Raw genomic sequence first — 70154 nt, forward strand, 5'->3', positions numbered from 1 at the left:
GTGTCATTCGTGTGGTGGTGTCATTGGTATGAGTGTGTTTTTGGTATTGGGGAACATTGGTAGTGTCATTTGTATGGAGGTGTCATTGGTATGGGGTGTCATTGGTATGGGGTGTCATTGGTATGGGGTTTAGTATGGGGTGACCCTTTACGGAGTACGACTGGTATATAAATGTCGGACATGACGCTTATATTGGCATGGGGGTGTCATTGGTATGGAGGTGTCATTGGGATGTGGGTGTCATTGGTATAGGGTGTCATTCGTATGGGATGTCATTGGTATGGAGATGTCATTTGTATGGGGTGGCATTGGTATGGGGTGACATTGGTATGGGGTGTCATTGGTATGGGGTGTTATTGTTATGGAGGTGTCATTGGTATGGAGGTGTCATTGGTATGAGGGGATATTTGTATGGGGTGTCATTCGTGTGGTGGTGTCATTGGTATGAGCGTGTTATTGGTATTGGGGAACATTGGTATGGAGGTGTGATTGGTATGGGGGTGTGATTGGTATGGAGGTGTGATTGGTGTCGAAGTGTCATTTGTATGGATGTATCATTGGTATGATGGCGTCATTGGTATGGTGGTGAAATTGGTATGGGGGTATTGGGATTGTCATTGGTATTGGGTGCCGTTGGCATAGAGGTGTCATTGGTATCGGGTGTCATTGGTATGAATATGTCATTGGTATGGGGTGTCATTGGTGTGGTGATGTCAATGGTAAGGGGGTGTTATTGGTATAGTGGTGTCATTGGTAAAAGGGTGCCATTGGCATGGAGGTGTCACTGGTATGGGGTGACATTGGCACGGTGGTGTCATTGGTGTGGGCGTGTTATTGATATCGGTGTGTTGATGGTATGGGTGTGCCATTGGCATGGGGTGTCATTGGTATGAAGATGTCAATTGGTGTGGGGTGTCACTGGTGTGGAAATGTCATTGGTATGGGGGTGTCATTGGTGCAGAAGTGTCATCTGTATGGAGATGTCATCGGTATGGAGGTGACATTGGTATGAGGGTGTCATTGGTATTAGGGTGTCATTGGCATGGAGCTGTCATGGATATGGCGTGACATTGGCATGGAGGTGTCATTGGTGTGGAAGTGTCATTTGTATGGTAGGGTCATTGCTATGGTGGTGTCATTGGTATAGGGGTGTCATTGGGTGGGATGACATTGGTATGGAGGTGTCATTATTATGGGGGTGTCATTGGTATGGGGTGTCATCGGTATGAGGTGACATTGGTATGGGGTGTCATTCGTGTGGTGGTGTCATTGGTATGGGGGTGTCATTGGTATGGGGTGTCATTGGTATGGAGGTGTCATTGGTATGAGGGGATATTTGTATGGGGTGTCATTTGTGTGGTGGTGTCATTGGTATGAGGGTGTTTTTGGTATTGGAGACATTGGTATGGAGTATGATATTCGTATGTCATTGGAATAGGGGTGTCATTGGTATGGGGTTTCGGTGTGTTGGTGTCATGGTTATGGGGGTGTTATTGATATGGAGGGTGTCATTGGTATGGGGGACATTGGTATGGGGTGTCGTTTGTGTGGTGGTGTCATTGCCATGAGGGTGTTATTGATATTGGGTGTCATTGGTATGGAAGTTTATTGGTATGAGGGTGTCATTGTTATAGGATGTCATTGGTATGGGGTGTTACTGGTATGGAGGTGTCCTTGGTATAGAGGTTTCATTCGTGTGGAGGTGTCATTGGTATGGGGGTGACTTTGGTATGTTGATCTCTCCATGGGGTGACCAGGGCGAGTTACTATGATATCGCCAAGGCGTGACTAGGCCGAGTGACCATGATCTCGCCTTGGGGTGACTAGTAACCAAATGGCCTGTCATAGAAGATGTATGATGCAGGCCTGTCTATCGGTCATCTCCCTGGAGAACGTTAGATTCAGGCACCGATTACAGATTATTTGTCTTTGTTTATTTATATACTTTGATGTACTAGAATTACACAGTATACAATCTGCGTGTTATAACTGGCCAAGTTTTCTCTGTTCCGCCTACTCCAATAGGTTAACTAAGACACAAATAAGAAAAAATAAAAACTACTACAAAGCGAGCAAAGACAGAATAGTGACGACAGTGTGATAGCAGGCAAATGGTGAAAGGTCGTCTGATGTCCGGACTTTCTCAGCTTACACCATCTAGGGTTTTGTTCCAATTATTCATGCAAAGGCTCTAATAGCAGCAGCTTGCACATCTCCACTATTCATAGTTTAATCAGTATTAGGTTAAAAAAATGCATTACTGTTAAGAGCAATTTATTACACGTCACAGCTCTATAAATACTCTAAATCATTGACAAATGTTTGTCTCTCTGAACATCGTCACATCATTCTCAATGACGGGCCCTTATTCTAGGTTTAAAGCATAGACTACATGGGACTATATGTAGGTGTAACAAGTAGCTATTCTTGTAAAACCAAGGTAAACGACTGATTGTTTGAAATATATATATGCAGAATTTATACTGCTGTAGAACGGAAATTGATTTTCTTTCCGCTCCTGGTTTTAGCCAATATAAAAATACCTTGAAGAACTATCGATTTTATGCAAGCTGTGTCTCTTTCCTCCACATTCAAGGAAACTCTCAAACTCTCGAAAAGCACACAGGGACGACATGTAGCAAGCAACTACACATGTCAAACCAAATGAAGCAACCGCTTGATTTACCACTGTATGACAAAATACATAAACAATTCATTTCTTTTAAGAAACTTTTTATACGCCTTTCGTATGCCCTACTTATGTCTCATATGCGAAAAAATGCCTAAACTTGTATCAGCACTCAAAGCTATATATATATATATAGATATGGATATAGTTTTATATTCGTTTTTAAAATATAGATACTTCTCCAATTCTTGCAGAAACTTCGGAGCATCGAGAATACTTTCATTGTAAACTTAGCAATAGCGGATCTCTGTGTGACAGGTTTTGTGGATCCTTTCAGCATTGTCGGTAAGTAAGCCAGCATTTACGTGTATAAATCACAAGGGTTTAGTTTGTCTGTATGTGATTTAATGTGGAGAAATGATAGAGCAAAAAAACAAATGAGCCTTATCTATCTATCTATCTATCTATCTATCTATCTATCTATCTATCTATCTATCTATCTATCTAAATATCTTCTATTTCTAAGATTTAATGAGGAGAAAACAAATGAGCCTTATCAACTTTCTACATCTTTGTATTCCAACTGCAGTTTCAGAAGTCATGCTCTCTCTCTCTCTCTGTCTCTCTCTCTGTCTCTCTCTCTCTCTCTCTCTCTCTCTCTCTCTCTCTCTCTCTCTCTCTCTCTCTCTCTCTCTCTCTCTCTCTCTCTCTATTGAACACCTGTTAAACAGATAATTAAATATTTATGTGTTTCCATCTGCTTTCAGGTGTGTTTAAAGGCGAGCGCTATTTCATAGAGAATCCGGTCCTTTGTGAGATCGTCGCTTCCGTCTGCCTGACCAGTTGCTTCTGTTCCCTTCTTAGTATTGGTGCCATCAGCTTCAACCGTTACGTCCACATCTGTCATCAGTCGGTCTACAGCAAGATCTACAGTCCTAAGAAATGCATCGTCATGGTCGTAGGTCTGTGGGTGGTCAGTTTCTGCCTAGAGATGCCCAATTTCATCGGCTGGGGCGATCATGTGTTCGATCACAAGACCCGCTCGTGCGTCTGGGATCGCACGGCTGACTTCTCGTACACCTTGTTCTTCGTGCTCGTCGGTGTCGTGTTGCCCCTCATCGTCATTTCCGTCTGCTACGCTCGGATATTCCTCTTCGTACGGCGGGCAAAGCAGCGTATAGCTCAGTCAGGTGACCAGTCGGATCTGAAGCAAAAGAAGGAGAGGCAAGACTCGATCAAACTGGCGCGAACTCTCTTCATCATCTTCGTCATGTTCACACTTTGCTGGACGCCGTACGCCTTTATGGTTGTCTTAGATGTAAACGACACCTTCGCCATGGAGCTTCACGCCTTTTCTATCCTGCTCGCCCACACCAACTCTAGCATCAACTGCGTCCTCTACGGTGTTTTCAACAACAATTTCCGGAAGGGGTACAAAGACCTGCTCATGTGCGTCAGTTGCAAACGACTGTGGGCAGGGGACTCCAGACTGGCTCCAATGCGCTCTGGTCAGTGCTCGGAGAATACCCAAATACATTCTGTTACCGCCACAGATGTTTCACCATCAACACGCTCCCCATCTTACTTGTTCCAGGTCAAAGTGGTCGATCGAGAACCGTGTGCGTGAAAATACTCGGTCCGCGAACTGTTAGAGGTATATCCTTGGCGGACTTATCAAGGTTGTTTTCTGCTTCCCTGTAAGGGAAAGATGAATAAACATTCTGGCTTGTGACCAACAGGAAATGATTAAAAAAATTACTGTTAATAAAAAAATTAAGCTTTGGCATAGTAACCGGTATAAGTTAAACAGATCCGTGCTAGGTAAGAGCGGAACAGATCCGTGATGGGGAAGAGTTGAACAGATCCGGGCTGGAGAAGAGTTGAACGGTTCCAACCTTGGAAAGAGTTCAACAGATCCAACTTGGGGAAAAGTTGAGCAGATCGGAGATGGGAAAGAGTTGAACAGATCCAGCCTTGGGAACCGTTGAGCAGATCTTGGCTTGAGAAGAGTTCAGATGGTTTTTCCAAAAATTCAGTGTGAAAGAAGAAAACTTTTATTAGCTGGAAGCAAAAGTAATATATGGATTGTACAGTTAGCATGTGCTAACGACAAAGTAAACTGGAAAGTTAGCATGCGTGTGCAGCTAATGACAAATCGAAGTGAAAACAAATAACGGCTGGCGGTTTTGAAGTGTCTTTGATGGTTTCTTAAGTACATCTCTAAACAGAGCATCCTGTTTGAGTGTACAGTGTTGCAAATGAATGCAATGGAAATCAATGGGCGTCATTAAATTGACAAACCGGCAAACATCCTTTGACATTTAAATAGAAGGCTCACCTGTGTTGTTTTTCTTCAAGTAATGATTACCTTGTCATTAATCAGTCTGGTGGCGACCAAACTGTTATCTTTATGTGTGAAAAACAGATTGCGTGCTAATTGCGTCATAGTGTCATCGTGCCTTTTCCCGTTTGTTCATTCACTGTACCCTTTCATACAAATAGAAGACATTTGTTCAATGTGTAAACGTATTCAGGTTAAACTATCGATGGTTAAGATACCCTTCATTTGGATGGGAAGCACACAGACACATCATACACACAAAATACGTGATTCTGTGAGGTTATCATGTTATCATGTGTTTTACAATGATAGGTAATCGAGTCTAGACAAACGTTGGCGAGGCTTTTTGTGGTTATTTTTTTGGCATTATTGTACATAGCCCAGTGTGTTCGTGTCCGCTCACTTAAGATGTCAGAAATGTAAGAAAGTACCAGAGATTACCACAATGAAAGCTCAAACCAGAAAAGTGTTATGCTAATGCAACTATAAATTAATGTGAGTGATTGTGATTTGAGCAACTATCAAATAATAATCAATTCGATTACAAGTAAGGAAAATGGAACGTCTGCGCCAAAACTACGCGGCATGATCATATGGAGAACCACGCCTATTTTCATGAGTGTGACATTTGCTTTGTGTATGCTTCAATATTTTGTTTGCCATACACATAGTCTCAAATAAACTTCGCATTTTGGGTTATTCACCTTCCAACAGTCATGAACGAAACAGTTGTTATTTTGTTTAGTTATGGAGACATTGTGCATTGATGATGAAGAATATCTACACGCTCTGTAATATGGAAAAATCAAACGTACAAACGTAAAAGAAATTTTGTTATGATAAAAAATGTTGAAAATACAGGTACACTCTATAATGCGAATGTCGCAACTTTCATTTCATTGCTAGATAGTCCCTGTATGTAATATTGCACATTTATGTACATTTAGTTACATTTTATATCTCCCACTTGGTCGTCGATGGAATTCTTTGTAATGTTTTTCTCGATGATCTCCATATACTAATAAGTATCTGGATTACGCACACCTTTAAACATACATCATTAAACGTATGTTGAGCATGATAATGTTTTGTTTTATAACCTTTTGTCTATGTTACTCAATTTATTAATGTAATTTCATTATTCCATACTTTTCATCAAAGAGAAAACCCCCATAGGTATTATTTCTATTATTCCTATCTTATCTGAACTATTTTTGTTATCTGATATTATCGGTATTGTAAACGGGCTCAAAACATAGTGGTCTTTGAACGCAGTAAACGTAAACAAGCCATTCCAACCATGGAATGTTTTCAACTACGTTCCTTGGTCATATTTAAAGTAATTTGAAGTAATATTTTTCTGTATGAAAGATCGCCACGGTAAGGTGCGATAATGTGTAAGTTATGTTAGTCCTTAATCATCCATTCATTTTGTCTGATTGGTGTTTAATGCCGTACTCCAGATTTTTCCACTTGAATAACGATCGGGCACGTTTACAGTGCGATAAAACCAGAGTGCACGGCACTGACCACCGCCCATCATCGGGTATCTGACACCTCCGCCCCCCCCCCCCCCCGACCAAATGAGCATCCAAAGCAAGGGGATCTGGCTTCGAACACGTGTCCTTATTGGCAAAGGTTGTGTAAGATTTATTTTATTATTTTTTTGATTGGTGTTTTACGCCGTACTCAAGAATATTTCACTTATACGACGGCAGCCAGCATTATGGTGGGAGGAAACCGGGCAGGGCCTGGGGGAAACCCACGACCATCCACAGGTTGCTGGAAGACCTTCCCACGTACGACCAGAGAGGAAGCTAGGATGAGCTGGACTTGAACTCACAGCAACCGCATTGGTGAGGGTCGCTGTAAGTTCTGCAAAACGGAACGAGCCTTAACCGTCTGAGGAACGATACTAAAGTGATCTGAAATAAGTGATAAAGGTATTGTCACTTAGGGAAATATAGTTGATATTGGGCAATACCGCGTGAACACTAGGCGAAGTTGTACAATTTTACAGCGTTTTTTAAAAATTTGTTGCTAAACGTACAGGATAAGTATACAAGTAGATTATTGTATTAAACGCACTCAGTTGAGGTACTAAACCTTTCAGATTCATGTATTTTACACATCAAACTGCGGTGCAGTACAATATCTTTAAGACAAGATGACGCAGATCACACCCGAGCATGGATGATTTGTTTATGTTTTTTAGTATATTGTAAAAAATAAAGAAATTAAATTGAACTTATTGCTGTTATTTTTCTTATTTTCAAAGTTTGTTGTGGAACCAAAAGTTTGGTTCACGTTATGTACATACCTAAGAATATTGTACATAACTGATCTTTTCTCTGTAATAGCCTACATTTGTATGACTGTGCGGGCAGGTTTACTGTATTATGTTGGTAGTGAGGTTAGAATGTAGTGACACAGACAGGCAGTAAAATGGATAAGCAGAGTGGATGGGAGATGTAATGAAGCAGCGAAGCAGTGAGCCAGTAAGGTAGTGAGGTAGGAAGGGAGTACGATGGCTAAGCAAACATGGGGTGAGATAGCCAGGTCAATAGGTAGCGAGGCAGTAAAGCAGAGAGACAGTGAGGCAGCGAGGCAACGAGGCAGTTAAGTAGAGACAGTAAGGGAGTGAGACAGTGAGGGGAGTACGATGACTAAGCAAACAGGGCGTGAGGGAGGCCAATAAGTAGCGAGGCAGTGAAGTAGAGTAGAGTGACATTTAGGTAATGAGGCAGCGAGGCAGTGAAGTAGAGGCAGCGAGGCAGGGAAGTAAAGACAGTGAGGTAGCAAGGCAATGAAGTAGGAGGACAGTGGGGTAACGAACCAGTGAGGCAGTGAAGTAGAGAGGCGGTGAGGTAGCGAGGCAGTGAGGCAAAGATGTAGAGAAGGAGCGAGGTAGAGAGGTAGTGAAGTAGGAAGCGAGCACGATGGCTAAAGCAAATATGAAGTGAGGTAACGAGCAAGGCGAGGCGATAAGAAAGGCTAAGTAGAAAGGCTGTGGGGTGGGGAGGAAATAAAAAGACAGTGAGGTAACAAGGCAACAAGATAGCGAGGCATTACGACGGTAAAGAAGAACTGTAGCATGGTAGCAAGGTGGTAAAGTAATGAAGCAGTGTGGTATAATAGTGTTCTATATCGATGACAGACAAGTCTTCTATGAACACGAACGACGCCGACAGCTTATACAAACAGTCTATGCAAATTCCTGTTAAATTATTTTCCAGGTGCTGTAGGTATTAATTTTGGGCAAACTATAGGAATTTACATCAAGTCAATGTTGTATACATTATTATTTCTCATAATCCACATTTGTATTAATTTAGGAACAACTTATAGTTAATTACGCCTTGTTTAACGACTAAGCTTCCACCAGATACATTTTAATTTCCTTTCTAAATTGCTTTGTTCACTACGAACATTCGGTAGGGCAAAAGATTTTATATCTGCTGTTATTATTTTAATCATGCGTTGAAAATGTATTCTGATTTTTATTTTCATTAACTCAATACTTGATACAACTTTATGACATTGTTTTCCAGCTGTGATAATATGAAGCCTATTTATCGTTGCCGGCATAACTGTCCAACTCTCCTTGTGCTCCCAGTAAGAAAACATTAAGTGGTAAAAATGACAAATGAATAAAAACTAAAAAAACAACAGTTATTCTTAATATTAATTTTAAAAAACGGAGAAGATAACTATTAATATTATTTTATTTATTCGATCAGATGTTCAAGGGTCTACTAAAAATATTTTCACCTACTCGACAGTCGTCAGAGTATCGAGCAATGAGGTCACTTGTTCGAATCCTGCGTTGGCTAATTAGGCTGCGGCTTTAAGTGAGGGGGTTTGTCGTGCACTTAGTGAAAGACAGTGTTTTAATCCGGGATCTCTTCCTTCACCCATCAAACTCACCAATGTCATATACATATTGTTATGTGCACAACTGCCGTCAGCTTCTAAATTTAGCTTGCCACTGTTTACATATGCTGAGTTCAGGGCCTGCTGTCTGCCTCTGCCTTAGAATGTTCCAGAATACACTCAGTTCGGGGCCTGTTTGTTTACAACAAGTGTTCAAGAATTTTCTTATTCTAGAAAATTCCATCAGTCTATATAAGACCTATGAAAGCAGGTCAAAGGAGAAGAAAGGAGAATTATTGAGAGTTTTGGATGCTTTCGCTGTGTGTTACTTTAGCAGGCCTTTTGTGCTGAATTTTGGTGTCTTTATAGCCTCTGGGTTTGTTATATCCTATCTTTACTGAGCACTTGTTCAGTCTGAACTTGTATATTTAATTTGTGCTCTTGTGTACACAGTGCTTATTAGTACACGGACCCTGTCTGTGGAATTTTGTGTATATTTCCCCTGTCCTAGTGTAAAAAAGTGGTATAGAACACGAGCAAAAAACCATACCACCTACTCAAGAAAATCCGTGCCTCATGGATGTACATTTGTCCAACCGTAATTGTTCGTCTCAGTAAACAAGGACTGGCAAATTATGAATAAGTCATAGCCAACAAATGTGTGTAGTGTGGTACGTTGCCTTTTCTCACCAGCTGTCTGATTAGACACCCTGATTTATGCATGATGTCATTTATCCGGTTTTCACCTTGGATTCGGGTGACGTTCACATTCCCAAGTCAATATAAAGGCAGATTCATGAACGAAGAGGCCTCTTGCGTGACAATTAATAAATATTTGCCTAAAACCTAATGCATCTCGATAAGCTTTACCTAAATGTTTAATTAAACCATGCCGCATTGGCGTTCGGTGAGACCTAATCGATGCACATGCAACCTTCGTACGTCACGCTGTGCACAGATCAGCCGATTCGCGATTCAAAATCACAAAGAAAGATGCCAGATGAGCCAGTGGAAGCTGGCCTATTTGAAAGGTGGGCTGGCACACACCAGTTAGGGAGAGAGAATGTTTAGATTATCTGGCCTTCATTAATCTTGGAGCTGCGGTTGACGTAGTTTGTGCGACGTTGCTTACACAGTTTTTCCTTCGTTAAAGCCCATTGTCTCACCTGTATGGCATGCGCGGCTATATGTATGTGTACGTCACACGTACATAAGGTTATCAGTAACTTGCCAAAGGTCGGTGGTTTTCCACTCTTTGGTTGTTCTCACTTATGTAAGTGACCACCATCTTATATTTAGTGAAAGAGCCTTGACATTAAACAACTCTCAAATTAATGCTTATGTACCTATAAATGTTTAGAATAAAGCATCGTACAGAAGTACAATCTATGAGTGGGTTATTTATCTAATAAACAGATTAAACATGTACCAACCTGACAAATCTATTTGGCCCATTCATTGGTGCAACACCCTGCACTCGGCTTAAATATATCCGTGATTTTCTAGATCTGTTCACAGTATACATCATCTGTGTGCTGTACAAAGCTGCTGACAACAGGATTCTATTTTCTCATCTGTAAAGTCATCAAAGTGTGTGAAACACACCGTGATAATTACACGGTGAGCTGATACGCGATGAATGAAAATAACAGCACGCGAAGTGCCGGGGGTCGTGCAGTGCTGATGGAAAACATTAATTCTGTGGACATCCTCGAACATTGCCTAGGCTGCCGTGTAAAGCTTTCTCGATTTGAAATTGTTTTACAGAGCTTGTAATGGAGAATAATGTCGTATATTCAACAGTGACCGTGGTCAAAAAAGTATCCGATTAACACCGATCGATTATTCTGACTCCTTCTAATACCAGTAAACTGTAAATGAACGGGCATGAACGTTTATACGCCCTACACATGACAGCTCTCCGGATTACGGCCTCCGGCGAGGGCGTAGGACGCCAGTGCTTCTCCTGCATAGTTTCTTTTATCTTACTGAATTACGGATGTCTGTGTGAAACATATGTATTTTTCATTGGTTGCTTAGCAAGCAATCATTTGCTTGTCTCAGTGCAAAACTGTGGCCATAAATAGCCCGAATGTGCCAGCACTACATAACTTCATCAAGCTTTCATACTGAAGCATAAGATATAGTGAGACATACTCGGACGGATAATTCCCTCATACATTCCCAAAGTTAGAAAAGCATCACATACACGATGTCGTCCAAGCCATATCTACACGACTGCTTGTTTCGAGACATGCAGTTATTTATTTATTTATTTATTTGATTGGTGTTTTACGCCGTACTCAAGAATATTTCACTTATACGACGGCGGCCAGCATTATGGTGGGAGGAAACCGGGCTGAGCCCAGGCGAAACCCACGACCATCTGCAGGTTGCTGGAAGACCTTCCCACTTACGGCCGGAGAGGAAGCCAGCATGAGCTGGACTTCAACTCACATCGACCGCATTGTTCGAGACATATAGACTTAATGATGACAATGAATGGAAACGTAAGCTCTGTATTGTAAGGAAGGGCCACAAGTATCTGCTGAAGTTAGATGTCAAGTATTTTCCTAGTTTAGTCACAAAAAAATAATAAAGTTAACTATCTCCCAGTCCGACAAACTCTAGACCAATAGCAGAGAATCAATGAGCATTGATTCGTTAAATATAGCTGGTAATATACATCTAACACAAATTGACTGATTGATTATGTAGTCATGCCCGGATCAGTACCAATAGAAAATTCGCATGTGCCTGTTTTAGGCTGTGGACTTCAATGTCCTGGAATAGTTTCTCCTTCCACGTATGCCACAAACTAACAGTACAGTTCCCACACCAGACGATATCCCCAGGATATTTGTTCGTGTACTATTCATTGGTAGAAAATACCACAATAGACTACTTAAGGAGTATATGACGTAACAGTTTACTGCACGTTGGTCTCCGAGTAGACAGACAAGGCTTTGTATATTTTCTGCATCACAGAATCCTGGCAGCAACGACAATCCCCTCCCCAACAAACCTCCCTGCCCGTCATCCCTGGGGTTGGATTCCTTACCACACGGCCAGTCCCGAATACTCAACTAACAAGCGCCCAGTCAGATGAATATCATCTGTGCCCACTTCCACAAAACGTTCAACTGAGAGCCACAGAAACCCCATGACAAAACAAAGACAAATTCTTACAAATTATGTAAAGGATATCATTTAAGAGAGACAAAGAGACAAGTAGAACAATATTCCACAGGCGTGGTTGTTATCTTGCCACAGCTTTGTGAAACCTGACAGTATATATAGTATCTGTATAAGAGAAAACCTGGTAATATATTTTCTTATGTAGTATTTGACTACCAGTATCTATAGTATTACAGTGTATATAGTATCTATTCAAGAGAAAGCCTTGTTTTATTTCTTCTTGAGAAATCGAGAGACCGGGGATCAAACCCGGGTCGGCTTTTATCAAAGACTTTAATGATGGCACTTGTTGCTGCCTCACTTGGCGCTCAGCACTGAGAGATTAGAGCACGGAAAGACGGATGATTGATCCGGTGTTATTATAATACTTTGGCGGCATGGACTGGCTCTACCACAAGAAGAGGCAGTTTTATGTACACATACCTAATGACTCCTCTTCATCACAGGACTGAAAAATTGCCAAGTTTGACGTAAAAGCCCAAGCATTCATTCGACAAAGAGTGATCACAATATGTTTGCGGACCTGTTGAGTGTTGCAATAGGTGTTTATTTATTTGATTGTTGCTTAGTGCCATACACTCCAGTTTTTTAAATACAGTTTTGTGAATATAGAAAACTTAAGAGTTCATAATAAACCACTGACAATTGGAAAGTTACTGAAGAACTTGTACTGACATTGATGGAAGTGGTCATCAACGAACGTTCGACTGTCCTGAAGGCCACACGAGCATGCTCGACTGTTTATCGCCACCAACCTTCCAAGCGCTCAGAGCTGGGGTATCCGTAAATTCCGACTAAAACGTGAATTCTAGTATAGGTCTATACTTTCTATTTCCTGCTACATGCGCCTCATTCAAATGAGATTCAACTCTTCCACATTTACTCTGCTTAACTGAACAACAACGACTAGATAAAGAATCATTGTTTCTTTACTATCACCAAGGTTTCAGGAATCCATAAATTGCTAGTCTAAAACATAAATTAAACCTCAGTGTTGCAATGCTTCATTTTGATTGACGGCTTGTATACGAATGTCTGTTTTGACACCTAGATTTGAACGAATGACCTAGCTGCACTTCTTCTCACTTGCATATACCGTTTAGGTGGCCTAATGGTTAGAGTGTCCACCCCCAGATCGGGTTAACCAAAGACGTTAAAGATGATACTTGCTGCCTCTCTTGGTTAGAACAAGGATATAGGATTGGTTGCCCGGTATCTGGTGTCTCCGCCATGATACTTCTGTGACGGCAGCAATTTGGCGGGACTTGAAGACACTGTATATGTACACATATCCAATGACTTCATCCTATGAAATCTTCTTAAGTACGGCGTAAAATTCAAGCATATGGACATACATATATACATCAGCACATAAATACATTTCTGTAATAAAGAAAGTAGCACAAAGTAGAAAGTCTTTGTGTTTGACACCCTATCTACTTTTTATGATTTTAAAGACCAATTTTCATGTACGCAAAGTGTTACGGTTCAAATAACAAAAAAAAAACATTTTTGTTGTTCCACTCTATAAAAGCTGGTAAATATTATTGTGGACACACTTTGTGTAATTTGTGTAACAAATCCACATTCCTATCGGTATTTGTTTTCCACTGCAAAACCTGCCATTGGGGGTGTGCAAACCTGACACATTCCACATTGGAGATATTTAACGTCATATTTCCTTTTTATCCCCCCGTTTTAGTCCTAAAACACGCAAAGAGTGTCAACTGTTTTTGAGGACTGTTCACTTGTTGAGTCAAATAGTGTTTCATCGCAAATCTTTTTGAACCGTGATGTTAGCTCTGTTCCCTAGGGTATTCTTCGTATCATTTCACGATTTCAACCCATCTTCTCTTAGCACTGAAGTAGTACTTTAATGAAGCCACAGTGACAAGATATGTTGTAAGTGACAGTCTGAATCTGTTATGCGTCGAAACAGACATTCGTATACCAGCCGTCAACCAAGATGAAAGGTTCCATTTCAATAACCACAGGGCCAATTCCCAAAACAGAAGACAACAATTCTTACAAGTCACGTCGTGATGTTGTGTGTCTGAACGAAAGTATACGTGGTCATTCCACACTGTTAGTCTGTTACACGATTGATTGTACTATTTAACCCGGGGCTTCGATGTAGGACCAAAGGAATTAATGATAAAATATTTCAAGGTAACCGTTTGATCTTATATTATTCTGGAAAGTTGGGAGCCAGTCAAAGATGAGAAAGCTGTGCAGATTGTATACTTTATTCATTGCTATAAAAAGCTAAAACAGCATATCTTACCCTAGGCATTGTGTCTGTCTCTCATGCACTTGTGACAAGATGAATCTGCTTTGGCTGAGAGGGCTGATTAGAGCGATTACTGATGCATTGGCTGCTTATGGTTGAACATATATACTAATAACAAGAAAAAAAGATAATTTCATTCCACAAATGTAAGACGGGTACAGAACGTATACCTCCTCAATATAACCCATAGGCCATAGGTGGTGTGCAAACATTTTTTTGTTTAAATACCAATGCTGTGTTGACTGGAACAATTATCATGAAAGATTTACAGGGGAACGAACGCTTTAATCTTAACGTGCTTTCTGACATAACCATACGCTTTCATATTCTTTCAGGCAGTGAATGAGTGTATTATTAGCTATATACCCTTTGACGTTTAAACACACAGTGAAGTTTGGTAAGTGATGGGTGAGATCTACTATAGGTATTCCATTACTCGTTTATCATCGGTAGTCATGTATATGCTATACATTAATTTCCGTGACATTTTAAGGAAAATTCACCATTAATGAATTAGAACTTTTGTATATCTCATTCTGCTGCTAGGAGACGTGCGTTTTCACATCAAGGTTTTACATGATGTTCTAAATATCACTGCTACAGACGCCTATTGAGATTTATAATGAACCCAATTTGCGGCCTTAGAGATCATGACGCCTATATATCGTGTTTAAACAACCTTAATGGAAATCTGTGTAGAGAGTCTAGTAAGGGCCAAATGTCGATAAAAAAATGCTGATAAACTAAAACGGTATATTGTTTCCAATTGTAGGTAATTACAAGCTACATGTTATGTACCATGCTAATTAAAGCTTCGTGAGGCCAACAAATAGCAAACGGAAAAAGGCAAAATCTGTGGTCCAAAGCCATCAAAATAATAGACCAAATTAGAGTCAATTAATATTTATCGCAAATGGAAAAAACAAAATTGTGGACTGGTTTCCATTCATTAATTTACCATATTCACAAAAAGGGTGAGACAATGTTGTGAATCGATTGATCTTGTACCCGTTTCAACGACGGCATAACTACATCACCGGCGGATGGACAATGGCCAAGTTAACATCCTACTTTATCTTTTAGCTCGAACGTGTAACTTTTGACCGATCGGGCTGCTCTGTGAAATATTAGAATAGCATTGATACTTAACACACATTGTTTTGTTGGTTTATGCACAAAGCTGTGAAACCATGTAGTTACTTAGGGCTTGTTTTATTATGTAATCTTAAACATCATTGTTGATCAGAAATATTCGTCATGCCATATTGTCCTGCGATAAGGAAGTTTTCACACGAATTCAGCTTTTTTCATTTCCGAGAATTGCATGGTTCATTTGTCACAGGCAAGCAAAGCTCTCGGCTGATCAAACTGTTTCCAGATTTAACACTCAGAATACTCAGCTCACACGAAAGAAGTAAATAAACTTTATGTCTTCATATTTAAATAACTGAATAGCGTCAAAACGTTCAATGAACGCAGGTGTTGATCTATAGTGCACACCTTTATAATGTGACACGATTGACGGTCCTCTTCTTACATGCCCTCACGTTTCATCGAGAACATACGTATTTGATGTATCCCGGTAGCATATACGTCATGTAGTGCCTAACAAGTTTACCCAGAGGGTTGAATGAACGACAATTCATTGATGTCAACCTTGATGAGAAGATATGTTGCTGGACACTGATTGGCTGTTAGTGCAGTAACAGGCTGACTACGTACTTTACCTATTGGTTTATACACTGTATGTACTAACCGTGGTTTGTGTGTAACCGTGTTCTGTATTTGCTGTATAACTGACCTGCTGCTTGTGTTATTAGTCTATTGGTCATGCGATTTCTTCGTTACCTAATCTCACTGCTCGTTCGTAGGTCTCATACACTTCTGTCTAATGGATGTGTCTTTTCTCTTTTGGTCGTGAACTTGTCAGTGTGCTTGTGCCTTGATTAAGTGATTACTTTGGCTACTGAATATGTGTTTTGTATTTGATTGTGTTGGCTGATTGTGCGTTTTCTATCTTGGCTCTGTACCTTGTTTCCTGGTCTTTGTATTCAGACCCTGTACCTTGTCTCATGTTTTTGTGTTTTGTATTCTGACCCTGTACTTTGTCTACTGCTTGTGTCTTGTTCTTTATGACTCTGTACTTTTTCTACTGCTTTTGTGCTTTGTATCCGACTTTATACTTTGCCTGCTTCTGCTTCTGTTTTTATCTGTTACTTGTAGATTTTGTTTTCTGGCACTGTACTTAGTCTACTGCTTTGTCGTTTTTATTTTGACACTGTACTTTGTCTGCTGGTTGTGTGTTTTGTATTTTGACACTGTACTTTGTCTGCTGGTTGTGTGTTTTGTATTCCGACACTGTACTTTGTCTACTGCTGGTGTGTCTTGTATTTTGACACTGTTCTTTGTCTGCTGATCATGTGTTTTTTTGTTTTGACACTGTACTCTGTCTGCTGATTATGTGTTTTGTGTTTTGACACTGTACTTTGTCTGCTGGTTGTGTGTTTTGTATTTTGACATTGTACTTTGTCTACTGCTTGTGTGTTTGGTATTATTACTGACATCATGCCAGCCAGCCATATTTCCTCGTTCTAACCTCTTAGTGCTGATCCCCAAGCGAGGCAGCAACAAGTACCATTTTTAAAGTCTTTGGGACGACCTGACCCGGAATTGATCACGTATCTACTGGCTTCCATGCGGACACTGCTGTCTTTTATGAAGTAAAATTCTATTAAAATGTCAGACGTCTTTTAGCAGGTTTATTTAAAGTATTGTCTGGATTATGGCTAGTTTGGTATCTCTGCCTAGTAAATGATTGCTGAAAGCTGGACTCCTCACTATTTTCGCTCGCTTCACACATGCGTAATCGCACATTTTCAGTTTGTCAGCAATAGAAAATTGAGAATTGCCACGGTGTGCCGAGTAAGCAAATGTTTCAGTGTCTCAGTGCCTATAGTAAGGAATTCTTCACACATCACCGGGACCAATTCAACAAACCCATTTTCCGACTTAAAGCCGTCAGACTTTGAAATACATCTATGGCTTCAGAGCTTAATTTGGTCCCGAAAAAAATGGCTACCTCATAAATGTTATGTTATCACTAATATGTCACATTACAGTATTAAAAACTAAGCATCGTGATATGGTTTTAAATCTTCAATTCACAGAATGAACCTCTGATAAACCACCAACCTTTGGTAAGTAACTGATGAACTTTCCTGCGAGTGACTTTCAGATATGCCAACCATATTGGTGACAGACAAGTGGTCTTCGACGAACGCTAGATTGCACAAACGGCTGCATGAGGGTCGTCGACCGCTTATTGCCCAGCAGGCCCCACGAATACTCGCCTGTAAATTTCCACGACTTGGGGTAGTTATCCCGACCACTCCGGTTTCATCCCCTCATTAAACCCACATGTCTCGTGAATTACTGTTTCTACGTATTGTATAGTGAATGTCAACAGTTCAATCTAATCACAGCTATTGCCTGTCAACTTTGTGCACTGATAAGAAATTAAATATTAAAATTTTAAAAATTGTTCACAATTAATCAGTTTCTTAACTAAAAATGACAGAGCCTCTTTTCGTGCTCTACAGTTTATTTAGAGTAATTTTAAATTTAAGGTGACATTTCAAAAAAAACTTTATTGAAGAATTTGGGTGTATACATGTCAGGTCTTTTGCCAATACACGCTGAAGACAACTAAAATCGTCATGACCATGTGACTTGAAAAAAAGATTAAAAGATTTATTTATTTATTTGATTGGTGTTTTACGCCGTACTCAAGAATATTTCACTTATACGACGGCGGGCAGCGTTATGGTGGGAGGAAACTGGGCATAGCCCGGCGGAAACCCACGACCATCCACAGGGTTGAAAAAAAAAAAAGAATACGTACTGATAATTATATACGTATATAACGTCAGGGCATTGAAATCACGGTACATAGGCTGTGCTAGAGTAAAAAGTATACGGTCGAAATTATATCGCTATTATCCCGCTTTAAATCCCGCAATGACCTTCTGATCTCTCCTTTGTCCACGCCAGGTCAATTCTTTAGCATTAATGGCATTAATGGCACAGGTATCTTGAAGACTATGGCGTTGTGAACCTTTTTTTCAATAGTGACCCACCATTGCATTAATATCGTCAAGAATTGTGCGTAAAGGTTTCAATTCTTTACAAAGGTTACAATTCTTAAAAAAGATAGGTAAAAAAACTGTGCGATTCTGTAATTACCCGCGACTCCAAACCTGAAGTATAGGCATCAGTGAAAACTGACGACTGCTTTACTCTTACACGTTACCAGGCTCTATTATTATCTGTGTGATTATTTTTGACATAGTCTTTTGGTAGTTGGCATTTAATATTGCCTTGGACATGGGTATTACAATTATAGCAGCATGAAACGCTCATTCATGGTTTTTACGAGTGGTATTCTAATGTCGGAAACGACTATAACATTTAAGGCTTTTGGGGTCATTAAAAAGCACAATCTTTCAGGCTAAAAGCTATACATAAAGCCTAGAAATCAAAGGCAACGTGACTAAATATATATTATTCCGATTGTGTTGAAGTAAACGTAAAACAATTCTTAAAACAGTCTTTAATAGTAATTGTTTCAGAATTGCTTGTAAATAATAAAGTAGTCAATGAGTTCTTAACTACATATATAGACTTAATTATTAGCGAAATCGTAGTTTTTAAATACCGAGTTTAGGTTTCATGGTATGGCCCATTCTTGTAGCAGCCGTTTACATTGGATTTCCCATTATTCAGTTCTCAATTTCCGCCCAGTAGGTTGACCTATTTCTCCACCAAGTGGCACGAACTTCTACAGATGACGTAACATTTGTAAAGTTTTGTGGAGACTACATGTATAGGGAAGTTGCATATTTCTATGTAATGGACTTCTGACATTACTAAAGAAGAGTGTCGTAAGCAAAATGATCGATGAAAGTTATGGCAGTGGTGTCCGTAATGGATTGATGTGGATCAGATTTCCTTGGTACTGCCAAACTGAAATTTGCCAGGCTGTTTTTGTAGAAACACATCAAAGCTAAGAATGGTCATAGGTGACTCACTGAGTACACATGCACCTGACGGATTAAAGACTTGGAGTGGGAGAGTCTAGATATTTGTATGTACTTACCATCGAGCTCTCGTTCTTGTCTCCACGAACGAGAGCTTCGGCTCCAGCTCGGGTGCCCCACTGTAGCTCTCTCTATTTCGGCTCTGGTTCATATGAAGAAGATTGCTAGGATTCTGGAGAAGGTCGATGCCTCACTTCGATCATTCTGATTACAAATAAATAAACATATAATTGCAGACCCATGCATAAGTATTATTGATATCTTAAGATTTTATTTTCCAGGAAACTTATGATGGTAATAAGCATTCATATCTTTTTTATTTAAAAAATAAAAGATTTATACATCACGCACTTACGGCTAATTAAGTCAAGTTGCGAGCAATATACACGGTAATCGGCGTAAATCTTGAACTGATCGCAAAATATGCTGATGAGGGTCTAGGCGAATCTTGATAAATCTAAAGCATGTACAAAAACCAACTACGATTAGAATAGATCTATATAAATTCCGACCCATCTTTATAAGTAAGGCTTTGTAATACGAACTACGTACCAGCATCGCAAACTATCTCCATAATTCGTAAGCACATTTTTGTCACAAAGTGTCTTTGATTGCATGAAATCCGAGAAATACCGCGGATATACTGGATTCTACGGGTCAGGTGTGACTGCAAACAATTTCTTGGGTTTTATTTAGGGTATATGGGCCTTGATTGACCTCGATCAAAGGGTTGTCACGAATTGCAAAGGTCGTCCGTTGTGAGGTGTGACTGGTTTTGTACGGGTAGACGTTTTCTAACAATGACTGGTCAATAATTGCATGAAGTTTCTTCCCTATTGTCATCACCTTCAGTCCGAAGAGAAGAGAACAGTTTAACAGTTTTCAACTTGGAAAAAATTCATTTTAACAGCATCCAAACTTAGTATTTAATATGTATATGTGGTCAACGTATGTATGCATATATGTTTGGGTTTTTACGTCGTAATTAACAATTTTTCAGTCATGATGGCGAGGGGTCATTAGGTGTGTATATGTACATTTGAACTTCTTGTGGCAGAGTGAGTCCACGGTCTGTTATAAAGAATAAATACATATACATGTACAAACCATGGACAGTTACAGCTGAATGTTTATATCTTGAAATGCATATAATACACACATGTCTATGTCTTCCTCGCAAGATTTTTCAGACACAGCCATATTTTGACATATGCATGAATACAACCATGTTTACATCCAGAACAGTTTTTGGGTATTTCAACGAAGCAGATGGTTACAAAACTGGCTTAGCAAAAAGCAGTACAGCATACTAGTGCATATCTGCCTTCTACCGAAATTCACATGCAGCTTTATACTTAATTTAAGAGAGAATTTAAAGCCCACGCATCTTCTTCTACTAAGCAGTATCGATCGTTAAAGCTGTACAAACTTCTTAATGTTTGAACTCTTGCAGCTACACAATATGACCTTACTAGCCGCATATATTTATTTATCTGATTGGTGTTTTACGCCGTACTCAAGAATATTTCACTTATACGACGGCGGCCAGCATTATGGTGGGTGGAAACCGGGCACAGCCCGGGGGAAACCCACGACCATCCGCAGGTTGCTGGCAGACCTTCTCACTTACGGCCGGAGAGAAAGCCAGCATGAGCTGAACTTGAACTCACAGCGACCGCATTGGTGAGAGACTCCTGGGTCATTACGCTGGGCTAGCGCGCTAACCAACTGAGCCACGGAGGCCTCCCGGCCCCATACAAGGAGCGGTCTGTCTTCGAATACAGTGCAGGTGGGAAAAGAGTTGCTTCATTTTGCCTAAACATGGAAAAACAGTACCGATGACATTTAATCGTGTTCTTACGACAGGTTATTAATCATCGAGTAGCAGATAGCCAAATCTTGCTTCACCTCATATTCACAGTAAAAAAATCATTTATTGACACATCATGGAAATTCTTGCAGGAATTCTTCCTGTGTGCCCAATGATATATTGGATAATGCGACGATTACACTTACAGATTTTATTACGAACCTAGATTCTCAGATTTAATGTGGGAATATTAAGTTACCAGCATCTGCACTAACTACATTGATTTGAGGTCACCTTTTTAAACCTACAAAAATGCTGTCATTAATAGCTAAACAGTATCCACGTGAAAAAGCCTTTCAGGCGTTGTTTATAAACCACTGAGAAGTGATGTTTACTTTCTTATGATGAGTGTCCATGAAGAGTCGTGAGTTTTAAGCTTTATTTATCACTCTTATGTCTTCATTTTCACCAATACGGCCAACAGTCTTTATTACGCTAAATTACTACGGCTCCTTAGCAGGCCTTTAGACACTCCTCGAAGACTTGGCGAAAGACTTCCTCGTCGAATAATTAACGCTACGTCTGCGAGCTTACAAATTTATGTAACCACATCAGCATTAAAACACGTTTTGTAACGTTTTCTCAGCGCTTTTTACCTCATGTGCATCAATCACTGCTCGTAATTTTCCATCTAGGCCGCATTACCAATGTGATTACGACCATGCAAAATACCAAATGAGACGTTAATTTAGAGACGGCCAGTCCCATATGGAAAAACATTATCCGCTTCTCAAATGCTGCTGCTGTATTAAGCTGACCAGGCCCTAGGGTAAGCTACGTCAGTAATACACTGTATGTCGGCTAACTGTGTGAATATCCATCCAAGTACCAGACCGATTTATTCAGCTTAATAGTTTCTTAACCAATTAGACATTTCCTACTTCTTTCTGCAGGGTAATGTGATACTTAATCATACACTCTTCCAGATAGTACAACCGCCACGAGCAGATGAGAAAACATTGACGTTCTGAGTATGTTACATTGACCCTTCTGACAGCTGGCAGCTGCTGTTCTAAGTTCTCACCAACAACATGTACACTCACCAACCCATTTCAGTTTAACGGCTTCCCTCTTGTACGGACGTCAGAGAACTCCTTAAAAGACTCTTTCGAAACTACCACACAACCCCTCTTCCATGGTTACGCATTTACTCTTAACGCTGTAGGTCTACTGCAATTCGTCTCTTTGTTCTATAGCCATAATGAAGATAACGTCACCATCTGCTGTTAATTGCCACACTGTCCACCATCTTACGAAGGACCTGGCACAATAAGGCAGAGAACCGGTAAGCAAGTGCAAATTTCAAAATTCCAGCACAATTGCTTAGCAATAATTCGCCAAATGTGCACTCTCGATCAAAAGCGCCATTTTTGTTTCAAACGAGGCAATGTGTGAAACTTTCATATATGTATTTCTGCCTGCTGTCAAAGTTTTGTTTTGGATAACGTTTGTCTTCATATGTGTGAGGTCGGCCATGTTTGTTGCAGAAAGAATTTCAACCAAAACGCCAAATTCCGCCACACAGTTGTAACAGTTTATTCGGTTCTGAGAAACACCGGTGAGAGGAAAAAAACCAGGGGAGGTCACCCTGACCTGCTGGTCAGTGAATCGTCATGCCGATGACGGTGCAGGGATTGCTGGGTATACAATTCCTACCTCCTTTTACAGAAAACTTACCAAGGGGGAATTAATCATACGCTAGACCTGTTACATGCCTCCCCTTGAAACTCTATCATGTCCTCATGATATACTAGTAATACAACATATAAGACGCTATTCTGCGGAAACTAATTTACATCTCCATGAGCTAATACTACTGACCTAATACTGTACGCGGCAAATGGTTAACATTCGAGTGAGTTCCTGCAGTGGTGAGCCTACTTCTCCTTAGTTCACTGGGTGAATCACCTGACACTGTCGAGCTACACTGATCTGTTACACTGTTTGGGGCACCGGCTGCATTAGAATGTACCTAGGCCTGTCACAACTGTAGTTCTCAGGAGTATCCAACTCATCATTGAGTTCTGATGGTCGGTTAGATGAATCCACTTCAGATGATACGGGACATCTGGAAAGCTCAACTGGTGTTATTTCCTTACGGCCAGTCCGTTTGATGTCACCACTGCCATCTGCCAGTTCCAGTGTATAAACATCGTTATGTTCATCTAAAACCTTATACACTTCCGGTCCAAATTTATCTGTGATCTTCCGTCTTCCTGGAAGATGTTGACGAACGTACACCAGTGTACCAGCCTGGATGGGGGGTTTCACACCTTTCCTTTCATGTCGCTGTTTTCTTGCCAAATACTTGGTCTCAAGCTGTTGCTGGACGTGCTGCCGGGCTTGCCACAAGCGGGCTTGATGTAAGGAGACCCATGAATCATTGTCATTACTGCAACTATCCAAGTCGTGCACTCCAAGCAACTGATCGACGGGAAAACGTGCTTCAAACCCAAATAGCAGGTAGAAGGGGCTGTACCCTGTACTTGCATGTGGTGTTGCGTTGTAAGCAAAACACAACTCCTGAAGGTGCTTTGGCCACAACCTCTTCTGTTTTTCTGGCAAGGTCGACAATAAATGGTGGAGGGTCCTATTATATCTCTCGGTTTGCCCGTTCCCCTCCGGGTGGTAAGGGGTAGTCCTACTTTTTGTGATTCCATAAAGTTTACACAGTTCTGAGATTACTTGCCCTTCAAAATTCCGTCCTTGATCAGAGTGAAGACGTTGAGGGACACCATAGCGTGTAAACCACTCACGCACTAAAGCCTTGGCTACGGTTGAAGCCTTCTGATCGCGGGTTCCAATCGCGATGGTAAATTTTGTGAACCAGTCAGTTACCACTAACACGTTCTCCATACCATTACTCGCCTTTTCCAAAATGGTGAAGTCGATGGAGACCACTTCCAGTGGCTTAGTAGCAACCAGCCGTCCCAATGACGTCTTAGGTGGGAGATAAGGACCTTTGCCTCTTACGCATCTCTCACAGCCTCTGATGTAGTCTTGAACACGTTTAGAGATTTCTGGGAACCAACAACGTTCACGAATCAGAAGTTCTAGGCGATCTGCACCCTGATGTCCAGCAGCATCGTGAAGGTCATGCATCACCTTTTCCTGTAAGCACATGGGTAAGAGCACCTTAGCACTTCTAATTCCATTGTTCCCCTTCACCTGGCGATACAACACACTGTCACGAATCTCAAGGCGCTCCCACTGCTTCAGTAGTAGCAGAGTTTGTTTCGACTCTTTACACCGCTCTGAAGGGGTGGGACGACGATCCAACTTCAAGTAGTGCTTTAGCCTTCCGATCGCTGGGTCGTTAGACTGATATTCAACCATATTCTCCCTGTTCCATCTTGGAAGTTCAGTAGCACTATCTGATGCTAACCCGGTGTCAGCAGGGTCAATGCTGTTGATTTGTACACATATGCTCCCCAATGCAGCTTCCCGCAATTCATCAGGGATAACATGATTCCTCAGTATCGTACTTGCTAAGTGTTCTACGTTATCGGGGTCTAGGGCATGTCCAGGGAGTCTTGAAAGAGCATCCGCTGCGATGTTCGATTTTCCAGACCGGAAACGAAACTCAAAATTGAATCCAGACAACTCATTAACCCAGCGTTGCTCTAATGCTGGCACTTTCGGTTTGGAGAGGAGATACGTAAGCGGGTTGTTATCCGTATATACGACAAACTTCCCTCCTGTAAGATAAGGCCGGAATTTGTCGCATACAGCCCACTTAAGCGCTAACAACTCAATTTTTTGGCTTGAATACCCAGACTGTCTCTCAGGACGACGGAGGCCCCTAGATGCATATGCCACTACTTTCAGTTCACCATCCTGTTCCTGGCTTAGCACAGCTCCGATGCCACGATTACTGGCATCAGTTTCCAACACAAAAGGTCTTGTGAAGTCAGGAAATGTGAGTACAGGCGAACTCGTGAGCTTATCCTTCAGCAGCTGAAACGCTTTCTGACAGTCTTCTGACCAAAGATGTTTGATCAGACAGTCTTTCTGAAGTTTCCGGTGTCGTTTATGTTTCGATTCGCCACACTTTCCGATGACATCATACAACGGGGAAGCGATGGAGGCAAACCTTTGAACGAACCTTCGATAATATGATGCAAAGCCAAGGAACGACCTTAACTGCTGTAGTGTTTCCGGAGTAGGCCAGTTTGTCACGGCCTCAATCTTGTCCGGATCGGTTGAGACACCACTTCTAGACACGATATGTCCCAGAAAGTTAACTTCATGTTTGAAGAACGAACACTTTTCAAGGTCAGCCTTAAGCCCATGTTTTCGAAGCTTTTGAAAAACGGACTCCAGTCGTTCGAAATGTTCGGAAATATCACTCGACCAGATGATGATGTCGTCTAGATACACGATCAAATGTTCCATTAAGTCCCCATGAAACACATGCGTCATCAAACGTTGGAACGAAAATGGCGCATTTACAAGCCCGAATGGCATACGGTTGTACTCGTAATGTCCAAATGGTGTGACAAATGCTGTCTTATGACGGTCACTTTCTTCAACCTCGATCTGGTTGTATGCCGATCTTAAGTCCATGGTCGAAAAATATCGGGCACCACACATAACATCCAACGATTCTTCGATTCTTGGGATGGGATAAACATCTCGAACGGTCTTGCTGTTGAGCCGCCGGTAATCAATACATAGACGCAATTTCCCACTCTTCTTTTTGACTAATACCGGGGGAGCTCCATACCTGGATGTGCTATGTCGTATTATTCCCTGATTGAGAAGATCCTGCAAGTGAGACTTAACCTCTGCAACCTGATGAGGTGGTATTCTCCTATAAGGCACATTTACCGGAATTTCATCGGTAGTGTGAATGCGGTGCTTTATAGTTTGCGTCATGCCTAGTCCTGGAGAAAACACATCCTTATAGTCTTCAAATAACTGGTATGCCTTACTGAGCTCTTCAGGCGTTCCATCAAAGTCAGACAGGTCTGGGGTAAGACCACTGGGACTGCAGTCAACAGCTGTCTCCACCACAATTTCATCACCACCGGCTGACAAGTTGACTACTTCTGCCACCTCACAGTCCTGTGTTCTACCCAACATTGTTCTAGGTGGTAACCAAATGTCCACATCAGTCACATTTAAGAGTTCAACATGTCCATTAGATAATGTAGGAGCTACCATTAACTTGCCTCCTGCAGGAGCTTGATTTAACGGTTCAATAAGAGTGAACTGTCTTGGCGGAACGCCAGTACATTTAATCCGCGCGATAGGACATGCAGGGATTAATACTTCCTGATTATCTGGTGTTCGAACAATTTTAGATTTGTGCACTTTTGGCTGCTCAGCGGAGACTGACTGCACTGGAATATTCTGAAATGCAGGAACATGGCACAAAACATTCATACCAATTATGCCTGGTCTTTTAACATTAACAGAATCAGACCCAGGTTTATCTTTAAGCACCAGTACACCAACGTCATTTACAACTGTCTCACAAATTTTCACACTTGTGACCATATACCCTATATATGGCAAGTCAATACCGTTTGCAGCTGTAAGCTTTAAATTTAACAAATGGTCAATGGGTTGGTTACTCAGATATTTGTCATAGAAACCTTCTGTTACTGTGGTTACTTGTGAACCTGTGTCAACCAAACAAGACACGCGCTGTCCACCAATAACTGCATCAACTTCAGGACAGGTGCCTACTATGTGGCGTCATAAGCTTTGTGAACCAGACAATGAATGCTGAGTTGCACCACTTTCAGGGTTACCATTACTTTTAGCTGCACGCCTTTCTAAATCACGCTTCCGTTTACGACAATCAGCCTTAAAGTGACCTACTTTGTGACAGTAAAAACATGCATAATTCTGTGTATCATTACTAACAGCAGCATTCAATGGTTGATTAACATGGCCACTTGGTACATTTTGAGCAACATTACCGTTTTGGGTTTGCGACTGAAACATATTAGCATGGATTTTCAACATTTGTTTGGTCAAATCAATTAACTCTCTTCCCCATGTGGGGGTTTCATCAACTTTTACCGAGTCCTGTTCAGCAGACACTTCCTTAATATGCACTTTACCAGTCTGTGATTCTTCACATTCCTCCAAAGCAAGTTGCCTCAGTTCCAAGAACCCAAGATGACGATTATCGCGTGTACGTCGCTTTAAGAATCTCTGAACGGCCTGGTTTCTGATACCCTCCACAAACTGTTCCTTAAGCCGTTCTTCACTTTCGGTTGAGTCAAGGTCCATTTTTTCCATCATTGACACAAGTGCATGAGAGTACTGAGTAATTGTCTCTGTTGCCAACTGAGTTCTGTTATAAAACTCCCTCATCTGCTGTGGCCTTGAAGCGCGGCGACCAAACACACTTTTAAGAATGTCAAACAAATCATATGGCGACTGGGGGTCTCTGTGACGAATTTCATCTTCAGCGGTTTCTTGAAGATAGTCTTTGAGAAACTGGACACCATCCTGGCCATCTAAATGTTGTGTTGACAGAGTTCGCTTCGCTCGCTCAATCCAGGAAGCAGGATCCTCTTTACCACTGTAAATTGGTAATTTAACGGGTGGGGGCAGGATAAGTCTAGTTTCAGGCAATGCAGTCTGTGTAGCACCTGACTCTTTGACAGCAGCGGCCAAAGTCACACGCAATTGTTCCATCTCCCTGCGCAGTTCCCTGACCTCGTCTGTTTCCGTGTTGGCCATAGGGACAGTTCTGTCTTTCCCTCTACCCTGGTTTTCTCGTATCTCAGATTTTGACTTACTGAACTTAACTTTGCCTTTGCTTGTTTTCTTTCTGCCTAATCCCACTTCTGACACCAGTGTGAGGTCGGCCATGTTTGTTGCAGAAAGAATTTCAACCAAAACGCCAAATTCCGCCACACAGTTGTAACAGTTTATTCGGTTCTGAGAAACACCGGTGAGAGGAAAAAAACCAGGGGAGGTCACCCTGACCTGCTGGTCAGTGAATCGTCATGCCGATGACGGTGCAGGGATTGCTGGGTATACAATTCCTACCTCCTTTTACAGAAAACTTACCAAGGGGGAATTAATCATACGCTAGACCTGTTACATATGTAAAACCTAAACTTAATGATGTGATCAGTTTTGTCATATTTTGGTAACTTATTTGGCTGATGTTAAATGGCGTGCTCAAGAAATTTTGGAGAGAGTTATATTTGTGGTGCACCAATATTCCGTACTCTTTTTATTTATTTATTTGATTGGTGTTTTACGCTATAGTCAAGGATGGTGGGAAGAAACCAGGTAGAGCCCGGGGAAAACCCACAATCATCCGCAGGATTCTGGCAGATCTTTGACCGTAGACCGAAGAGGAAGCCAGGATGAGCTGGACCTGAACTCACAGCGACCACATTCGTGAGAGGCTTCGGCGTCATTGCGCAGCGATGACACCCTTACCACCACGGCCACGGAGCGCCGTGGAGGCTAATTGATCGATAATATTAGTCTCTGAATGTTACGTGATACGTCAGTTCATTTATGGGGATGCTATGCACAGTAAGGCAAGATGAAGACCTCAAGAGAAAAGCTTTTGGGTGAAACAGACTGATAAATTCCAGTGTTAACTTCACTGTAACACCATTGATTTCTATATATTGCTATGTAACCTCTAACTAAAAAATGGCTGAATTAATTATGCGATCAACATAATTACAAAGCCTGACGATATAAGCTGATTGAGAGATATAAACGATCCATGCGCATAAGCCAATGACTTGTTTTTTGATTGATTATTTTTTCCCTTGGGGTTTAATATATGCGACGTCGCGGCGTTTCATTTTTTGCCACAGCAGTAAGCTTTGTGGATGGAAGTGTTCGGACTGATATCTCAGCGGTAACATATGTACATAAAAAAGAGACAAAACGACTGAGCCCTCAGGGCTAGAATATAAGCCATTCAATCCATACAAATTAAAAATAAATGTCAATCCGAGCATACAGTTCCTACATTATATTTTCACATTTATTTTTAGATAAATTCCATCCAATCTTTGAATCGTGTTGAATTGTATTTCCATATTATTCCAGATCCCCCAACGCCATCAGTTCTAGTTAATTGTTAAACCATGCATATGATCAAGACTTTAACTCTAAGCCGCCAGTATTATGGCTGTTTAATCCTGCTTACCATTATCATTTTTGCGGATCGCTCATGCGCAAATGTGGTGTTAGGCTTATATAGTTGTATCGCCCAGGTATAATCGGGTTATCGTAAGTATTCTTAATCAAAGGGTGTTGATTCTCTTCACAGTCTTTCAGGTCTACACTCTTCGAATACATGACCCGGTTGTACAAAACTGGTTTAAGACTTTATATCAGATTTAACTTTAAGCCAAGTGCTCAATTTTCTACTTAGCCTAAAAAAAGTATGTAGGCCTACCAGTTTATTAAATATGAACTAAAGCTGCTGCCGTTATATCTCGACATTGGAGAACAGCATTGGCTGCTAAGTTCGGCTAAAATTTAGCAGTATTAGCTAATGCACTTTTAAATAACTGATCCAGGCATATGTTTAAATGTCAGCATTTTCTAGGTGTTTAAATGATACCAGTTGCTAAATGCTGTATGCTATAGGAGTGGCAAAATCGTAACATGACAATGATAATTACAAAAGTTTTAAAATTAATAATTCGAAACAAACCAGCTAAAAGTGTTAAAATGACAAAAAAGTTTTAAATTTTGAGCAGTTTAGAAAGAGTAAACCTAACATTACAAATTCTTTCTCACTCCACGACTGCACAATTGATGGATTCAGTATTCTTAAAATTACATATAAACTTTAGTTTTATTCAAGTGTATTCACGGAGAAAACCGTTACCCTTTGTCAGAAACCTGACAATCGTTCTGACCTAAATCTGCAGCTGAGTCACTCAGAATTGTGTTCGAGCGAGCGACCTCGTCGGTTTTTTAACCTCTCAGGTAGAATTATTAGTCATCGAGAGGCCTGTTTTGTGTGTTCTATGTTGTGTTTCGTACTGTTTATGTCTTGTTTTCAAACTGCAAAAAGGCCTTTGATCCCATAAATATTCATGACTATCAATAAGCCAACGAAACTCGTTTCGTAATGATCTGGAAGTGTTTAAGCGACTTGAAAAGTGAAAATTTTGTGTTGTGTGAGAAAAAGATTATACTACTCGAGACACTGTGTTGCGATGGATACCACCCTCGTCTAATTTTCAAAATCACTCGCTAGAGGTTCGTAATTCTGAAAATTAATACAGGCTCGAGTGATACACAAGATATCTCGTTGTAAAACCTCTATAAATCTCATGCAACACATTCGTATACCACTCGTAGACCTATAAGTCGAAAATCGAAAGACCAATTTCCAAAACACGCGAAGTACACCAGTTTCCACAGAAATATGTAATGAATAATTAATTCTATAAACTATATACTAGTAATAGTATGTAAGACTAGAAACATGTAAGAGAGAAGCAGTCATCGGTTTTCAGTGATGCCTGGAAGACTGTCGATGTACACAGGCATGGCATCCAAATCAAATAGGTCTGATCGGCTCAACAGGACAAGAGCAACGGGAGCTTTGGTTGGTTAAGCAAGTAAGGATATCAGTTTCGGTTAACATTTACCGTTACCTATTTGATTCACAAGCGCCCATTATTTCCTTACCTTCAGGCTAGAGCTGACACATCATAGCGGATCACACACTGCTATTATAGTCTATGTATAAAAGCTGTTCGTTTGTTAGTAACACTCACTCTCTACATTACATGTACATCCAGCAATCACGAAATGATATCTCACTTATGTATAATTACGCAGAACACCGTAAAATTAATTAGCCCCAATTTGCCGTGTTCACTGTTCCGTATATATAGGTATGAGAGATTGGGATTGCGTCAGGAATTGAAGCCTAATATATATGTTGGCCACATAATTTATTATTCACCTGCATGATCACATCTAAAATCAAATATGGTCATCTAGATCCATGTTCAGCGATCATAGGCTTATGGGCTCTGGAGGTTTGCTTGAAGGGATAGATCAAAATAAAAACCAGACTGTGAATCATGAATTTCCCAAAGGAGATCTGTGAAGTATTGCGCCTGATACGTGATTAATTTTCCTCAGAAGTATATATAGAAACCACGCTCATTTTTTTTGTTACGTGTGCTTTCCATGCAGTACGATTATCCGCCCATGGCATTCCGTCATTTTTAACATGAAAAGCAAAAAACTTTCCCCAAAAGTCATTTATTGCTTACGTGTAGTAGCGAATTACACAACACAGACCCCCCCCCCCCCACCCCCACTCCTTTCCAATAGCGTATGGCTTAGACAGAATCATGTAAAACAAAGCAAACAAAACAGTGGTCTTATTTGCAATTTATTAGACTTGACTGATAAAGAATTATACAAAAGACTTACAGCACAGAGAGTTAAACCAGAGCAACAACGACACGCAATGTGACAGTTGGCCAACGGTTACACCTATACATGTAACCGGTGAAATACACCTCTTGACGTACACCATACAGGGTAAGCCCACAGCAGCGACGAAAGTGTGATAATTGACAAATGGTCACGTAACCGATCCTCTTAACAAGTTAGGGTTTTATTCTAACAATACATGTAAATGTTTAAACAATTGCAAATCACACGCTGCCTAGCACCATGACTTATGCAAATGAAGTAAAAAAAAATATGGCATAATTAACACGATAGATTGGATTTCGTTTTACGGAATTTTTGGTATTGAACAATAGTGACGTCAGTCGTAAGTTCTGTTGTACAGACCTATTTCGCCAAATCGGCATTTAAGCTAAAGTTGAATCGTCATATACTCTCCAAATCCTAGACTTCAATAATAAAACAAACCATGATGAAGCACGACAAGGTAGGAATCTACAACAGATTTGAACACGAACTTTACTTGAACACCATTTTATGGTCGGTTTCATAAAGCTCACGCAGTGTTACACGGTGATAAAATTACACCTCATATGCTACATGCTACATGTTACATGTACACGCAGACTGATGGCATAACGATGACATATGACTGCTCGCGCGCTTTACGCCCGCTACCCTATTTCGTCCACATTATCGCACTGGTTCAGTTGTCTAGTTTTAGGGCTTCAGTTAAAAGCTTGTTGTGACGTCACTCTATTCAGAAAACCGTGCTTTCTCCGTCAGCAAAGTACAGCAGCCGTACTTTCCTAAATTCATCTGACAGGCCTGAATTGTCTAACCAAGCATATTTTGGCCATGTTGCCATACATAAGGTATCAGAATGAAAACATAGCCCGGTGCTAACTGCGCAATTGTTATCCCCACTCCTTCCCACAGCTTAATTTTTTTATTTGATTGGTGTTTTACGTCGTTGTCAAGAATATTTCACTTATACGACGGCGTTATGCATTATGGTGGGGGGAGAATCCCACAGCTAAATACAGAAATCGTTTATTATGTAACACTAATGCAAACGTTTAAGTCAGAGAAAGACCTCGTACTTTCTTATCCAGGAATGTACAGTTACTCGGCCTTTCTCCACACCTAAAAAGTACAATTTTATCAGTCAACTTTTGCAGAATAACGCCTTTAGATGACAAACCATGACAAACATGGGGAAAGGTTGAAGAATTACAGTAAATAATTTTTACATTGCCACATCAGATATTTACTTCAGGATTACACCATTTTACACTGAAGGAATTGGTAATACTACATCGTAAGTATAGATAATCATGTCGTTTATTTTTTAACCGGCATTAATTTATTCAGTGCAGAGCAACTCGCGCATGTGCAAAGTTTTGTCCTGACCATGTCTTACCCAACTCCAGTGAATTGGTACTTAACTTCAGTTAAGTCGTATTTAGACCCACCCAAATTCCTAGTGTTCAAATATCACTCATTGCCATTGTCATAAGCTGATAATATATGTTTATGACATGATCAGACTTGATCATTCCTTTGTACACTAATGGTTAGAGCGTCCGCTTCGAAATCGAGAAACCTAGGATCAAATCCGTTCAGCTAAGACAAAGACATTTGAAAAAATGGTTTCAGTTGCTGTCTCGCTTAATGTTCAGCGTTGAGAAACTATAGCAAGGGAACAGCTAGGACTGGCTGGGTCAGTGCAATGTGCCAGGGTGGGGTGTCATGTCTGATGTCTTCGTCCGGAATGATACTTCGGTGGAGGCAGCACCTTGGCGACAAGGACTCGACCTGCCACAAGAAGACACAATATATATTAACAATCACCTACCTTTTGACTCCTAATCGTCAATTTACTAGCATATGCATGGGCTGCATATAAGAATGAAACGCAATCAAAGCTCTACTGAGATACATATTTTGTGATCGAGAACTTATATTCTAGCATGATGCATGATTTGAATACTGATTTGACTCAGTCGCCTAGAACAAAAAATTGCGCCTTTCTGATTTCATCGAAAACTGTTTACTGCTTCTCTTTGCATGATTCCGCCCTATATTCGTACTTTATAAACTTTCTTATATAGTTCTTTGGTGGGTTTTGTTATAGGCCTACGTCGTTTTGGAAAATGGCCGTGCAATTATTGACCTAGAACGTCGTCCGTATTGGTTGTCGGCTGCTATACGAATGTTTGTTTCGACGTGTTGATGCAAAAAAGATAAGAAAATGCCTCCAGTGACTGTAAAAAATCTCAAAATGTTTTGGAAGTGAAATTTGAAACTGTCTAAAACTATAAAATCTGATTTTCAGAAGATTTCTTGCTTAGCGCATAGATGTAGGAGAAGTTGGTTACTACACAGAAATGTACCCATTAACACTATACTATAATAAAAATATTATCGGACACAATACTAAGCACTAATCAAACAACTGGTGGCTGTGCGTTCAAGTCCAGCTCATGCTGGCTTCCTTTCCGGCCGTACGTGGGAAGATCTATCGGCAGCCTGCGGGTCGTCATGGGTTTCCCCCGTTCTCTCCCCGCTTTCCTCCCACTATAATGCTGGGAGCCGTCGTGTAAGTGAAATATCCTTGAGTGCAGCGTAAAACACCAATCAAATAAATAAATAAATCGTTTTATGCAAGCAGACGACATAATGATCAGCTAAAGTGGGTTAAATAAACTTGGATATCTGAATGTCAGCGGTTTTGCAGCTGTCAGCGCCCATGTCATGATTTTGTTTTTGTTTTGGACTCTTAAGATAGTTCGGTTTAGATCGTCAGAACCTGTATTCTAGTATGACCACGGGCGTTTTACGAGTTTGGATCCATACAGAAGATAAGGGAGAAGTGGAATGGAGCGCACGGCAAGACGAATTGACGTTCGGAAATGCTTTGGTTCGTATGATGTTGTTGTTGTTGTTGTTGGGTTGCTGTTGTTGCGTTATCGCTTCCGCTGTTCTAACACAGGAGATATGATCTTCTACAGCACCTTGTTTCTGAACACATCCTGTATATTGTTTATTGACCAAAATGCAGTACGAATAGATTAGAGTTCCGGCGTTCTAACATTACTTCATTTGAAAGAATAAAAATATTTACCAGGTATTTTAAACAGGGGTGGTATTACCAGTAGTTCTACAAGTCTACTGTTATTAGCGAGGTATCGTTTTGTAAATCATGCGTGTACATGTATTTAGTTCTTACATTTAAAGCCCTTTCTGGCAAGGATGTTGGCAGGCCCATATCCATTGTGGTTGTAGTGGCGGGTTAGCCTTAGTCTTCAAAGCTGGAAGTCTGTTCCAACACCTTTTAATTTTGGCCAGAAGCTGCTACAACTGCATTCCATGTGAAGTAGAAACACTGGAGAAGCTGACCTCCTAGTATATTTTCCCCACATCGCCGCTGTACCTCTCTAGAAATGAAATATCTCAATTCACTCACCGGAACAGGTCATCAGCGACAATGTTAAACCTTAACAATTCACAGATCACCAATTTCCTAGATCAAAAATCACCCGATCTGATAGAAGATACGGATCATTTCGCTTTTACAGTTGAAACATCATTTACAATGAATGGGAGCTGATTTGTACAAGTGACAACATGTTGACCAGTGTGCGTGTGTTTTTTTTTTGTTTTTTTTTTTTTGCCTTCAGGTGAACAAATGGGAGATATTTAATTTCCACTGAGGTACAGCAGCAATGTGGGGAAAATATGATGCGCTTCCCAATGAGGCAGCTTATCAGTTTACCTCATACTTTAGGTCACAGCATTTAGCTACCTGCGCTGGACTCATGGAGGGTGGTGGTTTGATCTATGCACTCGTTTCCTCCACACTTAAGTCTGACATTTGACATATAAGTGATGAAATTCAAGAGTATGACACTAATTTTTTTTTTTTTTCAGTTTGCAATATCCCAAGTTTTGCCCAATGTGTCTGTCACAGCGTTTGAATGTAAGTTTTTAATGCATCCCTGTTTGCTAAGCTTTGTTGTCTTTTCAAAATGATTGTGGATTGAGCAGATTGGATTTATCTTGGACATTCTGGTTTTCTGTATCCACTAAAGTAATTGGTTGTTGATTTGTAATAAGTAAGTGGAAAGATCTTATGATAATTTCTTTATTAAAGACCATAAATCAATTATAGATAATAATTCCACGATTTTTGTCAGATGAAGATGAAGAAGGGGACAGGATAACAGTGAGGACAGATGAGGAACTCAAAACCATGTTAGAAAATGTAAGTCATGACTTTGTTAGAAAATGTTAGTCAAGATTGTGTTAGAAAATGTTAGTCAAGATCGTGTTAGAAAATGTAAGTCCTGACCATGTTAGAAAATGTAAGTCCTGACCATGTTAGAAAATGTAAGTCCTGACCATGGTACAAAATGTAAGTCCTGACCATGGTACAAAATGTAAATCCTGACCATGTTAGAAAATGTAAGTCCTGAGCATGGTACAAAATGTAAGTCCTGACCATGTTAGAAAAGGTAAGTCCTGACCATGGTACAAAATGTAAGTCCTGACCATGGTACAAAATGTAAGTCCTGACCATGTTAGAAAATGTAAGTCCTGATCATGGTACAAAATGTAAGTCCTGACCATGTTAGAAAATGTAAGTCCTGACCATGGTACAAAATGTAAGTCCTGACCATGTTAGAAAATGTAAGGCCTGACCATGTTAGAAAAGGTAAGTCAAGACCATGTTAGAAATTGTAAGTTATGACCATGTTTATAGAAATTGTAAGTCATGACCATGTTTATAGAAATTGTAAGTCATGACCATGTTAGAAAATGTAAGCCAAGACCATGTTTCAAAAGTATCGACTAAATAACCATAAATTTCAACCATGACTGACTTGCTGATTTTTCCTGATTGAAAAGAGTTCTATTGATTTTAGAAAGGGGTTTTGAGGTTTGCTTGGAACATGGGGTGATATTCTACTTGAAAATTGTAAGTTTCAGCACCAAAAGTGACCATTCTAGAAAATGTAAGTGAAGGCCATGTAAAACTGCAATTAAACAAAGAAATATAAGAATAAGGCTAAAGGCCATGTTTGAAAATAGCTACTGCGCATGGCAAGGAAATTAAATGAAATGTTAAATGAATGATAAAGTTTTAGAACTACAGCAGCAATATTTCAGCCATTTCTTTTCAACCAGGTAATTGAAGAATATATTATATGTTTACACAATTGAACATATGAATACTTTGTAATTGCAGAGTGGTAAATTGTTGTTAATAATTAATTAATTTACAGCTACTTAAAACTAGAAATTACACCTTAAATACTTGTGTATCTTTGTTTCAGTTTTTAGCTCATGTGAGAAGTTCAGGCAGCACTGGTGAATTACCTCCCCTTGTTATCTATCCCAGAGGTAAAATGCGTACAAAATTATATGTTGTGTATTTGCATTTTGTATTCAAGTTTTTTACATCATAATGCAGAACTGAATGAGTCTACTCTTGGGTGTTGATTTATGTCCTATTTATATGACATAATACAATGATACATGCATATTGCGTTGAAATGGGGCCTCTTAAATTAATCTTCGGTTGAAAGCACTATTATACCTCAGGCCAAGAAAAAAAACAACAACAAAAGAACAAAGTGTAGTTTAGTATATACACTATATTGAGTAAACATTATGGAATTATAACTAAGAAGGTGATAATTTGAGTGTTTTTGAATGACTAGAAACAAAATCACTTCTAAATACATGTACATGTATTCTTTTAAAATTTGAACATCACAACCTTCAATTATAGTCAAACCACAAACAGGGTTGGCCAGTTAGAGTGTATCAATAGCCATGCTAGTCACATGTTATATCATGTAACATGTGTAACACTATCCCTAATGAATGATCATGTAACAGGTTCACTGTGATTGTTTCTTCTTGTGTTCCTATGTGTAAAGACCATATTGTCTCACACAGCATATGTATAAACATCCTGCATTCTTTTATTGTAGTTGGGAAGACCCCTCAAGACAGAAATATCCATGGATTAAAGGTAGTGTATAATGTATACATACAAGCAACTTTGAGGAGAGAGTATGCTCGTATTTTTACAGAATAAACAAGTTCTCAAAACCTTTCTATATGTGTGTTAATACTGAAGATACATCATTTGAATATATTTGAATTCCTCGTCATTTCAGATCAGAACCAAGAGGGGTGGGGCTGGTGGAGAGCCACAAACAAACAAAGCTGCTTTGGTGTCTGAGCCTCAGAGGTAAGCACCCTATTGGTATATGCCAGTACCAGCATGATAAATATACTGAATTTCAAACATTGAAATAGCTGTCTTGAGACCAGGGAAAAGTCTGGCTCAAGTAAGACTCAAACTCACAACTTAGGCTGTCTCACTGAAACCAGTATTTTCACTGTTCTTGAGACCGTTATATCGCTGTGGGATATTGAGTATGTATTTAATGTATATCCTGGTGATGATGTTGCTGGAATATCACAGTATCAGAATGATGTACTGATATCATGTTGGTGTGCCAATGTGCAGATGCTATACTGGTATCATGCTGGCTTATGCCAGTATGAGGATGATGTACTGATATCATGCTGGTACATGCCAGTAACAGGATAATGTACTGATATCATGCTGGTACATTCCAGAATGCAAACGCTATGTTGATTTCATCCTGCCAGTATCAGGATGATGTACTGATATCATGCTGGCTTATGCCAGTATCAGGATGATGTGCTGATATGATGCTGGCTTATGACATTATCCCGTGCAAGGCAGAATACTTCCGTTTCCAGCAACTGTCGCATCGGAGATGTGTATCAGCTGATGCCATATGCGTCTCCCTTTGTTTAGCTGTGAAAACAATGACGTCAACTTTCTGTGCCGAAGTGATGGGTCTTTTGTAGGAAAAGTTTGCTACATAGATACTCAGTGAGAGGATACAGAAATATATGGTGTCAGTGATCCTCCTGTTGGTGTCAGAGACTCATATATTTCTGTACCTCTCACTGAATACCCACGTAACCAATAGTCAGATGAGGCGGATATCTTGTGAAAGGTGTTAAATTTTTTCAGCTATTCTAAAAAAATAACAAAAGTTCAATTGGATTTGCTCTGAATGAAGTTTTGCCAAATAAATCTGGTATAGCTTTTGCACTGAACGAATTCATTCTGTTGTATCAGTGAATACACCAGACAATGCATCTTAAGTCTACACACTGTAACTGGTTAGCCTGTGTATACTGAGGTTGTGTTGTTTACAGGTCCTTAAGTCACAGCCATAGTGAGATAGAAGAGCTCCTACACCTGGGTAACATAAAGGACACAGATCTGCAGTACGTGGAGATCCTGGGCAGTGGGAATGGTGGATCAGTCTTCAAGTGAGTTGCCAAGTGTCTCCATCATTACAACACTGACGGCTGTTGTTAGCATACAGAAATCTGCCTACTGTACCTACACTGTATCTGCTGTTTATATACTAAATGACCTGAAATTTTGCCCCAATCGCATGTATGTGTCTAAATCTTTTGGTGCTAACACATCTTTCTAGTATGGCATCATCCTACATGTACCTTTCAATGTACTTTTCAGATAAGATCAACACACCTTTCATAATCAGAAAGAAAATGAGCAACAGTGTCATGGACGAAATTTTAGGTCATTTCCAATATTAGCAAACGACATATCATACCGGACCTAGGATCCTTCCAGATCCTACTTCCTGTATAGTATGTCATCTTCAGGACTGAGTATTATAGTAGATAAAGATAGTAAGCAAAATCAACACAATATCATGGTTCTCATTGATTAGTTATTTATTTATTTGATTGATATTTTACCCTTTACTCTAGAATATTTCACTCAAGCAACAGCAGCCAGCATTATAGTGGAAGGAAACCGGGCAGAGCCCGAGGGAATCCAGTGACAATCCTCAGGTTGCTGGCAGACATTCCCACGTATGGCTTGAGAGGGAGCTGGCATGAACTGAACTTGAACTCACCACATGCGGCCACATTGGTGAGAACTTCCTGGGTCATTGCGCTGCGCTGGAATGCTAACCAAGTCGGCCACGGAAGCCCCGCACATTGAATGGTTATATGACAACCAAGTCTCAGAGTGCATTGAAGGTACAAAATCTTCAGGCTTTCTTCACAAAGTAAAAATGTTACTCCTAAAACTGACTTCGTGAAATTGTTAGGAAACACATTTGTAACCATAATTTTATTAATTAAATGACATGTTGTTATGAAGCATGTTATAAGGAGAGAGGGGTGTACTTCTTTGTTCAATAAAGTCACGTTCTAGTGCCTGAGTATGTGGTTTTATAACTTTAACAAGGATATATGCAACTACCGCTACTGAAGTGATGTGATATACATCATGGTTATAAGGTTGTCCAAATAAAATATACTCAACCACAAGCTATGTTAGCTGTTGATTGCCGTTTATCAGGTATTGCAGTTAGCCAAAGTATTTTGTCTCCTGCCACAAAACTTGACCTGAAATATGTCAGATGTTCTGCATTTTGTATGTGCGTTCGTTCTTCTGTATAACTCAGTCCGTCTGTGTATCCATCACACCTTGGGCCATTTCTACAAAGCCGTTGCAACACTGCATCCAGCATGTTTACTATGGTGACTTACATCTACTTCTTCACTGTATGTTGTCATGGAAGTAATGCCAGGCACAGTTTGCGATTGCTTTGTAGAATGGTCCCCTAATCTCGTGACCAAGATAGCTATAACAGTTTTAAAACAATCACATTCATATTGACACATTGGCGACCGATCATGTTCACTTTGACAAAGTGGCAACCAATCATGTTCGTATTGACACATTGGCTACCGATTATGTTCATTTTGACAAAGTGGCAACCAATCATGTTCATATTGACACATTGGCTACCGATTATGTTCATTTTGACAAAGTGGCAACCAATCATGTTCGTATTGACACATTGGCTACCGATTATGTTCACTTTGACACAGTGGCAACCAATCATGTTCGTATTGACACATTGGCTGCTGATTATGTTCATTTTGACACAGTGGCAACCAGTCATGTTCGTATTGACACAGTGGCGAGCGATTATGTTCATTTTGACTCAGTGGCAACCAATCACTCTCGTATTGACACAGTGCCCACTGATTATGTTCATTTTGACACAGTGGCAACCAATCACGTTTGTATTATCACATTGGCGACAGATTATGTTCATTTTGACACAGTGGCAACCAATCACACTCGTATTGACACAGTGGCCACTGATTATGGCCATACTGACAAAGGTAGGGTCATTTGAGATATGACTGGGATTAACTTTTTTCACTCTACAATATGTAATCCAGTATGGCAGCTGTCGGTCATTTTGGATTTTCTGTCCATCAAAATTTTCACCAGCCAGTAATGGCAGTTTGTCTCATAATAACACACCAAGTCTTTACACATGTAGTCTTCATGGTACCTCGGTCAGGTTTTACTCGTAATGAATAAACTGGTTCTTATCGACATCTGCTTCATCGTTAATAGTTGTTAACAACTCATACTTGGCAAGATTAAACGACTTGTGCTGTTAATTACTCAGTAACAGCTCACACCGTGATCTTTGTTTACAGAGCTTACCATATGCCTTCTGGGAAAGCCATGGCTGTTAAGGTAAGACCGGATAAGGTGTTTATTTGTGCGTGTGATTATTTACATGTATATAAAGGAGAAATGTCAGGATTTCTTTCAATGATGAAAGTGATATTTCACTCAGTTAAATATCACTTTTGTTACTACATTTTGATTTTTCATACCCAGACGCCATGACGTCAGTAGAGAAACGTTTTGTTCAATGATGTTCCAATCTGAGCTCAGGGGGTTGGCGTCATAATACAAGTTTAGTTCACTTTACTATTCCTACGTCACGCAGCAAGACACAATGTCATAGAGGACATCATGTAAGACATCAGGCTATATTCACAAGCCTGTGAAGGCCTACAGCTGAAAACATTCCCTCTTCACAAAATCATGATATCGTCAAGATGTAAATACTACGTAGAATATTGCACAGTGATCGAAGGTTGAATACCATAAATATTTTTCTCACTTTAAAATATTTATGGTATTCCGCCTTAACTGTATTTAATATCATGTATCAGAATGTAAATTTGTAGCTATATGCACTAAGATTCTTATAAAGGCTCCAGCAAGGAATATTTATAGGGCCATGATCTTAAATTGACTACTATACATGTACTTGAATTTTGTAACAAGATCAGATTGTTTCCTTTAGGGAGCTGCGTGGATATGATGTCTTAAGTTAAAATAAAACTTCATAGAGATGTCCCGTTGTCACTGATTTTTTTATGGGTCTATTTGTGAGAATCGCCAGAGGCCCATTATAGATGTATGAAAAAATGTGAAGAAATTGTCGGAAGTAGTTTATCCTCAGTAAGACATGTCAGTGTGCTTAGCGAAATAGACCATGTGTTGTGGTCAAATATTAGCTTCCTTTCTTGATGTTTTTCTTTATAGTTCTGTTGGGATTTAAATGCTATGATTACACATTGAACAAAAATTTTAATTATGTTTGGAGTCCTGCTTTCTTTTATTGTTCGTTTAGTTCCCTGTCACAAAAGGTTATCGAATACACTTGCACTATTTTGAGGATGGTGACAGTAAATACCTTGATTGCCTGTGATAGCGAAAAGATTTACATCATGTAAGATTGCTCATGTTCATGTATTTAACAGCTCCCAAATATTTTGACATACCTTACAGCAAATGAGCGCTTTGTTAGTCACCAAAATGGTGAAAATAAAGAATGAGGAAGTTATCAGACGGCGGGTACTAGTATTGCATTTGACCTTGACCCCCAATGCTACAGGTGGGTGTCCTCCGCATGGTTTCCTTGCGTTTACAGAAATGTTTCGACAAGTAAAAAAAAAATTACCAGTCGTATTAGGCAACTTACCATAGAATGAAGCACTACTGCAACCCCTGCTGTCAAAACAAAATGAAAAGATAAAGTTGCAGTGAGCGAGTTATTGAAATATACCCAGTAGGCCTGCAATTTGAGGCGTAATAAATATGAGCGTCATCCAGATTTATTTCTCGTGATTGATGAAGAGCTGAAATAATTAATTTATTCTGGAATGTTATGACAAGTTGTAATTCTGGGCAGTCGACATGTACATACATTTAATTGTGGTCCTGTATGTAATTACAGTAATGTCTGCACCGATAGGTCTATGTAGGCCTGCACATGTATGTCGTTCGATTTTCTCAACCGACTTCGCTCAATCAATTTCACACTTTCCAGATGTATTGCTGGGCACCAAAAATAGTGAAGTATTTTCAAAAAATGTATACTGTGGTAGGCTTATCCAGTACTCCCTCTCTTGGAAAAGTAGGAATTACCGTGCTACCTCTGAAAATTATCTGTAGCAATGCTTGACCCATTGGGTTGCTGCCAAATAGTTGATCTTCCTAATTGTGTCAGTGCCAACAAACTCATTATACAGAGTTCTTCACGGTCCCTTGAAGAAGTTATCTGTTAAATTATGGAATGAGCTGTTAATTTTGTTTGCTATAAGTGATGAAAATTTGGACATAATCCTGAAAAGATCGAAAATTTGACATTCTGGTGCAGCGAATTCTCATTAAAGTCATGTCATAATGAGGTGGGGCCAGGTCCTCCATAACAAACAGAATAACTGATAGGCCCTTTGTGGGTGGAGAAGACCAATGAATTGTACTAGAAGACAATTGGTCGTTAGTTACGAGAAAAATAAAAATAGAAGAAGAGCAACAGACCCATTTCACAGCCCTTGGGCTTTAGTTTTTTTTTATGTAAATTCACACAGATATCATTTTTCTGATATATACCAGGAGTAAGTTGAGTTAAAATTTATATCAGGAAGCCTACAAAATGGGGGAAAAAAATGTGTCTATCATGTTTGTATTGTAGGTCATACAGCTGGATATTTCCAAAGATGTACAAAAGCAAATTATTTCAGAATTACAGGTTTTAGAAAAGGTAAGTACATTGTATTAAGTACTTTATTTCAGCTCAAGTTTGACCTGTAAATATACGACTTCAGGAGCACCTGGAGACCTGAGAATGATACTTTTGATGACCACACTTAAGTTTTTCTGATAAGAAATTAATTATTCACAAAAACTCTATAAATGCCCCTGTAAGTTGGAGGAATAAATCAGAATCAAACAAAATGTGTTACATTTAAGGAACCAAACTGTACCTGTGTGGGTGAAATACAGTGCAAGTAGTTCTGAAAATACTGAGAACTCTTTTAAATGTGATACATGTTACAGTCCTGTTTTTTCTCATTGTTTACTGTTTGAGTTTAGTAACTCCACAGGAAACCTTCAGTTAACTTCTCTTGTCATTCATGGTCAAAGAACTTGACTGACTTTGTACTGAGCTAATAAGTACATATGTGTATTCATACACTGAGTAATAAAGGTACTAAAGTTTGAACTGAAGTCAGTCAGTTAATTCCTGCTTTGCCAGTCATAGGATATTTTCAGTTTCTTTATAGGCCAGACATTTATAGAGCTGTATTTTGAAATTCTGTATTCTTTGCTTTTCTATTTCTACAGTGTCATTGTGAAAATATCATAATGTTTTATGGAGCATTTTTCATTGAAAACAGAATATCAATTTGTACAGAATTTATGGATGGTAAGTACTTTAAGTACATTGAATCTAAATTATGTAAAAAAATAAATAAATAAATATTAAAGTGAATAAATTAATATTGAAAGACTATACTTCATTTGAACCGCATTTGTGTTATTTCCACAGATGATGTGCTGCCAATAATTTTGAAAGTATTTTGAAAGTGATTTTTTTTTTTGTGTCCTCTAGAAAAATGAAATAATGGAATTAAAATAAAACCGAAAATCTGCCTTGTTAGCTTTCCTGCACACAGTACAAATGCAGCTTGTGTGGTACCTGGAGCATCGGCGTCCAATAACGGGGAAAACAATATTAAACAAAATGTTAGGAATGATATCTTAAAAAACACTACGTGTATTGAGCTCCAGGTTTTTCACACATACAGAGCACAATGACACAAGGGTTATATTCCATCATTGATTTGGTGTTTGAATATTATTTACTGTAAATTACAAAATTCACAACTTAGTGTATAGTGTTAAACAATCAATGTTTGACAAAATGTTAGTGGTGGTGTCTGAAAAAGCACTGCATGTATTGAGCTCAGGTTTTGCACACATGTAAAGCACAAAATAAAGACCAGGGCGATATTACATTGTTGATTCGGTGTGTACATATCAAATACTGTAAATTACAAAATTGACAACTTAGTGTATTGTATATTATATTGTATAGTATATTATGTTTCTTTTTGCCAGTCACTAATGTTCAGCTGTCTGTAAAATCAGTCATAATTGCTACAAAATTGCCTTTAGGCTTTAACACGTGACAACACAAGCTCTACTTAGGGATATGTTGGAAGTTAGATATTCTTGTAAGGAAAATGAAGTTAGTACAGTTTTTCTAATTCATAATGTTCAAGTCCATAAGTTCAGTTTAGATGGCAAGAACACATTTCCTCAGGGCATGTCATAATTATTCAAAAATAAAATTAAAAAAAAGTTACATATATATATAAAAGCACATTGACATGAGATGTATTCCATCGCCGATGCTCTGTGTCACTGTGTGCATGTTGATTACAGTAAATTACCAAATTCGCACCTTCAGTACTTTGAGTATTGAGTTCAAGTTTTGCATTCATGTGTCACCTACAGACGATCTTCTTGGTAGCCTGCTACTAAATCTAATAAAGTTATATTGTTTGATCTCCATGTTTTTGTGATTTTCTTGGTTTTCTAGGTGTTTTGATCATGTAAATATGTCTTCAATAGTCAAAGCTGCCAGAAGTTTTTCCACAAATTAGATGACTTTTCTAGCTTTTATTTTTATACCCTCTTCTGACACTGGAGTGATAAAGATTTATTCCGTCTGTAAAAACAACAACTGAAATTGGTATGGTTTAAGTATGAACAAGGCATTCATCTTTGCATTTAATGAGATTGTTTGCTTTGATATACAGTGGTATGTTTTAATGATAATTTTATTGTAATTTTATAGGTCTGTGTAATTTGTAACATTCATTTATTGGTTCTGATCCCCCAGGTGGTTCATTAGACAAATACGGGGTGATACCTGAGCCCGTCTTAGGTCGAATGACTGTCAGTATCCTCAGCGGACTGCTCTACCTGTGGAGCAAAAAGATCATGCACAGAGGTATGGTATCAGCTCAGCACAGACACACAGTCTATGTACATGTATAAAGGTCTGTCTCGAAGACAGGATCAAACCCAAGTCAGGTCATACCAAAGACTTTAAACATTTAAAAATGGTACTTGCGGCTGCCTCGCTTGGCACTCAGCACTGAGAGGTTAGAGCAAGCAAACATGACTGGTTGATCCGGTATCAGTATAATGTGACTGGGGAGGGGTGTGTGTGTGTGTGTCAAGTCTGTTGTCTTCGGCATGATACTTCAGTGGCGACAGTACTTTGATGTCATGGACTCACCCTGCCACAAGGAGACACAGTATATGTACACAGATGACGCCTCATTACACATATCACTGAAAAATTGTTAAACACAACGTTAAACTCCAAGCATACATACACATGTACACTTTGATCTGCAATCTCTGGAAATAGGCTTGTAAACACAATGTCTGTATGGATATGTATTATTTGTTAATATGATTGGTGTTTTACACTATTCTCAAGATAATTTCACTTATACGACGGCGACCAGCGTTATGGTGGGAGAAAACCAACCCATAACCACATATACTTGTAGATATGAAGAAAATATCACATAATATACTGTACATATATCTGGATAAGGAAAAGAACCGTGATGAAGGTTTGTAACATTGATCTAGTTTGTGAAGATCATTTTCCTAGTCCTAGCTAGGCAATTAAGACCATATGCAAATGGTCATGGCCCTGTAGATAAATATACAACAGTTGTCTTTGAAATGTTAATAAAGACAAAGTTGGTACATGTAGGTCATTGAGTTCCACAAATCTGAAAATAATTTTGAAGGCTGCTAGAGATATTGGTAATGGTAATCTTCCAGTTGCATGTATTCGCACCATTAAAAAGTTACAATGGAAGTTTTGTCGTGTACCAGATCGTTAGCTCTTTTAAAAAAAAAAATTTAATGCATGACATTATCCTTGTCATTATTTCGTGGCTTGGTGCCAGATAGTTCAGTGTACTTATAAAATATCATATATATTTATTCTCTACATGGTGGTGTTTGTATTTGCAGATATTAAGCCATCCAACATTCTAGTAAACACCTTCGGACAAGTGAAGCTCTGTGACTTTGGGGTTAGTACACAGGTAAGTCTTGCTAACACCTACTTTACCATTATTACTGTATATATTTGTTAAATTATTTGGTTGTTGTTTAAAGCCGTACTCAAAAATTATTCCCTGATAGGATTGGCAGTCAGATTTATGGGTTGAGGAAATTGGAGTTTTTGAGATACCCTAATTCTTCAACCGTTTCAACCTCCTCTGCTACGTTTCAACCTCCTCTGCTACGTTTCAACCTCCTCTGCTACACGTACCAGTATTTTAGAACTTTCTGAGAGAACTGTGGGCTGAAGAGAAATAATTTGCACGGTTTTATGAAGCTTGCATCTTTTATGTCACAAACAACTCATTTTCATAATATGCATAAATTCCATGGAAAAAAGAGCTTTAGTGGTGTGTGCCTCATATTGATGGTCAAGCGGTCTTCAGCTAACATAAGTCTGGACAGATATCCCCCTGAGTGCCAACAACAGTTTATTATCACTAGTTTCCGAACCAAGAGTGAGTGAGTGAGTGTTTCGGGTTTAGCATCGTACTTAACAATTTTTCAGTCATATGACGCCGAAGGAGTCCTTATGTGCCTCCTTGTTGCAGAAAGGATTTCCACCACTCTTCTATCTAGTGCTTCTTCAATGAGACGACTTACCGAAGGCAAGTAAGCCACCCCACCCGAGCCATTATACTGATATGGGTGAACCAGTGCATGCACTATCCCCTTAATGCTGAAGAGGAAGCTATAACTTCCTCTTTTAAAGTCTTAGGTGTGACCCGACCCAGGATTGACCCTGGATATACCCTTCCCGAAGCGAGGGCTCTACCAACCTTGCTATCAGGGCCGGTCCCCCTACAAAGACATTTACTGCCCATTCATGCAGAGGCTGGGGTTGAATCGAGCCTCACCAGTCCTTATTTGCTCCCTATACATGTACATATAAGACAGGGTTTAGTCTGCAGACTTATAATTGTCAGTATTAGTATTTGCTGCCAAGACTCAGGTCTGGTCTCTGTAGCATGGTGTTCCAGTGAGTGAGTGCTTGGGGTTTAACGTCGTACTCAACAATTTTTCAGTCATATGACAACGAAGGAATCATTAGGGTGCATGTACGTGTAATGTGCCTCCTTGTTGCAGGACGGATTTCCACCGCTCTTTAATTTAGTGCTGCTTCACTGAGATGACTTACCGAAGGCAAGTAAGCTGCCCCGCCTGAGCCATTATACTGATACGGGTCAACCATTCGTTGCACTATCCCCTTCATGCTGAATGCCAAGCGAGGAAGTTACAACTTCCTCTTTTAAAGTCTTAGGTATGACTCGATCAAGGATTGATCCTGGATCTACCGGTCCCGAAGCGAACGCTCTACCAACTGTGCTATCCAGGCCGGTCGTGTTCCAGTGAGACAGCACATTCCTTGGGACCTGGTATGAGGAGACACCACTGTCATGACTGTATTATACGAACAAACTAATGTTGGAAGTGACATTTTGTAACCCCGAACAAATTAGCAGGCAACTATATATCAAATGCAAATTTATTGTACCATCACTCTGTTTAGATGTAGCATGTAGTGCTTTGTAAATCATACTTAGCTGGGACTTCTGTGGACGAGATGGTTAGCATGCCAGCACAGTGCAATGACCCAGGAAACTCTTACCAATGTGGTCACTCTGAGTCCAAATCCAACCCAGTGGGAACTGCCAGCAACGTATGAATAGTCGTGGGTTTTCCTTGGGCTCCACTTGATTTCTTCTCTCGATAATGCTGGCTGTTGTCATATAGGTGAAATATTCTTGAGTACGGTGTAAAACTCCATTCAAATAAGTAAATAAATAAATCATATTGTGGGAGTGTTTGTTAAATATCATTTGTGCTACTGGAGCTAGAAAGCTTTCATGCCTTTTAGGTTAATGCAAGAGTTATGTCCCCTATTTTTAGATGCTTTGTAGCTAAGATGACTGTTGTGCTGCTTGCTTGTAGGGGCTCTGTCATCTAATTCTCTTGTTGCTGACTATTAACCATTAAAGTGCTACTTCAGTCATAAGAAATGCCAGGTTGAAATATTAGATTGGTATGAAGGATACCCTGAGGAATATAGCCAACACCACGGATCAAAAAAATTTATGTTGAATAATGCCATTTAGCCCCTGTAAGTGAAGAGTCCTGACAAACATAACCTTCCGCAGTTTCTGTAAAATTTTCTTGATGTGACGTAGGAATATTACTTATGGGACGATGAATCAAGCTGGTATGACGTCGCTTAAGGCAGTACGGCTGGAATGAAGTCATGTGCGTTTGAAAGTACGATGCCATTTGTGCTTTAAGTCAGTGATGGGTGACATCAAGTGTTCTTGCATGACGTCACACCAGGTAAAATTGGAAACGGCAGAAAACTTTTGTTTCCGTATTATCCTCCCGAACTAACAAGAATGGCTTTAATACAATGTGTTTTTTTATACAGTTTAAGAAAGCAGTTCCGACTATCTCAATCCTTATCATTTAGTCTTACCTGTAAGACATATATGTCTTAACACTAGCTATTTAAATATCTTACTGGTTTGCTGTATCATGCCTTGAATTCTACCAGACCCACCTTACCATGAGATGTTTGCTGTATCATGCCTTGAATTCTACCAGACCCACCTTACCATGAGATGTTTGCTGTATTATGCCTTGAATTCTACCAGACCCACATTACCATGAGATGTTTGCTGTATTATGCCTTGAATTCTGCCACACCCACCTTACCATGAGATGTTTGCTGTATTATGCCTTGAATTCTACCAGACCCACCTTACCATGAGATGTTTGCTGTATCATGCCTTGAATTCTACCAGACCCACATTACCATGAGATGTTTGCTCTATCATGCCTTGAATTCTACCAGACCCATCTTACCATGAGATGTTTGCTGTATCATGCCTTGAATTCTACCAGACCCACCTTACCATGAGATGTTTGCTGTATTATGCCTTGAATTCTAACAGACCCACCTTACCATGAGATGTTTGCTGTATCATGCCTTGAATTCTACCAGACCCATCTTACCATGAGATGTTTGCTGTATCATGCCTTGAATTTTACCAGACCCACCTTACCATGAGATGTTTGCTGTATCATGCCTTGAATTCTACCAGACCCACATTACCATGAGATGTTTGCTGTATCATGCCTTGAATTTTACCAGACCCACATTACCATGAGATGTTTCACATGTTACCAGGTGTTTGAGATAACCCAAACCCTGTTTTGACCAGTGACACGAAATTGTGTTTGCAGTTGCTCTAACACGTGGGACATACGATGGCCTCATGGGTTAATTAGGTTAAAAGTTGATTTATTGAATTACCAAGCCTGCCAGGAAAAATATTTGTGGCCCTTTGGTTCTGTTTCTTCCCCTCTTCCAAAGTAACTCATGTTATAGTACTTGTTGTCTTTTCCTTTGACATGATCTGGCATTCATAATCATCTTTTGATTTCTTCTCATGCACATGCCTGTTTTTATTTCAGCTGGTGAACTCTATCACACAGACATATGTAGGAACAAATGCTTACATGGCAGTGAGTATATCTTTTGTATATTTATACATACACATTATAAAGGAGGCTACACCCTTAAAAATCTGATACATTTCACAACTGTGTCCATTGATTGTAAAACACCAGTCAAACTAAATGGATAAATAAATGTGTGAAAAAATGTAATAATTAATGGCTGTGATAATCCTTCCTTTGTTTCAGCCGGAAAGGATCCTGGGAGAGGAGTATAGTTTACAGTCTGATGTTTGGAGTCTGGGAGTCACACTGTTTGAGGTAAGCTGGTGGTACATGTATAGAAGACATAGTGTAGAGTGGCAGTAATGTACAGTGTGGAGAGGCAATAATGTACGCTGTGGAGAGGCAGTAATGTACAGTGTAGAGTGGCAGTAATGTACAGTGTGGAGAGGCATAAATGTACAGTGTGGAGAGGCAGTAAAGTACAGTGTAGAGTGGCAGTAGTGGACAGTGTAAAGTGACAGTATTAGACAGTGTGGAGAGGCATTAATGTACAGTGTAGAGTGACAGTAATGTACAGTGTAGAGTGGCAGTATTGTACAGTGTGGAGAGGCAGTAATGTACAGTGTAGAGTGGCAGTAATGTACAGTGTAGAGAGGCATAAATGTACAGTGTAGAGTGACAGTAATGTACATTGTAGAGTGGCAGTAATGTACAGTGTAGAGTGACAGAAGTGGACAGTGTAGAGTGACAATAATGTACAGTGTAGAGTAGCAGTAATGTACAGTGTGGAGTGGCAGTAATGTACAGTGTGGAGAGGCATTAATGTACAGTGTGGAGAAGCAGTAATGTACAGTGTAGAATGGCAGTAGTGGACAGTGTAGAGTGGCAGTACTGTATAGTGTAGAGTGGCAGTAATGTACAGTGTAGAGTGGCAGTAATGTACAGTGTGGATTGGCAGTAATGTACAGTGTGGAGAGGCAGTAATGTACAGTGTAAAGTGGCAGTAGTGGACAGTGTAGAGTGGCAGTAATGTATAGTGTAGAGTGGCAGTAATGTACAGTGTAGAGTGGCAGTAATGTACAGTGTGGAGAGGCATTAATGTACAGTGCAGAGTGGCAGTAGTCGACAGTGTAGAGTGGCAGTAATGTACAGTGTAGAGTGGCAGTTATGTACATTGTAGGGTGGCAGTAATGTGCAGTGTGGAGTGGCATTACTGTACAGTGTGGAGAGGCATTACTGTACAGTGTAGAGTGGCAGGAATGTACAGTGTAGAGTGGCAGTAATGTACAGTGTAGAGTGGCAGTAGTAGACAGTGTAGAGTGGCAGTAATGTACAGTGTAGAGTGGCAGTAATGTATAGTGTGTAGAGGCAGTAATGTACAGTGTACAGTTGCAGTAATGTACAGTGTAGAGTGGCAGTAATGTACAGTGTAGAGTGGCAGTAATGCACAGTGTAGAGAGGCATTAATGTACAGTGTAGAGTGATATTAATGTACAGTGTAGAGTGGCAGTAATTTACAGTGTAAAATGGCGGTAATGTACAATATAGAGTGGCAGTAATGTACATTGTGGAGTGGCAGTAATATAATGTACACAGTGGAGTGACAATGATATACTCCAATGTATACAGTTAAACACAGAGAAAACACTAAAATATTGAAAAGCTATTATTTTTTGGGTGTAGAATTGAAACGTTTAAACACTTTTTAGACAAAAATGTAAAAACATTAATGAAAGTATATTTGTGCTTAGTTTCAAGTGATGCCTTCTTCGATTGTTAGAGGTCTTTTCTTTAATGGTATTAAATGGGTGTAGAGCACACAGTTTATTTATCATTTTAATTCCGGTTTGCTCTGGCAGACCATGACAGACTGTCTCTATCATTATAAATTTAACAGCTGGAAGTGGCCTTTTATTTGGACGCTAAGTCATTAAAATTCTCTAACTTTAAAATCACATTGTTTAATACTTCCGGCATAAGTGTGGGACACCATGTATTGTAACTTGCTGTTTGTCTTTATGATTACAGCTTGCCACAGGCAAATATCCCTACAGCACAGTAAGTCATTACTCTTTTATACATGCGGTTAAATAAATCTGTTAATATTGTGGAACTTATAAACCTTTAGACATGTTTCATGAGTGCTGAAGAGCACTTGTTATCCACCAGTAAGGGGTGTGTATCTGTACCTGACATGCGGGAAAGTTGGTCAGTGACTTGCCAAACTTCGATGGTTCCTCACGTGCACTCCCATTTCCTCCACTTTCCTGGTTTTCTGTTGGCATATAGCTTTTATTTTCTTCCATGACCTATAATTAGGCAATGTATCTATATGCATTTTTTTTATAGACAAAAACACATACTATGAAAGAAAATATACATGTACTCTGGATTTTCCAGAGGTTCTGTATGAATGTGCATTTGGAGATCTGTGATGGAATCATGTTTAAAACATATTAAAGATATGTTAAAGATTTTATACATATGCTTCATTTTATAACAACTTTATCTAAAAAGTGATTTATTTCTGACGTCACATGCTTCTTATAGTAATAAACATAATATACAGTAAATGACCTGAAACTACAGATATTACTAAGACAAAGTTACTCATTTTGTCTGACTTGACCTTTGATGAAAGGGTGTTTTTTGGTTTGTTTGTATCAAGACAGTCCAAAGATGTGAACTTTTGTGTTCATTCCTTTATTATGTCACAATAATCGGTGTATGTATGCACATAAAACAGATAGATACGAAGTACACAAGCACTGCAATGTCACAGAAGAAAATGACATGTTCTACCGAGATTAGGACTTTCTGTGTAGGTCGTCCTCGAGTCTCCCATTATGAAAGATCATATCCCGCTACAAATATGCATAGTTAAGTTTCAGCACCAAAATAAATATTTAATGACCATTGTAATAAATTTCCCTCCAAGTTTGAATTTTTTTTTTCAGAGTTTTAGCGTATAGATAGCTATGTGTCTAATTTGGTCACCTTGATTTTTGTGTAAAATTACATGTAAACTGAACACTAATACTGTGGACCTTGTTTTTTATTCTCAGGCCTCCCGGGTGGATCAGGTATGTGTAGCATAAGTACTTAGATCATGGGATAAGTAGTAAAGGCTGATTTAGAATTATCGGTAAATTTCTCCGAAACATATGGCTATATTTTAGTGTAACAGATCATGTTTAACTTGCATGAAGTAAAGGCATTTTTATTTATTTATTTTTTTTTTCAGTATATAACATCTCTATCACTATCACAACTGTATATTCTTTTTTTATATATAATATTTGTTTTGCTAAAGTGGTTATATTGTATAGGTTACACATAAAGGTATACCCAGTTGTATAGCACAAAAGTACGTGGCCGATGAGTGGTGTACTTAATGCTAAGGTTATATACTGAGTAAAAAAATCGTGAATTTTTGCTCTTGTGAGACAAGCCACAGTGCTGTTCTTCTTGCCATTCATATCAGTGGCAGGTGAAGTTGTACATCATGCCTTTTATAGTCAGCCATCAGATAACAAATGTTACATGTACAAAATTGTCCACCATCAATGATATATAGAGAATGTATACAATCTGTTGTTGTCCAGAAGACTCTACTGACCCAGTGCTACTATAGTTTGTCAAATGCATTTTGTTGATGATGTCCCAGTTAGCAGCCAAATGTGCATGTTCTGTACAGTTCTGGCAACATTTAAGTGTTTATTTTTGTTTTTTTTTTTTTGTTTCTCAGCCCTTTGACTTTTTGAACTGTATCGTAAAAAAGGTCAGTATCATGAATAATTGTTTAATTAGTGCAGTTTGGTCGCTCACAGAATTAATCAGTGTTCTTGCCACAGCCAATCTGCCCATTCAAATCCAACTCTGGCTGATTTGGATGCAGTGTATAACAGTAGATACAAATATATCTGGAGAGAAACTGTGTAATTCACAGTGAGCTGTAGCATACAAATGGGCTTATGGATCCGCCAGTGCTTGTATGCTCTCTGCGTACCACTGTAATTCTGCAACCTTTTCGCATGTTTGCAAGGTGTTTATTCAAACCTGTTCAGAATATATTTTTCTGTGTAGACCAATACACTTTGTGTAAAGCTCTGAAATTGGCCAATCCAACCAATATAGTTTTGTCTTCGAAGTCAGCTTGAAAATGTGCATAAATTGCTCAGAAAGGTGCTCTTTCATATGCAAAAAGAGAAGTTAGGGTATTGTTTCAAACAGTCAACCTACAGGATTTGCTATAGTAACTGTTGAGGTGATTTATGGCCTCTTCCTTAACCCATGATGAGATTGCTAAGCTTGAATCCTTCTCCTGCGAGTTCAACCATACCAGATCTGATCTACCTGATTAACTTTGCAGAGAGAACACATTGTTTTGTGGCAATGCGCTGAGTCTTATCTATCATTATCATTGTTTTCTCATAGCCATCACCAACATCACCCGGTGAATACTTCAAATGAAATTTGCTGATAGAGCACATACATGTATTAGTGTGTGCATCTGTTATTAAAATCTCATCTATCTCTATCATTGTTTTCTCACAGCCACCGCCGACATTACCTGGCGATTACTTTACCCCTGATCTGATCAACTTTGTGGACAGATGGTAAGCACTTGCAGAAAGTTTTTATTTATTTATTTGATTGGTCTTTTTTCGACATACTCTGGAATATTTCGCTTATATGACAGTGGCCAGCATTAAGCTGTTAGGGAACTGTGAAGAGCCTGGGGAAACCCACAACCATAAGGCCAATTGCTGACAGACCTTCCCAGGTACAACCTGAAACTTTTTGGCCAGACGATAAGTAACCTTCAGATCCACTGATAATGAAGTATACAAGCCACTCCAAACATGCCAAAAGAAAACATGGAATTCAGTGTTGTTGAATATGAATATTTAGTCATTTGCTGAATTATTAAACATCAGTAAACCAAGCTGTGTTTCATCAGCATTAGTCAATTTTTCAACAGGAGCATGCCTGTGTGTTGAAGTGGTGTGATCAGCCATCATGATTTGCACACATACATGGGTTTTCAAAGCAAATATAATCCTGTTTTCATGAAAAAAATGCATAATTTCATGTGCCTTTATGTGAAACACATTATACACGCACATATATGCAAATGCATATTTGTTTTCCGTTCAGAGATTGTTTGTATTTGAACATACATCGGTGTGCCTCAATCTTTTCGCATAGGCGTGAGCAACGGTGCAATTTATGAACATTTTTAATTTGGTTTTGGAGACAGGACCACATTGGTTAGGTGCTTGGCCTACACAGAGTATGATTGCTAAACATTTTGTTAACATACGAGGAAGTTGAAAAATGACTATGTTTACGGTATGTTAATGGGTTATTTTTTCCCAGTATGCAGCAAGCCTCGAAGGACAGATTGAAACCAGCTGGTATGCAGGTAAGTGTAACGTGAGGGCAGTCATTGAAATCTGTTGTATTGAAACTTTGGGCATTCTGTTCAGATATATAGGAACAATGAGTGTTCTGATGGCCTACTTTTACAAACAGTGTTTGTGCAAATTGTATCTACAGGTACTGGTTTTAAAATCTAGTCTTTCATTCCTAAAGGTTCTTTAAAAGTGCATTATATGACGTTGTAAACTTTCTTGCTATAATACATGCACTTCAGATAATTTGTGCTTTTGAGGTGTACATGTTTTGAGGTTTATCTCATATTTTAATCTTTGCATATGAACTATGACAGTAATTTTCATGAAAGTATTCACAAGTGTTTTGTCTTCTACAAGTTGAGGCATATCTGTAAGTGTGACCTTTAGCATAGTAAGACAGTATTAAACGTGCCTTTTAAGGGAGCAAGATGTGGCTCAGTGGTAAAGGTCAGCTACACTGTACCAGCAAGACACATTGGAGTTTCATTTCCCTCACTCTTTAATATGCTGTTATGCTGAGCCGTTAATCTTTTCTGTTCTTTTAAGAATACTTTTCGGCCACCAGTATTAGGAGCAAATCTGTACATGTATGTCATCCACGGTAAATATCGCCATTAACTTACTAAGATTTTTTTATTTATTTTATTGAGTGGTTTACCACATCTGTAAAACTGAGTGTCAGCTCATATTTGTAAGTGAAAAAAGCGGTGTGTAGGGCGTTGAACAACAATAAAATACATGTAGAATAACTAAATCAAATCTAAATGAACATGCCTTTCTGACTTCAGTCTCACAGTTTCATTTTGAGGCACAGGGACAACTTTGTGGAGGACGTAGCAGTGTGGGTAAGACAACGTCTACCGGAAATCCGTGCTAGCGCGCAAAATACATGAGAACTGGCCTGGCGGTGGATGACGGAAATCCATGCCAGCGCACAAAATACGTGAGAACTAGACTGGCAGTGGCTAACGGAAATCCGTGCCAGCGCACAAAATATGTGAGAACTAGAGTGGCAGTGGCTAACGAAAATCCGTGCCAGCGCACAAAATATGTGAGAACTGGGCTGGCAGTGGCTGACGGAAATCCGTGCCAGCGCACAAAATATGTGAGAACTGGACTGGCAGTGGCTGACGGAAATCCGTGCCAGCGCACAAAATATGTGAGAACTAGACTGGCAGTGGCTGACGGAAATCCGTGCCAGCGCACAAAATACGTGAGAACTAGACTGGCAATGGCTGACGGAAATCCGTTAGAACTAGACTGGCAGTGGCTGACGGAAATCCGTGCAAGCGCACAAATTACATGAGGACATGTAATGCTGTAAAATGTTTGCTGTCGTACTTAATACTAAAGGACTTGAACTGATCATAGATTATTCAGAAGTTTTACAAGTAGAACATAAAAATATTGCAATCTGGAACTGATGGAGTGTTGTACTGAATGTGCATCTGTCATATTAAAGTGTTGTAACTCTATCATTTTGCATTCTGATTTTGACGATGAGATGCATGTTTGTCTGTGAGAAACGGAAAGGCCTGCTAGAGGCTTCAGAAAAAAGGAAAAATGACTATTACAAAGGTTATACATGTATTTAGTGAACGCTTTAATATACTTGTGTCATGGTAATGGTGTCCAAATCAGTCATGGGGCATTGGTACTGGAACATTAACGATAATGTTTGACACTTGTAAGAAAGGAAGCTGGAGGTCCAATAGCGCCAATAGAGCGCTATGATGTGGGCACCACTGAATAAGTCTTGGGTTTGGGAACTATCGTTAATATGTGCTGTTCGGGAGAACTTCTTTTCTTGTTTTAATAATTTAAATTTTTGCCCGAAAAAGGTCCTAAAAGAACAAAGCCTTGTGATTTAATTATGAATATGTTTGTTCATTTTATAAGGTGCCAGAAGCCTCCGCAGCTTGGTGGTTAGCGTGCTAGCGCAGCTCAATCACTCAGGAGCCTGTAACCTATGCGATCGCTGTGACTTCCAAGTCCAGCTCTTGCTGGTTTCCTGTCTATGTGGGAAGGTCTGTCAGTAACCTGCGGTTGCTGGCGACCTGTGCCCTGTTTCCTCCCACCATAAGGCTGGCGCCAGTTGCATACTAATAAGTGAAATATTCTTCAGTACGGCGTAAAACTCCAACTAATTAAATAAATAAATATACTAATAAGGTGCTCATGAAGTCCGAATTTTTGAGTTGTAAATTGTGATATCATGCTTTTTTTTAAACATAGACCGGAGTGCAAGACCACAGAGACAGTTTGTGGGATATCGCATCTGTGGAGATTTCGAAGCAAGAATCTATTGTTCTTATTTGGAGTATTATTCTTTTGGGGCCTCCGTGGCCGAAGGGTTAAGGTGCAAGCACAGTGATATGAATCCGGAGCCTCTCACCAATGCGCTCACCTGTACTTAGCTAATGCCATGTCCTTAGCGTCGTCATCGGCCTCCAGTAAAAAGGAAGTGATAAAATAAATGTCAGTAAAAATGTTTTTTCCCATTTCGCTGTGTTGAAATATGTGGCATATTTTTGTCATATCCGTATATGACAAAATGAAATATCTTTGATAGCTTTTAAATGGATTTTAGATTTACGTGTAGTTGCTTTTTTATTTATGTATATATATATGTATATAGTATTTCGTTACGATGTATTGTTATTATTAAGCTGTTTATTTATAGACATATATATTTGATATAAACCTATATACTGTATGACCCTCAAACCCGTTTAACTGTTTGATAGCTAATATCCCCATATATGGCAATAATTAGGCGTTTGATTTTGCAATGTCATGCAGGTTTGTATGGATTTGTCAGGTGTCCCGAACATTATTCCCAAAACTTGGATTTTAGAGTTTTGGTTAGACATTTTGAACTTTCTCACTGAACAACCAATAAATCTTTTTTATTATGGGTCTATTCGCCAAAATCGCCAGAGGCCCATTATAGAGGCATGAAAAAATGTGAAGAAATTGCCGGAAGTAGTTTCACCCAAGTACGACGTGTCAGTGCGCTGAACGAAGTAGACTTTGTGTTATGGTCAAATATTACCTTCCTTTCGTGATGTTTTCTTCTTTGTTTTGTTGGGATTTATATGTTATGATTATGCATTGAATACAAATTTTAATTATGTTTGGAGTCATGCTTTCGTTTATTGTTCGTTAAGTTTCTTGTCACGAAAGATTGTCGAATAAGCTTGTGCTATCCTGGGGATCATGGCGGTAAATGTCACATATCAATCGATGTCTTGTTTGCTTGTGATAGCGTATGTAGCGAACAGATTTACACCGTATAAGGTGGCCTACGTTCATGTATTTAACAGCTCCTGATAATATTTAGGTCTACCTTACGGCAATCGAGTGCTTTGTTAGTAATTAAAATGGTGAAAATAAGGAATGTGGAAGTTATCAGTCGGCGGCTATGCCATTTGACCTTGACCCCAGTACTACAGATAAAGGGCGTGCAGGCGTAAATGCACTTAAAACTTAGATGGTAGGCTTCTAAAACTGAAACATAGCGTACTGAATACGCATGACGATTTGTGTGTATGCCTTCATGAAAGCTATAGCGTATATGCAAGATTTAAAGCAGTCCTGTCAAAATCGAAAGAAGATCTCCAACGTGTTTTTACGCGTGCGACGCTCTCCACGACGTGTTAGTTTTCGGAGACTGAAGGTTACAGGAAAGCTCGTGTACCACTACCCCCAGTCGGAGAAGGGGTAATGTGATCTTTGTATTTTGTGACACTGTCTAATGTTTGCCATGAAGATGTGACAAGGGCTGAAAAAATGGTCATTTGGGTTACAATACATCAAGTTCTGATACTGTATTTCATTAAATCATCCAAATATTGCTTCCAGTATATGGTTTTATTTCTACACCGATTGTTAGTGAAATACAACGATCACAGGAACAGCTTAAGAAACACTTAAGGTTTATACTATGTATTGCCAGTAAATAAAGAACAAATAATACATTTTTGTCTTCTAATGTAGGCCTACATTTGGATTTTGCGTAACAAGTGTACCGTGTTTTGATCACAAAACGGCCGTTGTTCGTGTATACAGAAATGTTTCGACAGTCGCATTAGGCAAGTTAACATAGAATGAAACAATACTGCAACCCCTTCTATCGGCACAAAATGAAAAGGTACAGATGTCAGTAAATGAGTTATTGGAATAAATGTAAAAGGCCTACTGGTTGAGGTGTAATAAATAAATGTAATTCTGGGCAGTAAACAGGTACATACATCTACTTTAAGTCCTATATGTGACTACAAGAATCTCTGTACAGGTACGGATAGGTCTATATACATGTATGCACACGTATGTCTTTCGATTTTCTCAACCCACTTCACTCAATCAACTTTACACTTTCCAGTTGTACTGCTGGGGACCCAAAACAGTGAAGTGTTGAGTATTTAAAAAAAAATGTGTACTGCGGGAGGCTTACCCGGTACTCCCTCTCTTGGTCCGTTTTCATGGTCCGTTGAAGAAGCTATCGGTTAAATGATGGAATGAGGCGTTGATTACATTTGCTATATGTGATTAACATTTGGATATTAACCTGAAAAGATCGAAAAAAAGGTTGACAGATTGTACATGCATTTTATGTGACTTTTTACATCTTTGTACTGTTGGAATACAACTGTACAATCTAAGGACCAAAACGTGTATTGTATTACGATATGCTGCCACATACAGCAGTGATGAAGATTTTCATGCTCACGCTAACTGAACAAATAGAAATGGTAACGACTTAGTTGCAAAAAAAAAAAAAAAAAAAAAAAAAATTCGGGAAAAATGTCTACAATCCTACAGTGTATAATAATATAACGTACTTGTGCAATGCATTCTCTTTAAAGTCATGACATCATGGGGTGAGGCCGGGTCCTCCATTATATACGGAATAACCGATAGGCCCTTTGTGGGTGGAGAAGAATGATGGGTTATACTGAAGACAACTGGTCAATGGTTACAACAAAAATAAAAATAGAAGAAGAGCAATAGACCCATTTCACAGCCCTTGAATTTTAGTTGTCAAACCATATTTTGACCTTGTTACGTAAGAAATAGTAATTTTAAAGTGATTCGAAATGTTGATAGAAGTTAAAGATCGCTTCTGAACGCCTCGAGTCTTCATACCATTATTGAAAACTGTACACTACTTCTCTTGACAACAGTTCATTTTAACTTCTCACTTGGCATACTTTCTCAGTTCTTTGGCGGTTTATGTACATTAGTCTTGGACCGTGCATTATAGCTCGTAAAGGAATATCTATTGTAACGTCTGGATCCACGGGGCTTTCTTTCTGTACTTAGTGTTCTTCTGCACTTTTATGTTCTCTTAGTGCCTCTTTCCAAGCCATACACTTTGGAGACAAATATTACAAAGAAGCAAATTATTCAGGTTTCTGGTTCAGAATTTAAACTTGAGACTTCTTAAACTATTCATTTGGTTTGTCAATATACCTCGGTTGCCTGATAAATAAGTCACGTGATCATTGCAGATTATAATCTTCGAGGGGAGGAGTTATAATCTTTAAGGGGAAGGCAGCTCATCACTATCCTGTAAGCGAATTGTGCCAGCATCCACGCAGACCACGCCTCTTCCAAAATATACGTATAAAATATTCCACTGATTCATTCATGATGCGACGAGATCGAGACTCCATGAAATAACTATGTTAGAGTTTTGAAGTGGTTGTGTGTTTTGTCCGTAGCTGTTCTGTTGCTGCAGTGTTGTGAAGTGTTTGAGTGTCGTGTCCGTAGCTGTTCTGTTGCTGCAGTGTTGTGAAGTGTCTGTGTGTCGTGTCCGTAGCTGTTCTGTTGCTGCAGTGCTGTGAAGCGTTTGTGTGTCGTGTTCGTAGCTGTTCTGTTGCTGCAGTGTTGTGAAGTGCTTGTGTGTCGTGTACGTAGCTGTTCTGTTGCTGCAGTGTTGTGAAGTGTCTGTGTGTCGTGTCCGTAGCTGTTCTCTTGCTGCAGTGTTGTGAAGTGTTTGTGTGTCGTGTCCGTAGCAGTTCTGTTGCTGCAGTGTTGTGAAGTGTTTGAGTGTCGTGTCCGTAGCTGTTCTGTTGCTGCAGTGTTGTGAAGTGTTTGTGTGTCGTGTCCATAGCTGTTCTGTTGCTGCAGTGTTGTGAAGTGTTTGTTTGTCGTGTCCGTAGCTGTTCTGTTGCTGCAGTGTTGTGAAGTGTTTGTTTGTCGTGTCCGTGGCTTTTCTGTTGCTGCAGTGTTGTGAAGTATTTGTGTGTCGTATCCGTAGCTGTTCTGTTGCTGCAGTGTTGTGAAGTGTTTGTATGTCGTGTCCGTAGCTGTTCTGTTGCTGCAGTGTTGTGAAGTGTTTGTGTGTCGTGTCCGTAGCAGTTCTGTTGCTGCAGTGTTGTGAAGTGTTTGTTTGTCGTGTCCGTGGCTTTTCTGTTGCTGCAGTGTTGTGAAGTATTTGTGTGTCGTATCCGTAGCTATTCTGTTGCTGCAGTGTTGTGAAGTGCTTGTGTGTCTTATCCTTAGCTGTTCTGTTGCTGCAGTGTTGTGAAGTGTTTGTTTGTCGTGTCCGTAGCTGTTCTGTTGCTGCAGTGTTGTGAAGTGCTTGTGTGTCGTATCCTTAGCTGTTCTGTTGCTGCAGTGTTGTGAAGTATTTGTTTGTCGTGTCCGTAGCTGTTCTGTTGCTGCAGTGTTGTGAAGTGTTTGTGTGTCGTGTCCGTGGCTTTTCTGTTGCCGCTGTGTTGTAAAGTATTTGTTTGTCGTATCCGTAGCTGTTCTGTTGCTGCAGTGTTGTGAAGTGTTTGTTTGTCGTGTCCGTGGCTTTTCTGTTGCCGCCGTGTTGTGAAGTGTTTGAGTGTCGTGTCCGTAGCTGTTCTGTTGCTGCAGTGTTGTGAAGTGCTTGTGTGTCGTGTCCGTAGCTGTTCTCTTGTTGTTACACTATATCGTTAGATACAAAGGAAACGTTTTTGTCTTTACTTACTGATGAAACGACTAAGACTGAATGTAAGTAAATTTCCATGGAAAAACATAGAAAAAAAATAAGTTTTTTAAATGAAATTATATGTCTAGAATTAATCAGGGTTAAGGATATACTGAATCTAAAGAGAAGTTGAGAAGACTGTCGAACTCTTCATTACTGTTTCGTTTTATATTTCGATATTTAAATCAGGCCTTCTATTTAATACTATTGTTGTCACGAGTGCTATTAACTGAGCGTTATAAAAAGCAAATAAACGTGTTAATAAACTTGAAAGTTGTACATCCATAACAAGGAACATCTTGTTAGTAACTTCATTTTCCTGAAGCTTTTAAGATCTATGTAATGTGTGAATGGCGGTTGTAAAAATACGGCACACTGATTAAAGCATCATGACACGATTTGGTGTCAAATGATAGTGAGCATGTGGTTCACTAACCCCACTCACTGCAATAGGGATATGAATGCATTACACAAAGGTGTCGATGCGAAGAAAGGACGTTTTTTCAATCCAACAAAAAGTCGATTTGCACTACAATCAAGATTTAATTGCATTGTTTAATCCCTTCATTTACATAACAAACTCTTTCGCTCGAAAGGAGTATAAAAAAATGCCTATACCTTTCCGAACTAATTCAAACGCGAAGGAACGAGGGAGAGATGTGGTGGGGCGATAAGCTTACTGGGCGACGGAATAATGTGCTGCAGCCATAAGTCTACTGGGTGAGGTAACGATGTGCTGGAGCTATAAGTCTGTTGGGTGAGAGAACGATGTGCTGCAGCAATAAGTCTACTGTGTGAGGGATTAACGTGCTGCAGTTGTAACTCTATTGGGCGAGGGAATAATGTGCTACAGCTATAAGTCTATTGGGCGAGGGAATAATGTGTTGCAGCTACAAGCCTATTGGGTGAGGGAATAATGTGCTTCAGCTATAAGTCTATTGGGTGAGGGAATAATGTGCTGGAGCCATAAGTCTGTTGGGTGAGGGAACGATGCGCAGGAGCCATAAGTGTTGGGTGAGAGAACGATGTGCTGGAGCCATAAGTCTATTGGGTGAGAGAACGATGTGCTGGAGCCATAAGTCTATTGGGTGAGAGAACGATGTGCTGGAGCCATAAGTCTATTGGGTGAGAGAACGATGTGCTGGAGCCATAAGTCTATTGGGTGAGAGAACGGTGTGCAGGGGCCATAAGTCTACCGGGTGAGGGAACGATGTGCTGGAGCCATAAGTCTACCGGGTGAGGGAACGATGTGCTGGAACCATAAGTCTACCGGGTGAGGGAACGATGTGCTGGAGCCATAAGTCTACCGGGTGAGGGAACGATGTGCTGGAACCATAAGTGTACTGGGTGCGGGAACAATGTGCTAGAGTCATAAATCTGCTGGGTGAGACAACGATGTGCAGGAGCCATAAGTCTGTTGGGTGAAGGAACGATGTGCTGGAGACAGAAGGGGGAGGGAATAATGTGCTGCAGCTATAAGTCTAGGGGTGAGGGAATGATGTGCTGGAGTGGTAGGTCTACTTGGTGAGAGATCGATGTCTAGTGAGGGAACGATCTGCTGGAGCTATAAGTCTACTGTGTGAGGGAACGATCTGCTGGAGCCATAAGTCTACTGGGTGAGGGAATGGTGTACTGAAGCGATAAGTCCATTGGGCAAGAGAACGATGTGCTAGGCCCGTAAGGGAATGATGTGGCGGAGAGGTAAGTCTACTTGATGAGAGAACGATGTGCTGGAGCAATAGGTCTATTGGGCGAGGGAACAATGTGCTGGAGCGATAGGTCTATTGGGCGAGAGAACAATGTGCTGGAGCGATAGATCTATTTGGCGAGGGAACAATGTGCTGGAGCGATAGGTCTATTGGGCAAGGGAAGGATGTGCTGAAGCCATAAGTCCATTGGGTGAGAGAACGATGTGCTGGGCCATAAGTCTAGTGGGTGAGGAGATATCTGTTTAATGGACGAGGGAACGACATGCTGGAGCGATAAATCTACTGAGAGAGAGGGAATGATTTGCTATAAGTCTATTAAGCAAGGGAGCGACGTGCTGCAGCTATGTCTACTGGGTGAGGGAGCGAGGTGTTGGACCAAAATCGGCTATTCGGTTGGCAGGCCTATGCGTATTAGTCTGGCTCAGCATTTTTTTTTGTAAATGGTAGAACTGATAGATTAGAATGGTTTGTTGTGGAGAATGAATTCAAAACAGGTTGTTCTGCAGCAGACCGTAAAAACTGCATGGACTAAGCCGTATAACTACATGCCGTTCTTGTTTTGCATTTGTAAACACTGCACCTCATGGTCACGCGTAAAACTCCAGTCAAATAAATAAATAAATGACAAAATAGTGAGATAGGACGATGATGGTCTGATGGAGCTCCCATGATCAGGCTTAACACAACAATCACAACACTCCGCTCGGCGGAGGGGAATCCCCATGGACCTTAGCAGGGGAATCCCCGCTAGATTTTGTGGGGTGAATCCAGTTAGTTTTAGGGTTTCCCGTCAGTTTTGCTTTCATCGCAGTCGATCCACATCTTCAAAACAATGACATTTAGGACCAACACAAGGTAACGTCTTTTACTTAGGTAACTTAATCTGTTACCAGCACTGAATGCAAATGCCTAATTGTTTGTAACGTAGGCTTCTAAATACTGTACTGATATATTTATTTAATTGGTGTTTTACACCGTACTCAGGAAATAATTTACTTAGGGCTTCTACCAAGGCGGCCAGCATTATGGTGGGAGGAAACTGGGGTTCGGGGGAAACCCACGACCATCAAAAGGTTACTGGTAGACCTTTCCACGTACGACCGAAGAGGAGGTCAGCATGAGTTGGATTTAAACTCACAGTGACCGTGTTGGTGAGTGGCTCCTAGGACAGACATTTAATCATTTTTGACTCATATTCCGCTAGAGGCCCTGTGTAAAATCCGATACCATAATCGTTAGCAGTATTACCTTTGGCTCTGTGTTAATACATACTGGACTACGTCCATTACTCGGCATGCCACTTCTTTTTGGCCAATTCTGACGTCAGCAAAAATAACGCTCCTTCCTCGCGAAAACAGGCTTATGGAGTTTATCAGCCTATTATGAATGAGAACAAGTACTACCCTGTTGCATTCTCCTTACAATGGTATGGGCATCAAAATGTCAGTTAGCAAAGTTTGTCGAGTTAAGTGTCACTGACTAAATGCAATTTTGGTTGTAAGTATAAGTGATGTTATACAGAGAGTGAACGGACAATAGGCTAAAGCTGGTAGGTATGGAAGCCGGATGATCTCATCACCCTACAAGGCCGTTGCTGTTGCGAGTATGTATAAATTCTGATATGGTAATATTAATGCTAGAAGAGTACTATGGAAGCCTCGCGACCGCGCTCTGCTACCCTGCCTCCTCGCCTTGTGCTAGACAATTCGAGGTAGCTATAGGCGTTCATACCGGGATAAAGTCTAAGTAGGCCTATATACGCCTCAGCATCAAAATCTGTTAAAACTTTCTAGCTTACATCTACCTTTGTAGGCTATGGAAGCAGGATGTGGCCACTCTCATTTTCTTACTTTCGACCTTATAAATAAAAGGGCGAAAACGCGAAAGGGCGAAGCACGAAAGTTGAGCCTTGTACGGAGTGCATCTTTCGAAGCAGTGAAGTTGGCACAACTTCGCACTTTCCGATTTTTACAGCGTGTTAACGGGTTTTTGCCTCGCATTTTCGGGTTTTCGACCTTGTCCCCCTTCCCTTTAGGCTATTGTTCGTTATTTGAGAAGTAAAAAGGGTCATCTTTTTAAGACTCTAAACATAAACAGTGCGGTTCTTGGATTTCAATAAAACAATAATTTAATACCATTGAAACTCGTTAGTAGATGTCTTCATTTTTACCGTTCAAATTCTTTCTATTTTATTGTTGTATTAACTGAGCGAAATTAAAAATAAATGCAAAATCCAAATACCGTCTGTTTTATCGCAGCAGTGTGTGTAGCCTTGTACGGAGTGTGCCGTTAGGTCACTTGTCAGCCATATTGGTGTAGCCAGTCAGTGTCCAAGCCGTTTAATCCATGTGCCTTACGTGAAAAGGTCTGCCAGCAAACTGCGGATGGTCGTTGGTTTCCCCCAGGCTCTTCCCGGTTTCCGCCCACCATAATGCTGGCCATGGTCGTATAAATGAAATATTCTTGAGTACGGCGTTAAACACCAATCAAATAAATCAATGAATAAATAAATAATCAATGTGTTAGTGAATGAGTGAAAGTCCCAAATCCGGACGGGAGTATCGATAGGTGCATAAAGTGAATGTTTTGAGTCAATCCTGCGATTTGTACCCAGTAGTCTAGTGTGAATGTGTCAGGGTAATTGGGTTACGGGGGAACTGCTTGGAGCGATCAAACTGAAAGTACATACTTGTAATTGTTATATATATACATTTTTTAAAGTTACATACATAGGCCTGGCAGATTTCTTTTTTGAACCTGGTATAGTCCTGGTAGGATTATAAATAGCTATGATTAGGCATTTTGCACAGCTGCATTGTTAAATAAAATGTCTTCACTACATGTGAATACCGTAAATTAAGACTTCAACTTCACAGGAAATGCTTAACTTGCGGGCATCCTCAAAAGTAAAAACAGAGCGAAAATTAAGTGAAAGGCATATAGAACAAAAGTTGGTATAGATTATGAAATAAACATAGAGAAATGACTACATGCCTACGAGACTATAATTGTTGGTATAAGCACATAAAAATTTCAAATCCATGCTTAAATGTGAGACCAGACACCTTTAGGAACACGTTGCTCTGTGGCCGTGGAAGTTAGCAGGCCAGCGAGGCGCCATGACACAGGAACCTTCCACCAGTACGGTTCCTAGCTGTGAGTTCAAGACCAACTCATGCTGACTACCTCTCCAACCTGCGGATGGTCGTGGGTTTCCCCCGGATTATGCCCGGTTTCCTCCCACCATAATGCTGGCCTCGTCCTATAGATGAAATATTCTTGAGTACGGCATAAAACAGCAATCAAATAAATGAATAAATAGATAAATAAACATCACACGTGTTTGTGTTGTATTACGGCAATAATGGGTGTAGGGTAAAACTGACTGTGTCATATGCCAAACTATTGCCTGTATTTCAGGGTCCTGAGTAGCTATAGTCTAAAGGGAAAACAGCGACATACACTTTTTTGTTTACAAAAGCCATCCAGCGTTATAGATATGTGCCTAATTTGTAAAGAATTGGTCCTGGTTGCTTTTTATACTTATTCCGACACTCTGGATTCTCTTCGTGATCTGGTTGAGCCAGTGTTTTCGCGCTTCGTCCTTTGGCGTTTTCGTTTTTTCGGCCTTTTAAGGCCGAAAGCAAGAAAACGTGAGTGGCCCGCAACCGGCTTCCATAGTAGGCCAAGCTTTAGAAGCCTGCTTGATATCTTACATATTAGGCTACATATAGGGGGCTTATGTGCATGTATGTAGGTCAAAACGCACAAAAACATTCTGTGGGAATGATGTATGCTCGTCTTATCTAAAATCACAGCGGACCCTATGGTCACTTTCATGGCTACATCGACTTCGTTCGTATACATATATCATTTGGTCACCATAATGAAAAGAGTAGGCTATAATTAATTTAGCCCGGTCACTGCCACTGGGTGAATATTCTTCATACAACAAACAGCCCATGCGTTTTAGTGGCTGACGCAGCTGTTACGTAGGTCGTGGGGAATTCCCCAAGTATGCCTAGTATTGAGAACCCAGCCATACTTATCAGCGACTGATCGGGTGAATTATGGCGAGATGAGCCACTGACATTATGAGCGCACAGGACAACCCGCAGAGCAAAATGTAAAATGTGAACATCAATGTCAAAGCTTTCACCGTGAACTTTTGGATTATTTATTTATTTGTTATTTGATTGCTGTTTTACATTGTACTCAAGACATTTCCATTTATATGACGCCCGTCAGCATTATGGTGGGAGGAAACATTGCAGAGCCCCGAGGAAACCATCCGCAGGTTGCTAAAGACCTTCCCACGCATACGTCCGGAGAGGAAGCCAGCATGCTTCACATGTTTTCACCGCCGTGTCTGCGAGAGTAAAACGACTTGTGCCGGGATGTCTTTGGTCTTGAAGAGTATCTAAGCCTATATAAGTCAACTATGTCCTACCGCACCTCTTGACCAAAGTTGCAAAATTATGATCTAAACATGCCCAAATAGCACACATATCCACCGAAACATGCCTTTAAAGTTGAACTTCTGGTATACTCTTCGTATTTGTTAGTAAATTTATGTTAAAAATAAAATAATTATTATAAATCATCCACATGAATGTTACCATACTGAGCATAACTTAATTAGTCTGTTTAGCGGTTTGTTGGAATATTAATTATAAATAAGCCCCTAATTTTTCGTGTTTTACAGAGATTCGAAAAACTGAATGTTGAAGAGCAAGGGAGTATTAATTCAGCTAAGAGATGGCAAGCTTGGAGCTAGGTAATGCTGCTTTCTTTTGTAATTGTTCATATATAAATTATTACATACTACGATCTACACATGACACATATGCTTATAATCTAATGGCTTTCACCAATGTCGTCGCTGTGAGTTCAAGTTCAGCTGTCGCTGGCTTCCTCTCCGGCCGTACGTGAGAAGGTTTTTCAGCAAACTACGGATCGTCGTGGCTCTGCCGGGTTCTGCCCGACATTCTTCTGCCATAATGCTGGCCGTCGTCCTATAAGTGAAATGTTCTTGAGCACGGCGTAAAACACGAATCAAATAAATAAAAAATAAACATAATTCGATGGACAACGTGCCCAGCGAGCAACATTCTGACCAGTGACGTTCTTGCTGCCAGAAAGCTAGATCCTTAGAATTATATTTATCGTATCGGGAAGCGCGATTAAAAAATAACCTGTCTCGGGAACATTTCATGACAGAGTCCCGAGAATGGAAGTTTTATTGAAGGTGTACGTTGTTGCTGGAGAATCTACATTATAAATATTAACGAAACAGGATAAAACCATCATCTTATCTGCGTGCCACTGTTTTATCATTTCAATGGAAATATTTTCGTCTAAAGAAACTCAGGTCCAAGCTGTGTAGTCCAATATTCATTGCTACCTTTGCGATGGCGATTTATTGGAATACTTCTAACGTGGTATTCCTTTGTTACAAGAGAAAAATGGTCGAGAAAAATCCGTTTGGG

At 39.9% G+C, this 70154-nt stretch overlaps 2 protein-coding genes across 2 annotated transcripts in view; both read left to right on the forward strand.

Annotated features, from left to right (window-relative positions):
- LOC135473568 (melatonin receptor type 1C-like) overlaps positions 1 to 4256 on the forward strand; it is an 8854-nt gene extending 4598 nt beyond the window's left edge. The window contains exons 2-3 of the mRNA XM_064753424.1: positions 2884 to 2974; positions 3397 to 4256. Coding sequence (XP_064609494.1) covers positions 2884 to 2974; positions 3397 to 4256 — 951 coding nt within the window. The remainder of the gene's footprint in view (positions 1 to 2883; positions 2975 to 3396) is intronic.
- A 30195-nt stretch (positions 4257 to 34451) lies between these two features.
- Positions 34452 to 59130, forward strand: LOC135472193 (dual specificity mitogen-activated protein kinase kinase 5-like). Its single transcript, XM_064751573.1, has 20 exons — positions 34452 to 34609; positions 35620 to 35668; positions 35886 to 35953; positions 37026 to 37092; positions 37689 to 37729; positions 37878 to 37951; positions 38962 to 39078; positions 41314 to 41353; positions 43653 to 43721; positions 44306 to 44387; positions 45870 to 45980; positions 47030 to 47103; positions 50585 to 50635; positions 50816 to 50887; positions 52601 to 52630; positions 53638 to 53655; positions 54321 to 54353; positions 55130 to 55191; positions 55955 to 56000; positions 56781 to 59130. Exons 1-20 carry the CDS (start codon positions 34511 to 34513, stop codon positions 56883 to 56885), a joined length of 1308 nt encoding a protein of 435 aa, XP_064607643.1. The 5' UTR covers positions 34452 to 34510; the 3' UTR covers positions 56886 to 59130.
- The last annotated feature ends 11024 nt before the right edge of the window (positions 59131 to 70154 follow it).

Source organism: Liolophura sinensis, chromosome 8, assembly GCF_032854445.1.
Source record: "Liolophura sinensis isolate JHLJ2023 chromosome 8, CUHK_Ljap_v2, whole genome shotgun sequence".
Lineage (NCBI taxonomy): Eukaryota > Metazoa > Mollusca > Polyplacophora > Chitonida > Chitonidae > Liolophura > Liolophura sinensis.

Coding starts and splice junctions, on each gene's coding strand:
- LOC135472193 (XM_064751573.1), top strand. CDS start 34,511: ATGACCACGGGCGTTTTACGAGTTTGGATCCATACAGAAGATAAGGGA. Junction 37,093..37,688: donor CCTTGTTATCTATCCCAGAG/GTAAAATGCGTA, acceptor CTTTTATTGTAG/TTGGGAAGACCCCTCAAGAC. Junction 56,001..56,780: donor TGAAACCAGCTGGTATGCAG/GTAAGTGTAACG, acceptor TTCTGACTTCAG/TCTCACAGTTTCATTTTGAG.